Source organism: Rhinolophus sinicus, chromosome 5 (assembly GCF_057876585.1).
Source record: "Rhinolophus sinicus isolate RSI-liver-muscle chromosome 5, RSI-T2T, whole genome shotgun sequence".
Taxonomy (NCBI): domain Eukaryota; kingdom Metazoa; phylum Chordata; class Mammalia; order Chiroptera; family Rhinolophidae; genus Rhinolophus; species Rhinolophus sinicus.
This window is the reverse complement of record NC_142505.1, coordinates 21,404,474-21,476,562: the sequence shown is the minus strand read 5'-3', so window position 1 is coordinate 21,476,562 and position 72,089 is coordinate 21,404,474. Positions and strand designations below refer to the sequence as shown.

The following is a 72,089-nucleotide window of genomic DNA, read 5'->3' as shown; positions in this document are numbered from 1 at the left end:
CAAAATTACACAATTTGATATGCCAATTGATATCGATCCCAGAAATTCCAATTCTAAGAATGTGTCCTGTAGGTGACAATATATGCTCACGGGTATTCTATGCAAGATTGATTATCATAGGAAAATGACCCAAATATTCATCAGTGAGAAACTGGTTAAATATATCTATATGAATAAATACAATGCAGCTACAGAGGAAGAAGAAAGAGAAGGAGGAGAAGGAGGAAGAGGAGAAAAGAGGAAGGGGAAGAGGAAGAAGAAAAAGATGAAAAAGTTCTCAATGAACTGATAACAGATAGGTTTTTAAGACAAATTTCACAAACGCAAGGTATAGAACAGTATGCAGAGCCAGCTACCATTTATTTAGGGGGAAAGAAGAACATAGAATGTATATCTTATTTGCAGGTACATGGGTCAAAAATTTCTGGAAGAAACTAACAATCATTTCCTTATTTCATGGTAGGGAGGATATTGGGCCGATGGGCACTGTGGTGGAAAGGAGACTTTTTCTCTGCAATACTTTCTATACATTTTTTTGAACCATATTTAACCACAGCTCTGCTTTTTAGGAGTTTCAACCCAGTTGATGACATAAGAAGCAACCAGTAATCATAACATAGTGGTAAAAATGCCATCTCACTAATATACCACATTTCACCAAATCTAAAGCACTATTAATTTTAAGTGACAACATTATATGATATGTCACTAGGAAAAGAAAGGATGTGACCAATTAAATTATGGCACATGCTGCCTTTTCATTTAGAAATTTTATTTTATACTTAACGAGAGAGATATTTTAGATACTCATTTGTACATTGATTTTCATCATGTATCAATTTTCTGTGATGTATAATATTGCACAATAAAAACTAAAGTGAAATAAATTAAAGAATTCTTATAACTTTGAATTACAGTTTGACTCTTCTGAATCTTTTCCACACAGTATTGTTCTCTGTACTATCGAAAGCATTGGTGATACAGCATTTTTTCTTTTTTTGAAAGAGTGTTCTGTTAATGTTTTCAGAATTTTCTTCCAAGCTGCTAAAACCTTATCTGCAAATTTTGATGCACACACCCAGGCAAACACAACCTTATCATGACTGCTACACAGCCAACAGTGTTTGTAACATTAATCCAAATTCCAGAGACATTGAAATGTGAAAAAAGAAAAAGACATGTTTCTTATAATTGCTTAAACATGGGACTTGAGCAATTTCAAGACAGAAGAGATCCCTGTGGTCTCACAGAAGACTCCTAGTTGAGGCAGAATTGAGGCTGTCCTTTAAAGAAGGAGAGGGATTTTGGAGACAGTAATGAGCGGGATGAATGAGTCATGTGAAACAAATAACCTGAAAAGGAAGTAGAAATTGTATTGGGGGAGAGACAGAGGACTATGTGCCTGGAGGGAAGGGCTTGTTAAAGGAAGAATGGAGGTGAATATAGATAGGGCAGACTGGGAACAGGCTGTAATCTCTGAATGGTAGGCTAAGAGATTCAGACTGTATTCTATGAGGAAATAGGGAGGCAGTATACAGCTGGAGATGTGACACTAGCATTTGGAAGAGCAGTTAAAACTGGTGATTTAGAAGCATTCATTTGGAGTAGATGATACTAGCCAGGGAGAAGTCCAGAAACTTAACCATGCTAAAGAGTGGATGGAACTAACAAGCATAGCATCAAAAGAAAACAAAAAAATAGTGAAAGAGAGAATCTTGGACCATGGAAATTTAGTGCCAGGAGGGACTATTCAAGATCTTCTAGTTCATGTTTTCCGTTTTATAGACAAAGGAAGGGAATTTCAGAGAGGGTACATTATAGCTTGCAAGTGGCAGAGCCAGGACTAAAAACTGGATATTGTGATTTCCTGAGTAGTGCTCTTCCTAACAGAGCATCACAGCAAACAGCAGAGGAAATAGTTTCAAGGAGGCAGGTAGTCAATAAAGTCAACCGACAGACAGCAGTGAAGAAGAATAAGCCTGCGGGTTCCATTGATTCGGCCATTGCAGATTCTTGATGCCCTTTAAATGTCTACTTTTGGGACAAAAATGAGACTGTGAAAAGTTCAGGAAAGGGGCAATGTTTTGCAACTAGAGGTACCAGCAGGAAAAAGCTTATTATTTTCCCAATGTTCCCATTCAAAGGGCTCAGTACACTTCACAAAGGACTCTGTAGATACAATATAGTGTTTCCTGGAAACCCTTCAAAATAGTGAGACATATTATCTCTTGGACATGACAAAAAAAAATATTGACAGGTGGCAGTCACACAGATTTTCAAATCTTGCCTTTCAACTCTTCTTTCTGTAAAGAACACCATTGTCTGCTTTCTTACAGATAGAAATGGACTAAAAAAGACATTAAACAATAAGTCTTGCCTGTGCATTTCCAGATTGTATTTCTATGGAATTTTATTCTTTGCATAGGTAATTATCAAATATTGTTTTTTCACACACCTGTAATACTAAGCAGGATATGTAGGCACCTGAAATGGATTTCTCTTAGGGGAGCAAGAAATCACACTTAGCGCAAGAAAGTTATTTTGCCGACTTGGCCACTCCAGGCACCATGCTGAGCCACTTGATATTTTGGGGTGACAGTTTTATTTTAGGGAAAACCTCTGTAATAACTGGGAAAATTCAACTTCAAGCAATGGGATGGCATTTAGTATTGGCAAATATGTATTTGACCGGCAAAAAAGGTAAATTATTATCATAATATTCAGAGAATTGGGACTTTGGAAGTGACATAAATTACTACAGCTACTTTTTATGGCAGTTCACTAGTACCTATTAAAATTGAAATTGAGAACTCCCTGTGACTTAGCCATTTCACTTTTCAGTATCTACCTACAGAATCATTTACACATACACACAGGAGGGCTGTTCAAGGATATTTGCAATGGCTTTGTTTATAGTGGTAAAAAATAAAAAATAACCTATATGTCCTTACATTGGGGACTGGCTAGATGTATATGTGAAAATATCAATAGACTTACAAGACATACTGTTGAATTTTAAAAAGCAAGTTGTAGATAGATATGTTTTGTATAATGTCATTTATGTAAATAACACTGTCAAGTTTCTATACCTATAGGTGTATGTACGTGTGCATGCACATTTGTGAACATGCTCCGAACTGATAAAAGTTTACCAGGGAGAAGGTGGGGTAAAGCACCAGGATTGGGAGTCGGTGGTAGGTGAGGAAGGAGGGAAATTTTAGCTTTATCTATAAATTTTAGCTCTATCTTAAGTTGATTTTTTTAAAAAAGGAAAATGTATTTATATATAGCTTATGAAATTTATATTTCTTTTTGGGGAAAGAATAGCTTATTAAATGCTGTCCTAATCTCTGATTCATTTAGAAAATTACAAATTTGTGGCTTTATGTAGATATGGCCTTGGATTACAATGAACATTTAAAAAACTTTTTTTTTTTTTTTTTACATTTGCATGTATATGGCACGATATCTGTACTATGTCTGGTTGAAATAACAAAGACTTTAAAAATAAATTTATATAAAAAATAAAGATTGAAAACAAAAAATAAAAATGAATACAAAACAAACATAAGCTTCCTCATGACTCTGACATATGTTTGAATCTATAAAATGTATATAAATTAATTCAATTAAAGGCTTGAGTATTAATGTCTAGAGGAACAAATTGTCTTGTAGTTTAAAACAATAGACTAGTGCATTTGCCTCATTTTCAAGACCCTGATGATACAGATGCTGAGTGTAGCTTTAGGCATCTTTCATTAATGACAAGACTTCAGAATGAAAAAGAACATGGTTCATTGCCAGATACATTTGCCAAGTCCCAATTAACAAGCATAATTCAGCTCATTTGCACATCTATCTTGATCCTAAGTGTTGCTCTATTAAGAAACACTAGAACAATGGCATTGTTTCTTGATTGGGAGTGAGCTAAAACTTTGGTTACTATCATCCTTAGGGACAAAAATATCCAGAAATGTATTTAGATTCCCATTTCCTAATGGATTGGGTGACCTCTTAGGAGGTTCATTCAGAAAGACAGAATTTACTCACTGAGATAAGCCGTGAATGCCAAAGTATTATTCTATCTCAATAATTTGGTCAAATAAGCTTTTATAGTTACAGGGAATAGTTCAGTCCTAATTTCATGAATGAGGATTTTCTAGTGCCCATTTCCCTGCGGGCTTGAATGCATCAACCAATAGATCTCTTATCGATAAAACGTAGAATAGAAACCAGAGATTTAATCACATATTGAAGATACATTGTGTTCAGGAATCTCTGATATTAATACAAAAGAACTGTGAAACTCAGGAAAGGAGTGGATATGAACCATCACCAACAGATTGCTAATGGATAAGATGACAGAGGACGTCTGTTGTTTTCATCTGCCAAGACTGCATTTCTTTCTTCTGGTAGTACCATCCCAATTTCCTTCGTGGAAACACTCCTCTCCCACTCTCAGTTCATGAGGTTCAGGTTGGACTCTTCCCACCACCTGTCTCTAGGAATGGCATATGACTCAGATCTGGCTATCAGAGAATGCCACTGGTCATGGCACCTGATTCATAGATGGGCATTTGACCCAAGCCAGGCTAATGAGAATCCAGGAAGTTTTGTTGGCATGGCTCAGGAAAAGGTATATACATTGTGCCAGTAGAATTAAATTCTGGAGCACCAGGTAGCCCTCTCTACACTGAGTGCCTACCTGAGAATAAAGCCAACAATGAGAAGAGCAGGGCGAAGGGATAGTGTGACAGTGTCCTGATGGCATCTTTGAGAACTGAAATCAGCACTATGCCTTGAACCTCTCAGTTATATAGGTCATCTTGGTTGTGTTTGTAATCTGAGTGGGGTTTTGATCACTGGCCACCTAAAGAATTTTGAATGACAATCCCAGTAATACAGTGTATTAAGTGTATTGTTAAGCAAGCCTATCCAGAGGTTGCCCTTCCTCTGATTCTCTGAGCCCTAATATTTTTCCCCAAAGTCCAGTTAAAATATTGCCTTATGCTTGCAGTCTTCTAGAACCCATTAGGCCTTAGTGAATACTTCCTCATTTGAATTCCTGAAGCAATTGTTATCAATTGTCATTGTCACTGCTTTTTTGTTTCTCATATATTCACATATTGTCTCCATATTGATTATAATGGATCTCAAGATTAGGAACCACATGTAATGCACCTTTTTATCTCATGCTTTGCATAGACTAGGGTCTCAATAAATATTTGTTAGTGATACATATAAAGGGCTGCAGCAGCTGTGATAAAATTTTGTTATTCCATCTCAACTATCCCAGCACATGCCCAGCATATTCACATACCCCCAACCAAACACAATATACCATGTACACATTCCTCTAACCAGACATGTATACACACGTACATATACTCAAAATATACACACACACTGAATTCACTGGTGTGGAGTGAGGGCCTTCTTGTGTATTGCCTTAAAGACCCTATTTGGGAGAGAACAATTCTAGTAGCTGATTTCCTTAGAATTCAGTAATGGCTAGACTACACTGAGAGAACTACCTTGTTCTTCCACCCCACCCCAACTGAAATTAAAAAGAGTGATGAGGGAGAGAGCCAGGTTAAGAAGAAAAAAGAGTCTGAATGAGTAACACCTAACCAAAATGAGGGCCTGGGTTGTTCCCTAGCTCCACAGTAAAAACAATGAAGTGAATTTTTGCTGCATCATAAGTACATGTTAGAGCAGACACACAGATGCACCCAGGCACAGGCCCTGAAATAAATTACATAGGACTTGTAAGGAAAAGGAGCTGAACAGGTGAGAATTTTAATAGCAATGCAAAATATGACTCAGGCCTTGGCTCTCCCCCTCAGGTATTTCCAACTCTCTGACCTCAATTTCATCATTGCTTTTATACTGGGTAGCTTGGAAAAGGCCTCCAGGAGCTAGGCACATTTTCCTTCCCTTTCTTCCAGCTTCTCTGGATAAAAAGTTATATAAGACAATGTTTACCAATGAAAAAGATGGGTTTAAAAAATGTTTAAAAAAAAAAAAGAGATCCAAATGGCAGAGTAGAAAAATACTGTACATGCATCCTTCCTTGAAAACATTAAAATTACAACTAAATTATAGAGCAATCAACCTGGAGAACCATCTGAAGTCTAGCTGAACAGAAGCCCTATAACTAAAAATATAAAGAAGCCATATCAAGACTGGCAGAGACACAGAACAGGCCCCAAACCTCCCTGTGGCAGTTGAGAATCAGGAGGGGTATGTTGGCCACAGAGATTACCTCCAGAGGAGTGAGGGATCCCAGCACCCCAACACTGTGCTCCCCAGCCTGGAGTACTAGTGCTGGGAAGAAGAGTCCCCACAACATCTGGCTGTGACAGACAGGGGGATTCCAACCATTCGGGTGGGACAAAAGGCTGTGGGAAACCCAGATGTCCTCTTAAACAGCTCATGCACAGATGCACTCATTCACAGGCACTCACCTTGGGCTCCAGCAGAGGGACGGTAACTCGGGGGTCCTCGAAGACTTATGGGAGGCAGGCTGAGTTGTGTGGCTACACTGGGAGGACAAGAGGATAGTCAGCATTTTCCTGGTGAGAGGGCCTCCTGTGCAGCTGGCAGGTGGGCAGCCATCTTTTCTATGTTCAGCCTACCCCTAAAGGCCAAATATAAATCTGATTGGCCTAGTGAGCAACGCTGCTCTGCCCTGCTGACTCAGCTGGGACCCTGCCCCACCCAACTCAAAAACCACCTGAGGCACTTTCTCCAGGAGAAGCCAGCCCCACCTGCACTGCATTCTTTCTAGGAAAATTATTGGAGTCCATGGGCTCTGGGAGGGCAGTGACTGGCCTCAGTGTGCTCTGAGACTTTTGATGAGTCCCTCCAGGATCAGCACTGGCACCAAAACAGAGTCTACATTAACCTGGTGACCACAACTCTTTCCACTCTAGTGACTGCCTGAGATCTGCCTCACTTAACTTGCATACTGCATGAGGCTTTATCAGTGGCTGAAACTTAAGGGAGCTGAGAGGTGACAGCAGGCCTCTGGGTGTCCTGGCTTTTGCAGAGTTACCCCAGTTACTGGTGGCAGCTGTCCTCAGTTTGCAGTGTGGCCTCTCCCATGTGCATCTAGGTTTAGCATAGGCAGCAAACAACTGAGCTCCTACCAGGTAACCCCTGCCCAGTCACAGGCTAACCTGGGCCTGCACCAGAGCTCCTCCCAAGAGTCTCCAGAACCAACATACTTGGAGCTTGGCTTCAGACCACAGCAGAGCTCCACCCAATTACCCCACAAGCAGCACACACAAAGGGTGGTCTCAACAGTCACCAGAGCCCACTGGGATGAATCCCACTCAGTGGGGTAAGTCTCCTGCACAGCAGCCCATAAACTGTGGACGTGACCAAACCTCACAACCAGTCAGCTTGAGGGTCAATCCCACCTACTGACATGCCAAGAGTGATCAAGGCTCAACTATAACAGAACAGCACACACAACCCACACAAAGTACACTACTGGAGCACCCGGAGCAGGTGACCAGAGAGACTGTTTCACTGAGCCCCACAGGACACCTACTACATAAAACCAACCAACCAAGACTGGGAGACATAGCAGATTTATCTAATACATAGAAACAAACACATATAGACAGCCAAAATGAGGAAACAAAGAAACGTGTCCCAAATCATAAAACAGGAGAAAAATCCAGAAAAATAACTAAACAAAATGGAGGAAAGCAACCTACCAGAGACAGAGTTCAAAACAATCGTTATAAGGATGCTCAAGGAACTTACTGAGAACTTCAACAAAGAGATAGCAAAGATAACAAAGACAACAAAGATAAAAAAGAATGTAGCAACCATAAAAAAGAACCCGTCAGGAAGAAATACAATAACTGAAACGAAGAATGCACTAGAAGCAATCACCAGCAGACTAGATAAAGCATAGGATCAAATTAGTGATTTAGAACACAAGGTAGCAGAAAACACCCAATCAGAGCAGCAAAAAGAAAAAAGAATCCAAAAAAATGAGGATTGTTTAAAAGATTTCTGGATCAACATTAAGTGTAACAACATTCGTGTCATAGGAGTACCAGAAGGAGAAGAGAGAAAACAAGAGATTGAGAACCTATTTGAAGAATAATGACTGAAAACTTTTCTAACATGGTGAAGGAAATAGACATACAAGTCCAGGAAGTGCAGAGAGTCCCAAACATGATGAACCCAAACAGGCCCTCAACTAGACACATTATAATTAAAATGGCGTAAGTTAAAGACAAAGAGAGAATTCTAAACACAGCAAGAGAAAGGCAACTAGTAACTGATAAGGCAGCTCCCATAAGCCTGTCAGCTGATCTCTCAACAGAAACATTGCAGGGCAGAAGGGAATGGCAGCAAATATTTAACATGATGAAAAGCAAGGACCTACAACCAACACTCTACCCAGCAAAGCTGCCATTTAAAATTGAAGGACCGATAGAGAGCTTTCCAGACCAGAAAGAGCTAAAGGAGTTCATCACCACCAAACCAGTATTATAAAGAATGTTAGAGGGACTTCTTTAAGACAGGGGAAAAAAAACTAAAATTATATATAATAAAATGGGAATAGCTACATATCTATCAACAATTATTGTCAATGTAAATGGAGTAAATGCTCCAATCAAAAACATAGGAGGGCTGAATGGATAACAACAACAAAAAAATCTGGGGTAACAATACTTATACCAGACCAAAGACACTTTATTATTATTATTTTTTAAAGATTCTTTTTTTCTTTTTGTTGTTCCAATTGGGTGTTGTCTTTGTTTTTTTTCTTTTTATTTTTTTAAAGAGGGTGCAGCTCACAGTGGCCCATGCAGGAATCGAACCAGCACCCTTGGTCTTATTAGCACCATGCTCTAACCAACTGATCTAACTGGCTGCCCCCAAAAGAGACTATGAAACAAAGGCTACAGGAAGAGACAATGAAGGATCCAGTAATCTCACTTCAGGATATTTATCCGAAGAAACCCAAAACCCTACTTTGAGGGAATATGTGCATTCATATGTTCATTGCAGCATTGTTTACAATGGCCAAGATGTGGAGGCAGCCTGGGGGTTCATCAACGTAAGAATGGATAAAGAAGAGGTGGTACATATATACAATGGAACATTGCTTGGCAAAGGAAGGGAATGGGTTCTTGCCATCTGCGGTGACATAGATGGACCTAGAGGGTATTGTGCTGAGTGGAGTATATCAGACAGAGAAAAACAGATGTAGGATGATTTCACTTATATGTAGAATCCAAGAACAAAATTAACAAACAAAACAGAAACTCATAGATACAGAAAACATTTTGATGGTTGCCAGATTGGGGGGGGGGGGTTGGGGTTATGGGTGAAAGAAGGAGAAGGGATTAAGAAGTAACAATTGGTTGTTACACAGTAATCATGGGGATGTAGGTTATAGCATAAGGAATACAGTCAATAATATTGTAATAACTATGTATGGTGTCAGATGGGTACTAGATTTGTTGGCAGTGACAGATGGGAAGGAGTTGGGGGGCAGGGTGAAAAAGGTGAAGGGATTAAAAAGTACAAATTAGTAGTTATAAAATAGTCATGGAGGTGTGAAGTAAAGCATAGGGAATATAGTCAATAATACGGTAACACCTATGTAAAGTGCTGGGTCGCTACTAGACTAGCTGGGAGATCACTTCTTAAATTATATCAATGTCTAACCACTATGCTGTACCTCTGAAATTAATATAAAATAATATTGAATGTCAACTGTAATTGAAAAATTCAAAAAGGGTGGGAAGGTGAAGGGGAATAAGAGGTTCAAGTTTCCATCTATAAAACAAATTAGTCATGGAGATGCAATGTACAGAGGGGGGAATATAGTCAATAATGTGATAGCGTGGTACAGTGTCAGATGGTTGTTGGATTTATGCTAATCACTTCTTTAGGTATATAAATGTTGAACAACTATGGTGTACCCCTGAAACTAATATAATATTGTAAGTTAGTTATATTTTTAATAAAAATATTTTTAAAAAATTTTTTTAATGTTTTAAAGAAAACAGTCAAGAGGTGGCAACACTCAGGGTACAGAAGTCACTGAGAGGGGGGTGCTTTAGTAGCTACTGACATCGCAATGAATATCAAGGCACTCCTTTCACAAACAGTAACCGAACAGCTAACCTTTTACTGAGTATGTACAATGTGCAAGCACCAGAACGAGCACCTCAATGTGTCTCCTCTCACTCAACCCTTTCCCCACCTATGGATTCAGTTGTCTCCAAATTCTGATTTTACAGATGGGGAAACTGAGGCTCACGGAGGGCAAGTAGCTATTCTAAGATCAAAACAGTTCTAGAACTCAGGATCTTCTTACTCCGTCCTTTTAGCCTCTTCAAAATATTTAGTTTCTGTAAAATAAATGGTACCCAGAGAAACAGATTTTCTCTTTTCTTGGCAGGAAACCTTAGGGAAAAAACACCATAAAATTACAAAAATCAAAGTGCCTCCTGGTTCCTGAGGACCTCAAGTGGCCAACGTGTAAATAAAGGCTTTAAGTGACTTAAAGAGCCCCCACCCTGGCTCCCTGGTTGTCTGCATGGAACTTGCTCTGTTTCCACTAACTTTTGTATTAGAACAGATGATGATGCGGGGCGGACCATCAGACATAAAGAGCTGAGCTCTGACACGCAGGGTACTGGAAGAAATAGAACCAAAAGAATGTCACATACATTCAAATGACAGAGGTAAGTCCCAAACAGGCTGCACATATCGCCTTTGCATGAGAGTGGAGCCAAGCCCTAGGGGCCCCTTCTTTTCACCCAGTTTATAGACATTTAGTTTTCAAGGTTTGGGGTTTGGTTTTTGCTTTTCACTTTGGTTTTCTTCACCTATCTCTACTCCTAGTTCTGAAGACGAGAATGATGCCCTTTCCTTCACCCCAACTGCACTTAGAGATCTGGTGATGGAGTTTAGCTGTAAACTGCTTAGAAAAGGCTGTGGCCGCTACTCACTCAAGACTGCCAGCATCTACAGAAAGACAGCTCAGCTCTCTCCAGGATCATCTCTGTCCTCTTCTCTTCTCCCCCACTGAATCCAAGTAGCTTATCACAGGAATCAGGGCTAACTAGACTGACAATGACCCAGAAATGGGCACGTGCCTCACCCAGTTGGGGCTTGTCAGGGAACACCAGCTGAGCACGCTCAGCAAGCCAGACCATGGACGACGGTCCCACAGCTCTCTCCTGGAGCTCTGCTACAAGCCAGCTGCATTCGTGAGGACCTGAGCACAATCCTGACAGCACACTGTCCCTTTATTCTCAGCACCAAGCTTGAGAACTCCAAGCCGCCAGAAGAACTCATCCTGTTCCCACACATTTGTTACCATCTCCTGACTCCCATGTCTCCAGGTCCTTCACTTAAGTGGCTGGAGATTTCAGAAAGAGTGAAGGAAACAGCGGGACAGCTGTTCCCGAGTTATCATTGCCTTCATTGTCTGCAGTCATCAGAAAGTGATCACCAGGAATGACGTGCTCTAAGGCCCATGTGAGGTGTTTCATGCCCTGCCATCTAACAACTTGCCTACCGAGGAGGGAAAACTGTCCACATTTTAATTTTCAAGGAAACATTTGTCCTCAGCTTCTGGTTCTTCTGGCTTGACTGGGGCATCCTCATTTTTCTCTCAGAGAAGAAAGTGGTGACACAACTCTGCCCTCTAGTGAGCAATGAGAAGACGTAAGCGTGAGAAAAAGCGGGCCCCTAGTGAAATGGGATGGTTGAGACTTGACTGCATTTCCCAAAACTAACCAGCAGATTGAGATTTTGCCAATACTGCTCAGACTGACTGAATATGCAGACCATGTCTGCCAAAAATGGACTTGTTACTCGATATATGTAACAACTTATGGGAGAATAAAGACATGCTATCGATACGGGCAAAATCGTTGGGTTTGGAGTCAGCTGTGCATGGCACTCAATCCTCAGCTATCTCATATATCAAACTGGGATAATAGTACCGGTGTCATAGGAATGTGATGAGAATCAGGGACAGTTTGGGGCATGTTATTTGTGCTAAGATTGCACTTCATGGACTCAGCCACATGACACAGGTGTTTAAGCATCTAGATTCAGCAGCCTGACTGCCTGGGTTAAAATTCAGCTCTGCCCTTATTAGATATACGAGCTGAGGCATGTTTTCTGACTCTCTTTGTGCCTCGGTTTCCTCGCCTGTTACTCGGGGATAACCTGCCTGTCATGCAGGGTCTTATGCAGGGTCTCTGCTCCCGCTCCCCACATAAGAACGCAGGACATGGTGAGGCCAAAAGGGAACACCCACGGAGCCATAGGTTGGGGAGTCATACCACTATAGTCTCGCTGGCGGCTGGGTTGGAGACACAGGAAGCAGGAGCCACAGGATCCGCAATCCACACTCCGCCTTTGCTAGCCCCTATCTTCTTGCTAGGCCCCCATTTTCTACTAGCGTAGCCACAGCAGTTATATTAGTAGCCAATGGCTCACTGGGTACAGCTGACGGCCAACTAGCCACAGCTGATGGCCATCCAATCACAGTTGATGGCCATTTATTACCCGAGCCAGCAACTTTCCACTTGAGGCCGAGAGCCTGGAAACTGGACTCCTGGCTCTGTCCCCACACTGCCTCACAGGGTCATTTTGAGCAATAAGTGAATCAGTGTTTGCAAAGTGGTTAGAACAGTCTCTAACACATTACAAATATTTGTGACAAATTCATCATATCCCACACACAAGAGTGTGTATTGACCACTTAGATTTCCTTTTGTTCTTGAAACAGCTTTTCTGGGGTATCGCAAAACAACTGGAAGGTATTCAGAAGGCTAACCTTTAGCATCAAGGCCTGGGGGTTAGGGGGAGGCGTGCAGGAGAGGGCGGAAGGTGAGAGCTGGGCCGGATACCTTCATTACCCTCAGTTCCACTCTCCATTCTTCTCCTTCTGCCCTGTGCCCAGGAGGCTGACTTGTATGATTGCATCAACGGACTTCCTGGCCCTCTGGCTTCCCTTTGGGTTCAGTCCATCAGGGGCGCTCGCCGGGGATCAGAGGGTGAGAAGAGAATCTGGCTTGCCCTTTGCTAGCTTGCCGCAGGTTGGCCAAGTCCTTCTTCAAAGGGCTGTGGCTTTTGGCAAATGGCCTTACACACACACACACACACACACACACACACACTCACACACACACACATATATACACACACACACATATATATACGTATATATATACATACTGTTCTTCTCTGAGTTCCAGTGAGCCTGCTTAAGTGAAGGGTAGGGGCTAGGAAACAAGAGAAACCAAAGGGATGGTTGGTAGACATTACTGCCCTGACTTCAGAGAGCCCAGCAAGAACCTTGCTTCCTTAGTACCAGGCTAAGAATGGGACTCGTAAGTTGTTTCCTAAAACTCCAGTGGGAAAGAGCACATGGCAGGGCTCTGGAGCCCTTGCTTTGCCCTTTCCCAGAAACTTTCTTTTTGCTGAAAGAGAAAGAGGAAGAGGAGGGAATTATGTTGAGGCAACCACGTCTGGATTAAGACTTAATTGTATTCCTAGAGACTCTTCTGTTTACATTGCCTTTCAGAAGAGCAGTTCATCAGTATGACTAGGATCACCTCCCTCAGTCTGGTCTATTTACACAATCTATTTTGACAGCTCTGAGCAGAAGAGTCCCTAAAGGACATATTAGATACCACCATATCATTTTATTCTAATCATATTTTGCACTCTGCAATCTCAGTTTAATGATATTCAGCACTGGAGCACAAATACACCCCCCACATACAAGGCCGTATACGCAGTTATGCACACTAACTCAACCCATATTTCTCTCTGCTTTTCTGTCACAGCCATGTGGTCTCTATCTGCAGTCTTCTAAATGTTAGTGATGAGCATGGCCTAATTAGTTGTTTAATTAGATCAACAATCACCTTTTTAGCACAGAAAGGAAGTGGAATCCTGGAAGAAGTAAACTGTTAAAGAATATTCTTGGATTTTTAGATTTATAAGCTAAAGATAAAACCTGCCTGCCAAGATTAAGAAAACCAGTAAATATGTGAGGTGGAAGACTATATTCTATGGACTCACTGCCCCAGAGCTGAGCATAGGTCCAAGTGCATGGAGAAACAGATGTCACTCCATGACAAGCTTAGATTTTAGGAAAAAATAAAGAAAAAGACATGATTAATCATTGACCCACTTAGATCTCAAGTCTTGTTTATCCCCTGAAAAACAATAGAAACAATAATAAAAACTACGCTTTAGAATTTAAGGTTTTCATGACTAAACATTTTACGAGCCTTTGAAAATTTTATGTTTAAAGTATAAATGTATCCTTTATGGTACGCTGCAGAATCCGCAGTCCACTGAAGAACCAGTGGGCTCCTCGGAGGGCATGACACCCACGTGAGCAATGTGACCCTTGGTTCTGCCTCTGCATAGTGGGGTGGACAGAACTAGGGCAGTCTCTAAGGTGCTTTCCAGCTCTCCTTAGAGTGGATAAAGGACTGACAACTGACTTGGGGACTAGGAAGAAGTCTAATCAACAGAAGGCCATGTTCCCAGGGCATTGAGATATTATAAGAAGAAATGGTAACATAGATAGATGGCTGCAGCAAACATTCTGACTACCTGGTAGTCTGGAATGGGGAAGGGGTCAGGATCATAGCGATAGCATTCTACCTGTTAAAATCTACCCTGTTGTTCTTAGAATTACCATGATAGTCTCAGTCACCAATTCTGTCCCAGTTCCAGACGTTCTGGGCTGTGAATTGTGGATAATAAACTGGGAGTTCCATGGACTCTCAGCCCTTCCTCAGATCTCCTCTTCAAACCTTCCTCTCACTCCAAACTAAGTGGTAAGAAACGACTTTCTTTCCTTCCCATGGATGGAATCTCCACCTCTTGATAACAACCATCAAATGATTTGATAGTTCTTCTTATCACTTGTGATTTTATATGATGCTCCTCCTTATCAATTCTGGAAATATATATTTTAAGAGGATTAAGAGATTGATAATTTGACCTGGGAGTAGAAAAGCAAACAATAGAAACATTCTTTATCACTTTGTTATACACTGGATTAATATGCTTTCTTAGCAATTTGCCTGAAGCAACTGTTTCAATAAATGTGTATCATTTGCTAAATCTTACCAATTTATACACTTTGTCCATTTCTCACTTGGTTTTCTATGGCCCATGTCCCTCAGAGGGCCACAGTTATTTTCCTGAGATGATATGTAAAGAGCAGAGGTCTTGGCTCTTTCATTCACTCAGTTTAATGTCACATTGAAGATGTCATTGAGATTCACTCTTTCAAAGGGATATCTGCAGCCCCACATTCATCACAGCATTATTCACAATAGCCAAAACATGGACACAACCTTACCGTATATCAATGAATGAATGAATGAATGAATGAATGAATGAATGAATGAATGAATGAAAATTGGCATATATGTATCTTACACAATGTTCTATATCAATTATATCTCAATAAATCTGGGAAGAAACATATTAAAAAACAAAGTGTCATTGAATAAAACTTTCTCATGTATATGCAGTTGATAATAATAGCTGTACTGAAATTTACGTTCTCTGTCAAACCCTTAATGAAATAATGGATCTAGTTGACAACCCTAAATGGACAATGGCATGCCCCAAGGAGAGACAATCCAGACATTACAAGCCTTCTGATGGGAGGTTACTACCTACGTATGAATAGTGTTGTGGAAAACACAGAATCTGAGTCAGATCAAATATTCATACCTAATTACCACTGTCGGAAATACAAGGGTCAGAGGATCATGTTATCATGACAGGAATGCAATCAGCAAAATCCAGAACCTGGAAAACTAGACAGAATAAATGCTCAGACTTCTTCAACAAATTTCAAGGAAAAATAAAAGAGGGGAGCAAGGGAAGACATCTAGATTCAGAGAATTAAGTGAGACATTGACCAGATGTGTGACACTTGTTTGGATCCTGATTCAAACAAACCAACTTAAAACAAACAAAGAAAAACAACAAAAACATATGTGTGTGTGTGTGTGTGTGTGTATTTGTTGTTGTTTGTTTTTAAGAATTCGTATCTTCTAGGGCTCTATGTGGAAACAGCATGGATTTGATGACAGGAATTTATGTGATTTGTGGTGGAAAGAAAGGGGTTGGGGTTACAGAATGAAACAAGAGTGGCCAGGAGTTAATGCCTGAAGACAGCTACATGGGGGTCCATTGCTCTTTACTTTCGTGTATTTTGAAATTTTGTCATTATTTTTGAATTAGTAAAAAATCTTTCATTTATCAATGCATCTGAGTTTACCATCACATACCATGTTATAAAATTAGTAATTAATAATGCCTACTAATACTTGGAGCTACTGAACAGTTCACAAAGCAGTTAAATTTATAATCTCATTTCGTCCTCCGGGGTACTACTTGGCGAGAGAGGTGTTGAAATCACCACCTCACAGATGAGGGAATGAAGCTCAAAGAAACCAAGTTGAATTGCAGCTCAGGTCTAGAACTTCGAGTCTTAAAATTCCAAATTCCGGGCTCCTCCCCGCACACCACGACGCTTTAAAAAGGAAGAGTCAGAGTGGGATGAAGAAAACACTTTTACAGAACGCTTCAGGACCAGACAAATCAGCGAGCGGAAGCCGTAGTCGGCTAGGGATAGTCTTACTCGTCGTGGCCACCAGATGGCGAAGGCTGCTCGCCTCGCAGAGGAGAACGTCCGCTGCAGCACCGCGCGGAGGCTGCGGCCAGACCTGAAGACCAAGGGCAAGGCACGGGGTCCACTTTTCCGCCAACAGTGCAGGGAAAGCTGAGTCGAGCTTAAAATGACCAGTTACTGTTCAAGCCTTGCTGCCTCCACAAGAGCTTATAGAAGAAAATTTAGGGGTTTTTAAGGAGACTGGGAGAGATTAAAGTTGGGGGTACGCACCCTGCAGCCTAAAATAAACAGTGACTAGTGCTTCGGGGGTGCTCTGGACGCAACAGTAGCCGGTACTCTTCGGGGACCATCGCTGAGGGCCTGCTCCGTATCTGGCGCAACCAAATCCTTCCCCTGGTGAATTTGATGCACGATCTCGGCATCACGCAAAGGGTTCCTAGGACCGAAGGAGAAAGAGGGAGAGGGTGAATGGATCGCCAGGAGTTTACTTTTCTCTTACGCCATAATAAGGTGAAATTCGGTGGTCACCAAGGTCAGAGTTCCTATCATATTAAAAAATAAATGTAACTTCAGGCTGCCCACGAACCACTCAGGTCACGGGCGGGGGAGGATCTCCAGCCCTTGTGGGGTTCGCGCCGGCGGTAACCCGCGAGAACCCCAAGTGCATTCGCTGGTTCCAGGCCTCTGCGAATCGCAGGAGGGAATCCGACCCTCGACAGACAGGTATTGGTGGACAGATTCCGCGGGTTCGAGTCTACCGGGGCTGGACCTGCGGAGCTCGCGTACTCGAAAGCCTAAGCTTGAGTAATGGGAGATGGAGGTATGGGATTTCATAGAAGTGGACTCAGTCGGGCTCACCAACAGCTTTGCAAACTCTTTTTAAAAGCGCTTCCCCATGGCGCCGCAATTTCCGGGGGGTGAAAGCCAAACTTTTGGAGTCGGCGTGCAGAGGGGTGGGTACATCGCGGCGCCCGCAGGAAAAGGGAAGGACGCAGCGCCCAGGAGAGTGGAAAATAAATGATTTAAATTTTTTGTCCCTACTGGAGGTTCAATTTCGATTAAAATTAAGTGGCATGCGGGAATGCTTTTATTCTGCGCGTTTCCATGACACCTGCAGAATTTCTAAATAACCTGTATCATCCCGGCCCGCACCTCCCACCCGCGACCCCACCCCGTCCCCGCCTCCCCTGTTCACAGGTTCCGAAAGAAGGAAGAGGCTGCAGAGGAAAGGGAGAACAGTGAGTCTGCCCTTACACTCAGGTTTAAAGCTAATGGTGACTGGGAAGGATTCCTTCTAGGACCAGAAGCTGATCTGGAGCCTCCATACTCTCGATGGCGGAGTTGGGAGATGCGCTGCTGTCGACTCCGAGCCCGCTCCAGACCCCGGCCCTGGTTCACCGACAGAGTTGGGCGCACTAGTCTGCAGCTGTCCCTCCTCCCCGATTTCTTTTCTGACTCATCCTGCTTTACCCAGCGGGAGGCTCTCCCTCCCCCCCCCCCCCCCCCCAAGAAAGCTACCCAAGGTCCCAGCAATTCTCAGCTTTAGCACTGAGAGGGGGAAATCCTGGGGCAACGGGGTGGGGGGGGGCGAACTCGTGCGAAGATGCGGTGGAGGATGGAGGAAGGTCCTGCTCCGAGTTCTCCCCAAAGCAGAAAAGACTTCCAGAGGCTACGGGTGGGCTGCTTTTTTTCGTTTTGCCCCCCCCCCCAAACCCGAACAACAAAAAGTGTTTGGCAATGTAAACGACACTATTTCCAACTCTAAGTCGGGTTCTTTTTGCCTTTTTTCTCTTTCGTTGCGGTTTATTTACTTGTTTTATTGTATATTTTCGTTTGAGGCCGGAACAGAGGTGAAGCCAGCCCTCCTCTGCCAGCAGACCTCTAAGCTGGAGTCTCCACGCAGCGCAGGTAACGCCGCCCGCGCGGGTGCAAACGCGGAGACCCTGGCGGAGAATCTAAACAAAGGGGCGCCGAGCCCTTGATCTTTATTTAAATAGAAGCTTGTTTATCGGTGTCATCCTAGGAGGATTAATTAGATACATCTCTTCACAATTTGGTGTCTGACACTCCATCTTAGGAATGCCTTATCACAAGGTGTTAATTGGGGCCACTCAGCTACTAACGTTTCTATTAAACACTGTGAGGGACTTTTCACAAGTACCAGGTTCTTTTTACCGTGCGGTGCAAAGATATACAGGACTCGAAATAAACGGGGGCCAGAGTTGGCTTTATCCTAGTGGTGATTAGCAGTTCCGGGCTTTCTAGAGGGCAGAACAGGAGAGCACCCTTTCGAAATTCCATCGCATCTCCCAATACGCTGTGGTTCCTCGGAAATGGGAAGAGGGAACGCACTGATCAGGGAAGGAGTCCTCTTCCCCGAGTCTGAATCTGTCATCCAGAATAAATATACATACACCACACTTCAAAGCTTTCACTTCTTTTGGTAAAGCTTTTGAACCTGCACGGTCAGAGAGTCCGCGGGGCTAGAGTCAGATCCCCCAAGGTCACGGGCGGCGCGGGCAGAACTCGGGCCCCAGAAGGGTGGATGGAATGGGAAACTGGGGGAGAGCGAGGTACAAGCTCCTAGCAGTCTTAATTGGGCGCGGAAGTGGGGGAGGTCCCGGCAGATTGCTCGCCTCCCAGCAGCTAATCCTCTTAGCAGCTGCATTTCCGCGCCACACAGTTAGCAGAATTACCCTCCTGGCCAGACCTTTACCCCGGGAGGGTCAGGAGGGGGGCTGGAAAAGTTTGCAAGCTGGGTCAGAAGCCGTCTGCAGATAAGCCTGGCGGGACGTCTGGCAGTGGGACAAAGGGCCTTCCACCCCACTCCTTGGTTTACCTCTGGCCAGCCCAGGGCCCAGCCAGGGGATGGGATGGCCTGCGCCCTACTGGGGAATGAGAGGCAAATAAACGGAGCTAAACGCGATGCGAACTGCTGCCAGGCCGCTGTTTGCAGTGGGGCGGTGCGCGGGACTAGAATCTTCATTTGTAGGTGTCGCGACCGCGCCGCAGTCCCAACGTACCCGGGCTAGTTTGACTGACCGCAAAGTGCCCCCCCGGCCAGCAGCTACCGAGGCACGCAGCCCGCGGCGGGCGGGTGAGCCCCAGGGCTCCACGAAGAAGAAAGCCGCAGGCGGGGGCAGAAGCTCAACTGTGGGCGGCTAGATCCCCGCGGCTCCTCGTGTACCCGGAACTCGTGGGCGCTCAGAGGGCCTCGGGGGTTCCCAGGGAGCCCACATAGGTCCGGGGATGGGTGGCCCCAAGCAAGCCTAGGAAAAAGCCCACAGAGCTAAGTGGTTACGGCCCCGCGGCCCGGACATCAAGGGCTGGGGCGGAGGTTTTCCAGGCTTGGCTTAGCTTGGTATGGGTAATCTTGAATCCCGGCAACGCCCACGCTTTAGCCCCAACACCCATTGTCCAGACTTCCCAGTGGGATGAGGAAATAACCCCATTCATCTTCCAGGAAAAAAGAAGATAAACAAAAGCATCCTCAGCCCCCTGGTGACTACAGTGTCCACTTAGAGATTCTAGAGCCTTCCATGGGGGAAAGAGGTTAGTGGGAAACTGGTTAGTGGGAAACTGGTTCATGCTGGAGGAAGCTGGAGGAGGAAGTAAAATAAGATCTTTAAAGCAAAGATTAAAACCCACAGTACAGAAGACAAAGCTGTATCTGTTCCCTTAATGAACCACATTTATTAAAAATGACTAAAACTGTACATAAAAATCCAAGATTTCTAAAAAGCCTCTAGGAGCTGTGGCATCAGGTTTTCTTCACATTACCAAGTTGGGTGGTGGGGTTGGCAAAGGAAGAGGACGAAATAGGCGTTTTTCCTTAGACACGGTTCAAGTTAGTACAGAGTAGCTGAATACATTCTTAACTATCTAAGAAGTAAACAGAATATTCCAAAATATGGTGGGGATGAGGAGAAAAACTATCCCCCTGCCCCTGCAGCTGTTGTCAGGTGATTTGCAATTTTTTTACAAAGCCAAAGCACCAATTTTACATACTCTCAGACACCTATGTAGACTATTTGTACAATATATTCCACGTTATTCTACAGTGTATCTAAGCACACACAACTGTACACTTTAACTTTTTTCTTTTTCTTTCCTTTTTCTTCTTCTTTTTTTTTTTACTCCCTCCCTTGCCTTCTCCTGAGTCCTACAAGCCAGAGGGGGTGGGGTGGGGGGGAAACAAAGAGGCCTAGCAAGTGAGGCAATCCTGAATTAGGGCAAACATGGCTTGTTTTGAAAGCCTGGGAGAAATCAAAGTCAGGTAAAACCAGCACCTTCACATTATTTTTCTTGCCTCCCAGGTCTAACCTCTTTTGTCCCTAACAGAAGGTAACAGCAAAAAAGTCCACTGTTCGAGCTCAAGGCCCAGCCTTTCTCTTCCAGAAGCAAAATACTTTAACCACGACAGGCTTCTGTTTGCTTACAGATTTAAAAATAGAAATAAGAACCAAAGCTTTCAACTCATTTCATAGTGCTCAGCACTCAATCTTCACAGCCTGTTTCTCTGAACATTTAGTGTCTCCAATAAATAAATCCACAATCTTGCATAACCTTCAAATTTTAAAACCCTTTAAAGTTCCTCCATTAACTTTACTTTGAAAAAAATACAATAAAATACTAGGCTTGTTTCAGTTACCTGCAGCAATCAAAAAGCTTTGGCACCTTCTTTTAGAGAATTGCACAAAACAGGATGCATCAAGGTGGGAGGCAAACATCTTTTTGGCAACCTAGGCAAAGAAGACAGCAAAACACACCAAGTCCATCTGCAAAAAGTTAGCTCATTTTTATGAGGTTAAAATAACTCTTTAGGGAGTTGTGTAAAAAGCATAATACCCCCCCATTCCTTTTGAGGTGTCTTTACTGTACTCTTCAGTGTTAATGTCCTCACACTTTATGGAGGGAGAATTTTCATTACTAGAGGTGCTGGGAGACAGCCGCCTTCGCTTACAAGCACTGGTGTATACCCCAGAATCGTTGGAATCAAGAGACTTGATAGAAGGGGGTGTCTCTATCCAAGAAGAGCTAATTTCTTCCTTGACTTTCTCCTTGGAGAGTTGATCTTCAGAGAACACAGGGGGGCTTGTTCTGGAGGTCCATGGCAGTCCAGCCGCCATCTTCCTCTGATAAGAACCTCGACCTCCCCATCCTGCCATTGCAGGGAAAGCTGGGTCAGGGTAATACCCCAGGGCATGGGATGTCTGGAGGGGCAAGGATTTAATACCATATGGGAGCAAGGTGCTGGAAGTATATTCAGACTCATAGGAACTGATGTCTAGTTTGTTGGTCCCAGGTTGCTGGACAGGTGTGACGAGCCACCGCTGGGGAGGGTTAGCCACCTCTTCGTTCGGTTGGGGTGAAAGGAGGCCGTTGGTCTGCGGCACGGTTCGCTCGCCATTATAATATCGGGCTTGAGGTAAAGTGTTGACAAAGGGCTCCGGGAAGAAGGACTGAACGCCGTACCGACCTCCAGGGACAATCTGATGGGATCTAGGAGAATCCGTGGGAGATGGAGTTAACCTGTCATTTTCTGAAGCGGTGTACATGCTACAATATAAAAAGAAACACTTAAAAAAAAACACCTAATGTCCCCAAACAAACCAAATTCCCAGAAATAAAAAAGGCTGGTGTATGGGGCTCTGTATGGGGAGCGCTGGTCTGTTGGAATGGAGGGAGAAGAGACACAGTGGGCCATTTGAGCTGAACTCTTGGTTCATCGAGAAAAATTTTCCACCACCTAAGCAAAAGGCACTAAGCATTTAAACCATAGAAAATCCACCTTGGCTAGTCCTAGGATTTGAAGAACTCAGAGCAAGTCTCCCTTGTCAGTGTGATGGAAGGAATGCTTGATGTGCTGTGAGAAATCCCAAATTTAAAAGGCATTTGCAGGGCCTTGTTGCTGATGTTGTGAAAATTACATCCTCTTACTTTCAGGTTTTTCTTATGTTAAAAAAAAAAAAAGAGGCGGGAGAGTAATAATACTTGCTCCTGGGAGGATAAAAAAGTTGGATTAAGTGGAAAGGAAGGTATGTAAATGCACATTATGAAAATTTCAAATCTCCACTTAAATCTTAAAGAAAAAAAACGCTCCTGATTTTTAAGCCCTCAACATTTCTTTAGAAATTAAAGAAACACTTCAGCAAAAATTCTAAAGCCAGATTAGCCAGATATATATGTAAAGATCCCAAATATGAAATCTCTTCCTGGACTATGCTCTCAGGAAAGTGTTTGATTACCTATGCCCTGTTCAAAATGACATGCAAGTATAAATAAAAGCTGTACTTACGAATCATAGTTGTCCCTGAAGCCTTTTGCAAAGGGGTTATGGTCAATCTTTAGTTGCGTTATCTAGATAGGGGAGGAAAATAGTCATTGAGTGCTTTCTCACCCTGGACCTTGCTTTGAGAGCTTTGGGATGTTTGGGATACTCACGTCGGTGTTTTGGTAGGCAGTGACGGCTATGAACTGCGTCTCTGAGAAGGTAAAGGTCTGAGTCTTTGAGGGCTCGTTTAAGTCCTCCACACCATCCTCTGTAACTTCAACAATGTGCAATCGTGGTTGGTACTTGTGTAAAGACTGTAGGACTATCATCTGGAAATGGTACAGGCAAAGAGGGGTCAAATCCAAAAAGTCTCTTAGGGGCTCAACAAGAGTAGATTTTGACAAATTACATATGTGGAATGGGACTTCTGCTTACTCCCCACCACCAGCTACCTTTTTTCTACTGCCATTTTCAAGCTCTTGACATGGCCATTTTTTAAAACATAGTTGGGTATGCATGTTGGAGAAACATTCTTCCCTATTGGTTTCCTAATTCCTCCAAAGATTTCAGTATTTCTGTTCCTAATAGTCAACTCACTGTTACTGAAATCTAGTAAGAAAGCGAAAATGAGAAAAGTCAAAAAATAATAATAAAAATAAAATAAAATAAACCGCTTAGAAATACGCATGCAAACAGATGACACTGTAAATATAAATACAGTGAAGAGTATGGAAACTTGTTAGAAAAGAGATCTAGAGCCAGAAGATACCCCACTCCTGTCACTCTACCTGAGTGTTGTTGTTATTTGCGCCTTTGTTATTGGTGAGTTTTAATTTCCCAAAGGAAATCTCCTGTCTCATCCAGTGGGAACCAGTATTAGGAGACTCTGGGTGGACATACATTTTGTTGCCTAAGAGAAAATGAAACAAAACACAAAACCCAAGCAGATAGGGCTGTTTACAAATGGAGAGTAAGGGGGAGGGATGTCTGCTACCAATGGGCAAGGTTTAAGAGCAGGACTTACAGCACAAATCTCCCCAGCACTAGCTGCTTAAGAAGGCCAGTGGAGACCAACCAGACTCGCCTAATATCCTCCCCCCACCCCCAAGGCCCGTGTGCTTCCAGCCTTCCCCACTCATCTTAACACTATCTCAAAATATTTAAACGGAGCAAACGGAAAATGCCTCATGAAGTTCAAATAAAGCTGAAGGGGCAACATCTGATGGAAATAGTTGGATTTTTACAGGTGGGATTCAATCTTGGGGAGGACTTTCTCAAGTGAAGATGAGAATGCCAAGAGTCTTTGCCACCGGGAGAGTTTATGACAATTCATTTCTCAAACGCAGGGGCGGGGGTTGTGGAGTAGGGTTAAGTTTTATATATTGGTAGGCAGGAAGTCTGATTTAACAATTTTCTCCCTCAGTCAAACAAACACGAAGAAACTCATGTTTAGGTCCCAGATTGGGGGGGAGGGGTCCTACATTTAAATGTGAATTGCCAGAGTCAAGGGTTCCCCACCCCTCTACCCCGCCGGGGCCTACTCTCTCCTCACCCTGCATGTTATTGTCGGCTTTGCCGCAGGTCACCCACTTTCCTCCCTGGAAACGCCAGTGGTTCGGGTCCGCCAGCACCACCTCTACGAACACATTGTAGTGAGCGGCGGGATTGAGTCCATTTATGTTGAAGCTCAAGAAAGGAAACATGCGCCTGTGCAAGGGAATAGAACCAGGATAAGCGATTTAATCCCGATGCCCCAAAGCAGGCCCATACTCGGCCAGGTTTGCGGACACCAGGGGTAGGGTCAGAGTACAACATTTAGAAGTCTACAGAATGAAAACAATACCGGTAGATAAAGTGACACTGTGTGAAATATTTGTGCGTTGACAACTCTTTGAACATCCCTGTTTCTATATAATTTGCCCCAAAGTTAGTATTTCCCACTCACGTGTTTCTGCGCCCTCCCCATCAAGTTCTCGACCCTTTTAGATGCTCATTTTTCTTCCTTGATGTTAAAAATCATTCATTTTTATACGTACAAGTGCCAAAGAACAACATTAAGTTGTTCCTGTCAAAAAAAAATTTTTTTTCAATTCTACCCATAAAACTAAAAGTCCCCTTCGACAGCCCCTCTCCCAGCACTCACTCCTCCCTTTCCGCATATGTAACTAACCACTGTTAGCAGCTGGATGTGTATCAGAACTTTCTCACCCGCGAAACCCAGCCAGGTCTGGCTCTAAGGCCTGCCTAACAAACTACGCTGACCAACCCTCGGAAGCCGGGGCTCTGGTCCTCACGCCCATCCTCCAAAGGCGTCCCAGGGAGACCTTGGCGCCTAAAACTGCGGGAGCCCATCTACTGCGCTCACCAGGCCAACCCTTGCACCTCCCCCCATCAGCGGTTCCTTTCAGGAAAGAAGGGAGCAGCGTACCGCCGAGCGGGCGGATCTAGTAAATCCAGCTGTGTGAACAAGCCCCAGTTTCCATTTTCGCCTCCGCCTTGTCAGTCCAGGTGAGGGTAACCGGAGGGAAGAAGCTGCCGTAACATTAACACCCTGCACAAACCGCGCGGGTGAGCGGACCCGGAGGGACAACGAATTGGAAGATGCGGAGTCTCCACTTACTGCGCTAGGAAAAACACTCTCCTAGCAAAGTGCAACCCCAGCCTTCCCCAGGACCACACATTCACTGTTCATCCCCGAGACCCGGGGCCCCTCGGCGCTGCGCTCACCTGCCCTGTTTCGTAATGATCATCTCGGTTTGGTGGCGGTGGAATTTGAGCCACAGAGGCCGGTTGCACAGGTAGACGTGGGCGCGTAAATTGGAACCAGAAACCTCCAAGCTCCCCCAACCTCCGCAAGAACCCGCGGCTGCCGTCCCAGGGTAGGGCCCATAGAGCGGAGCTCCCTGGCTGTACTGATAGGCTCCAGGGCCACCTGCCCCGCCGCTGCTTGCGCCCGAGCCACTGCTAGCGCCGGTTCCCGGGCCGAACTGCGCCCTCCCGGGTGGGCACACAGCCGCGGGGAAGCCGCCGGAGGGCAGCATGGAGCCATAGGGGTAGCGCGCCCCGTTGGGAGCCGAGTACACAGATCCATGGGGCGCCCCGGCTGCTGACTGGTACGGGAAGAGCGAGCAGGGCGCGGCCAGCTCGGAGCCCTGAGGCCCGGGGGACTGGAGGTAGTAGCGCTCCGAGCTGCTCAGGCTGTCCATGGAGTAGCGCGCGGTGGCGGCGGCCGCCGCAGTAGCAGCGGCAGTCGCGGCTGAGGGCAGCTCCTCTTCCCCGCAGGGAGAGCCCTTGCGGCCGTCCGGGGGCCTTGGCTTGGCCACTGCCTCTCTGCTGGCAAAAGCGTCCCCGGTGTCGGCGTCACTGAGCATGACCGCGGGGGTTCCCGCGCTGGCAGCTGCGGGTTCCCCGCTCCCTGCCTCACACGAGAGGCTGCCCGAGAACTTCTTGGGCGCCTTGTCTAAGTCCAGCCTCTGAGGCGAGGGTGTCGCGCCAGGGAGGTGGCCGGAGGTCCCGCTGCCGCCGCCTCGCGCACTCTCCAGCGGGTAGAAGTGCGCGCCGGGCAGGTTTACCGAGCTCACCAAGAGCTGCTCCCCTAACTGCATGCTTTGCAAAGAGCAGACGGTAGTGCTTCCTCTCCTCCCGAGGCCTTATTATAAAGGCAGGATGGGGGAGCCAGCGCCCTCTTCCGAGGGGAAGGTAACTTCCCCTTCCTCTAGTGCCGGAGCTACCCACCTGGCGAGACGCGGGCAGCTAAGGCGCACTCGCGCGCCCTGAACCCAGTGTCCTTTCCACAAGGAAAGCGCACTGAGTTTGAAAGGCAGGAGGTGGAAACGCTCTCCTTTTCCTTCCCGGCGCTTCTAGCCTTTCTGAACCCGCACTCTCCTCCCACACTCAAGCCCTGGTAAACGAGGACCTAGCGCTAGCCTTTCTGCCCTTCTCAACTGCCAAACTGTCGGTCAAGTTGACCACTTGGAAACTCGCAGGCTGTCATTGGCTGCTTTATATACGTGCTGCAAGGAGGGGCTTCGCGGCCCCACAGCCTCGGGACCCTCCTATTGGCTGATGGGGGTGACAGTAATTCAATTAGGCATATACTAATTGGATCAAGTCGCCTTCGACTTTTCCTTGTCTGATTTTTTTTTTCTTTTTCTTCTTTTTTTCTTTTTGAGACTCTCCTGCTGTGAGAATCAATTCTGATGTATTTTGCTGGAGTTTAGGGGAACAGGGTTTGGGATCTCCGTAGCAGGGTCCATCCACTCTTGGCACAGAAGTCATCTCTACGTTCCGAGTGGGGGATGGGGGGCGGAAGCAAGTTTTAGAGGCCCGGAGGGAGAAAGGCTCAGCAAGCTGGCTTGCAGGGAGGCTCCAGTCCCTGAGGGTGGGGATCTGAGGCCAGCTGGAGAAAGGCCCAAGCAAGTCTAGTTCCTCGTCAGGGGCTGTAACTTCAAGGCACACTTTCCTCCGGATAGGGGAGGGCTCCCTGTCTTTTGGTTCCATCCTTTTACTCAATGAGGAGGATTTGTGGAGAGGAACCTCGTGCTGGGATTTTGGGATTCGGGGACTGCTATTCTTGAGGGCAGAAGCCCTCAGCTTATGAATCAAAAGTCTGGGTGGGGTAAGACACTGGCACGCCCTCATTCTCACGCCAACATGCCTGCTTTCAGGAGGCAATCACGTTCACTCCCCACACTTTAAAATCCAAGCCACTCAGTTTCCCCGAATCTCGGCTCTTCCCCCACTCCACCTTCAGCTGGGCTTGACACCGAGAAACAAAGGTCCCCCAGCAGCCTCGCGGTTAAGATTCCCTGCGCCTCTCCTCTGCCTCACAACACAGAAGGTAGAATAATTAGTGAAATAATCAGTTTGATATTGAATGAAGCCCTTCTGCTCCAGCTGCCTGTTTCTCCCGTGCGTTTCCGCAGAGGTAGAGTTAAGCGTGATGCCATCATATTTTATTGTTTTATTATTACACGAGACGGGGCATATTTCGTTGCTGATAAGGACAAGCCTGAATATTCGCTGTTAATAAGCAATTACAGACGCGGCTTGTAATCGCTCCGGGAGCGCATTTTCCGGCTGAGCTATCAGGACTCTCCTTCCCCAATCCAACACGATCACACGGGAAACTCCTCGCCCACAACAGATGAGGCAGCCACAGGATTTGCTGAGCGCTCACACCACTGCAGAACGGCTCGAAGCTTTCCCAGCTAGGTTCAACCCACAGCAACACCAACAGCGGCACGTCTGGGTTAGAGACCGAGGCGGTCCTTAGCGCAACTCCAACGCTCCTGGGCATTTACCAGTTTTTCGCTGTAGTGAAAGCCGAGAGCGCGCGAAGGTTCAGCGTCAAGGCACAGCTAGTGGGAGGGAGCAAGTTATGCGAGTGGGCCAGGGCGGGGGCCTTGTAGGTCCGGCGCGGAGCAGCCTGATTGCAGGTCGCTGGAAAGCTGGCCCAGAGCGCGCTGAGCCCTGCGCTCCTTGCTCTCGTCCCACCGGTTAGTTTAGTTCCGGTTTGGCTTGGCCCACCGTCCACTCTCACCTCCCCGGCTTTTTGGTTTATTTTGACCCGGGGAAGGGTCGAATAATTGAATTTTGCCAGTCCTTTGTGCTTTTGTAGACTTTGTGATGTTCAAAGTGGAGATTCCCTGAGAGGAGTGAGGAGAGCAAGGAAAGGAAGGGGGCGCGCGGATTGGCGGGTTTGGAGCACTATCCAGGTCAAGACTCGTTGGCTCCTCCACAGAACCCTTGACCTGAGCTTCGGGATGTTTAAGGAAAACATAGGGATGAGCTCGAATCTCACATTATTTGAAGATAGGGTAGCCGGGGGTAGGTAGCAGTTTTGCGCTTTATCACAGCGAGAAAGCGAGCCTCGGTGTCCCTTCAAATTGCTTTCGAGGTGGCCATGGAAGCGCTGCGCGTGGCAAAGTGCCATCGCAGGCAACAGGCATCGTTCCGACCCACTCTGGCGCAAATAACTCGAGCCAGCTGTCCCTCGCGCCACATCAGAAAGAGCTGATTTTATTCTAGCCCTAGAGCAAGCTCCTGAAAGTGCGTGGGCTCATTCTGAGTGCTACCTAATTATTAAATATATACGTACACAGTATGTGGAATCAGTATAGCGTTGATTTTTGGGGCAAGAAACAGCAGTTTATCTCTCTTCACCTCCCTAATATATCTATTATTTTACCCAAACTTTAACCCATTTTACAGACACAGAAACAAAGAGAAAGAGAATAAAAATTCAGGCTCTAAAAATCTGTTCTGGAGCAGAGTACAGCATTAGGAATAGAGACAGTGGAAATGTAATGGCTGTGTGCGATGTCAGAGGGGGAGTGGATGGGGGGGCAGTTGTCACTGTGTGAGGGGTATAAATGATAAATGTCTAACTATTACATTGTTTTGTGCACCTGAAACTAATAAAAAAAAGTTTTAAAAAAGAATGGAAATAGGGCATTTTCATTCCATTAATCCCATTTTTGACATTTTGTTTAATGCTCCCTACTCCCTTGCCAAAAATAAAGATTAATTAAAGCTTTCAAAAAAAAAATCTGTTTGGGGACTCAGGAGTTTTGGAACATGGAAAAAAAAATATATAATTTATATTACATTTTATGAATATATATTACAAGTATATTTTTAACATAATTAAAAGGACTGTCTCAAAGATTTTTTTTCTTACTTCATAGAGATAAGGAAATCACATTTAATGGTTCTTCTGTATTAATTAACTAACTACATTTTTATTATTACATATGGAATATACAAGTCTCAATGCCTGGAGAATTATGGATGAGCAAATCTGTGATTTTCTACTTAGAATGGGCTTTCCTTTTGCTGGCTCAATTTTACTTATAACTAGGGAAAGAGACATGGACATTATTTTCACGTGTCTCAGCCGCCCTTTAAAATCCAAATGCTCTTTTCCAGAAATAGAAGCAGAAAAGAAACCTAAGGCAGTGGCTTCTGTGAACACGTCAGGCAGCACCCTCCTTAGATTGGGTGGGCAAATAACAGAGCCTTCCAGCCCGTTTGCTGTTTGATTTCAATTACACCCCAAGCTTCATGAAATCCAAATGAGACATTTATTGAAAGGTGCCTGGTTTTATGTGGCTCAACTGACAGTGTATTGGAATACACTGAACAAAAACATCAACACTGGGGAGGAAACATGGAGACCCCTTGGAACTCCAGACCCAAATGCCGGCTGGATTAACTCAAATCTTGCACCTTTCAGCCTGAGATGGAGCAAGCAGGAGCCTTTGAAGGTTACAATGAAGCCAAGGCCAAGCCTCTGTGTGAGTTTATTAAAGATCTCGTACTGTTGTCTCAAAGACTAACTTCATGCCACTGTCTCACCCTGATAACACAAAGTGATTGCTATCCTGGCGAGGGGACCTCTTTACCCCTTTCTCTCTCTTAAATGAAACCACTATCAGGACACTCATCTTTTAAAAGTAAAACTGAGAAGCATTTGGCTGTTACACGACTATTACACATCAAATACATATCCACATGTGTGAATAAATTACAGCGGTCAGTTATAGATGAGTGCAGGGATATATGATTTACCTCGCCCCACCCCCCACACACAACCAAGGGGGCCTATATAAACGTCCCAATAAATTCTATTATTTTCACCCCCACTAAAAATGTGTTATCAAAACACTGTCCGTGTTATTCAAACACTTTGTAAATTCTGAGCAGACTTGCTGCCGGTTCTCCTTTTAACCCTAGGAAAACATTCCAACATTAACCGGTCACCAGCGCTTCGCCTGGACTCTGGGAAAACGTCAATGGGTTTTTTGTGGTGAGTTGGTCCTTTTACTATTTATCTATGGCCTTTTCTTTGTTGACGTTACATTTTATTTCACCATCTCGGGTTCACTGTTTGGCCCTTTGTTCTCTGATGGCCAGATCTGCCACCTCGATTTTCTGAAGGGGGAGGGAGCTTTCATCACCGTAAGGTTGTTCGTGTTTCACTTTTTTTCTTTTAAAAAAAGAAAATGTCCCGTAAGATAAAACATTTTGGCAAAGGCAAGTAGTGTTGATTCTGTTGACAACAGTTGAGATATTCCCACCAACATAGTTTCACTTTTATAACAATTTATATTTCACCGTGATACTAAAATAGATTGATCAATGGCTTTAAAAAAATCACCAGGTCCATCAATGTGTTTAGCAAAGGGTTATGTTAAAATTTACTGTATTTTTTCAAATAAACATGTCGAGTTTAACCTATTATTTTAGCTATCAATTCATATATTCAGATTCCTAAATGCAATGGTTGTTCACTGTTAAAATACGAGGAGCTGGGGGAATCCTGGAATGAAAAGTTAATGAACATACCAAAAGTTGCTTATTACAAAAAATAAATGATCTTTTCTTAAACATTGAATCAATAAATTTTTATGAGAGTAGTTTTTAAACTACAAATGATTAATTCCTGGAGTTAACTACTGTTTTATTGTCACTATCATCATCAAGATATTTATGGAAGTACATAGATTCACATAAATAACAAGAAAAGCCACATGAAGCAAAGCAAATAAAGTAAATTACTTTCAAAAATAAATTATGGGAATGTTTGGCTAATTGTGGCTACATTAAAATATGAAAGAGTTATACCAGTCTCCACCTGTCTTGCTTACTTTGCACCTTGAAAGGCCTGCCACTTAGTAGGTGCTCATCTGTTAATTGAAGGAAAAGGGTTACTAAATCTGTAAGATAGGATACCTAAAAGAGCCCAAGGTGTCAGGTCTCAGGCTTCATAAACATGGAGATTAAAGTGAAAATGCTTTTTTTTTCTCCCTAAAAAAAAAAAAAAAATAATAATAAATGGAAAAACAGATTTTCCTAAATTAATAGAACAAGCATTTTCATCTTTTTTACACTTTTAAAGCTTTTAGAAGTCTTTTTTAGACCTTTCCTAACCCAAAGTTCTCACATTATTGCATGGCTTTTCGTGTCTATGCCAATGTTGACATTCTTCCACAGGACAATAGAAAAGTTCGTGCCGGAATTGCAGTGCAGCTGTTAATGGGACTCACCACCATGCAGCCAAGGAGAAATATTCTCCGGAACATAAGTCACTTACACATCACTAATCGAGTTGGCAGAGCCTTTGGAAATTAATGTTTCAGCAGAAGACCCCCCTTATGATACAGGTGTGGCAGGATGTTTACACAACAGGTGGGCAGAAGCCAATCCTGATGACCAAGGCTTCAATATGACAGGGGCAGCTGGAATCTCAGACCCAGGCCCTATGTGAGAAATGAGGAGAGGGGAAGTCTGGGTTGGGGAGTTTACTCAGCATAAAGAATTAAGTCTATAAGATACCCTAGAAAGAGAATGAGAGGGAAAGAGGAGGGAAGGAAAGTCAATAGGATAGAGAGACCAAACAGATCATTCCTTACACTTCTCCCTTTTTAGACCCCTAGGAGAAAAGCAGAACGTTGTAGGCAGAATTGTATGTATCTATGGTTCTCTCTTCAGGGCTTTGTGAGTCTGGGTAAGCTCCTTAACTTCTCTGTCCCTAATGCCCAATGCAATAATAGCACACAGAATAGAAAACAATTAGAACAGCACCTGGCAGAGAGCACAGTCTAGTCTTTCCTATTCTACCTATCACACTTACAAGCAGCTGCCTTTTTGCCCTTCTTGCTACGTAGATACTGTACTGAAAGAGGATGTGTGAACATTAGGCTTTTTCTCCTCCAGGGATTCCCAGTCTGATGGGGGGGCGCGGGAGGCCCGAAGCAAACAGGTCAAAGGCCACGTGAACCAGAGGTAGGAAGCTCGAGTGAATCAGTCGGAACCTGAGAGGAGAGTCCTCAGTTGTTCCATCAGCTTCTTTCTATTTCCCCAGAAAGGAAGGAAATCCTGTATCCTCCCCGTGTGCGCGGCTGGAAAGGTGCATTTCAAAGGGAGGCGGCCAGGAGCCCCAACCTGGGAGAGCCTTCCGCCCCCTCCAGTCTGCCATTAGCATTCTGTTTTTCCTAGACCTCCCCGCCCTCCCGCCCCCCACTGGGATTTTGCCGTTCCGGCAGGTTACTTGTCAAAGAAAGAAAATAGGGTGTTTAGCTCAGGTTTTATTCTTGATTAAACACTAGACGACGATGGAGTTAGGTGAACAGTCGGAAGCTCCCGCAGGGCTCTCGCTCCGGGAGAAGGGACTCTGACCTAGGAGTCCCGAAAAGGACGCCTCTGCGGGCCTCAGTGGCGGTATCTGCAAATTGCCTGGACTAGGGCAGATAAAGACCAGCCATAAAGGGATGTTGCTCAGGAAAGTCTGGAAGAGGCCCCCAAGCCCAGGTCTCCCTGGGCTGCTTAACCACTCCGCAGGGGCCCATCTTCCCCAGATTATGAGAGGCCCACAGGAAAAGAGTCTCTATGGGGAGCAAAGAACAGCTGGGATCATTGCTCCATCCATTTGGGGCTGATTTTTCAAGACTAGAGCTTATCCTGGAATCCACAGCCAAATAAGGGAAATAATAAAAGAAACAGATTATAAGGCAGACTTGTTGCTTTACGTGTACAACCTTTTCAAATCAGCGCCCTAAAATGTTATCATCCCATTTTACAGAAGAGTAAAGTGATGTAGGAGAGGTGAAGGCCCTTGTCCAAGGGCACAAGGTAAAATGGTAGGTAGCCCGGGAATTTGAATCCTGGCAGTCTGGGCTGCGGGGCTCCGGGTGATGGGGTTAAGTACGTGTGAAGAGGGCGGGGCGTGTGGTTTTCCTTGAGGAGGAAGGCTCCCAGGTTGGCACTGGAACAGGGACCCTCTAAAACGGTTTCGGAGGAAGGGAGTGGACTGCGTTCGGTGTCGGTGTCCGTCTGTAGCTGCTCTAACTTTAGAATGAGTCTCTCTGGAGGCTGCTGGGCTCCATAATTCCACCCTAAATCTCAAGTCTGGGTTCGAGTTGGTCATTTTTGCTTGGGATAACCATAGCAGTGTGTGTGTGTGTGTGTGTGGGGGGGGACTTCTCTCCAAAAGGTAGGCTTGGACCAAGCCCTTAGGCACACAATATCCTATTTAAACCCTCATCACCACCTCCCAGAGGTAGGTACTTTTATCACCCCCATTTTACAGATAAGGAAACCGAGTCTGGGAGAGGTAAACTTGCCTGAGGGTATATAATTTGAAAGTAGAAGGTCCCAGCAGACCTGGAAGCTGGGGAGGCGGTTCCGTCTCCCTGGAACTTCGAAACCTTTAATAGAAAACTGGGGTCTCCCGGCTTCCGAGCTTCCACGGAGGGGAGGGGAGCAGAGGCGAAGCAATAGCCACCCGCTGCCTGCCGACTTTCCTTTTCTCTTCCTGTCTTCCGGGCCTGTCCACGCGCTCCAGGGCCGGGTTTAGGGGGACGCTAGGGGCTCTTTTCCACTCTCTGGCAGGTGCTGGAAGCCTTTGAATTGCGGACGGGCGGGGACGCCAGAACGTGCCTAGGATCTGGCCCTTCTACGCGTGCGGCCCCCTGCGGCCGCCCTAACCCCACAACCCGTAGGCTTGGGACCACGCTCTCGCCATCAGAGAAGACAATTCCTCTTCTAGTAAAGACTCTTTTAGTGAGTGTCATAGGGCTCCCAGCGCCTGGCAAATGCCCCCATCATGACGCATAATTGTTCCCACCCACGACCTGGTAGGAGGCCTGAGCAAAAAATGCCAATACCAGGCAGGAGCTGGATCCCAGGCGTCTGCCCCCGGAGCCAGCAACTCTGGTCGTGGGTTCCGGCGTCGCCCCCGCGCGGATTAGCACTCCATCCAAATGCACTCGTGTAGTCCGACGCCTCAGTTTCCCTTGGTCCTGTTCGTCACAACTTCTCAGTTGTCTTCAGTGAAAAGATACTGGGGGATGGCGTGTCCCACATGTTTCCTCTGGTCCTCCCGCTTTGCCCTTTTCACCCGCTTTATTTAGGTCAGCCTCGAACACCTGACTTAGACTTTGACTCCACCAGCCAGAGATATATGTGTCTTATACAGCATTTTGTTGGGTTTTAAATATAATAATGTATAATAAATGTATCTTTCACAATAGAATATATTACATATAACACCATACAATATAAATATAAAACCAGTATATACTTTAAAACATACTTGCATCAGGCTTAAAAAAAACCCTCAAAAAGTCGCCAGGTTGCAACGTCTCGCGCCTCAGCCAGATAGCAACCACGATTAATTTCTCGTATTTCCGGGGCTTATTATTATGTTTGCACCAGCATGTTTGCACCTGAATTTCTCCTTATTTGTCCTCCACCCATCTGAATGCTGTCACACACACTGTTCAACACCTTGCTTTTTTCAACTAAAATACATACTGAAGTTAGTTTTTGAAGACTTCGGAGTTTTTGCTGGCTCAGCACATGGGGGGGGGTCAGGTGGGGGGGCACAATTGGCGGGAAACGCTTACGTAGATTATAGTGGTGCTTTGTGGGCTTTCCTAGCAGCTGCGCCACGGTCCCCTCCGAGGCTGGCTGCCAGCTGTTCTGGGCCTCGGGAAGCGCGCGGCGGGAGGAGAGGTTTGCGACGCAGAAGGCGCAGCGCCCCCTTGCTCCACGTGCGCGGAACCCCGCCTGGGCCTCCCTGTGGGAATTTTCCTTTCTTTGAGATACCTCATTGTTTGTCCTCGGAGACCCCATTAGCGGGTAAACAAGCTCTCAGACCCTGCCCTGTGCTCCTGGGGCGTGTGGGTGGGGGAGCAATCTGCTAGACAGTCCCGTTGCCGATCAAAGCGGAGGACCTCGAGGGGACAGTCAGCTCCATTAACATCTCTCTAGGCTTGGAAGCTAGGGGCGGGCATGAGGTTGGGCACAGAGAGCCAGGAATCGTGTTGCAAACGGCCCAAGGAGTGACCCATCCTGAAATATTTCCTGAATTCCCTTCAGCCCGGATGGCAACTCTTGAAGAAGCCGAAACTATCTAGTTACTCTTCTTAGAACTCTTGCTATGAGGCTCAGTTCATAGTGGGGTGCGGGGTGCTGGAATACAGAACCCACGATGTTGACAAGGATAAAATTCCACGTCTTGGGGAACTGGTGGAAGATACAGACAACAAATCATCAATTAAGAGAATATCAGAAAGATCAAACAGGGTAATGAAATGGTTCCCAATCTTGACTACATGTTGCAATCTCCTGGGAAGGTTTTTTTTTTTTTTTTTTAATTTTTATTTATTTTAAGTGTGTTTTTTCCAGGACCCATCAGCTCCAAGTCAAATAGTTGTTTCAATCTGATTGTGGAGGCCAGCTCACACTGGCCCATGCAGGGATGGAACTGGCAAGCCTGGTGTTACTAGCATCATGCTCTAACCAACTGAGCTAACCTGCTGCATCCTGGGGAGTTCTTAAAAATGCTGATGCCCAGGTAGTGCCCTGGGACAACTGAAACAGAATTTTTGAGAGTGAGAACCAGGCATGAGTATTATTTTAAAATCTCCAGATGATTCCCATATGCAGCAAAGTTGGAGAACCATTGGGCTTATGGGTTTGGGGGTTGATGGAGGTCTTTCTGAAGAACTGACATTTGAGTTCAGATGGAAATGCAGAGGTGGTAGGCAGGAGAAGACCTGAGGGAACACCCTGTGCCCAGGTCCTATGTCTGCTGGTGCTCTGGGACTGGCAGTGGAGAAGGAAGAAAGGGCATTTTAACAGCAGAAGGAAGCAAGTGATTGCTGAGCAGCTGGTCACAGTGTTATGCATTCCCAGGAAGTCTTTCAATTGCCCAATTCCTAAGGAAGCTTTTAAAGATCACTGGAAACTAGTTTAAAACGATTGATTTTTCAACATAATTTAAAAATCATATCGTGCATGGGAGAAGTTTTAAAATAGAATAATGCTGGAAAGCTTCTAATAGTAACTGCATGAGGTATTTCATGAGGACATTTCATCAAATCTAAGACGCCATTTATTAACATGCCCCATTATTTAGTTTTCCACTAAGGAAAACAAAAAGCTGCCTCCTAAAATTTTAATTTCTGTGCTTATAGAAAGAACTGCTTATTTAGACAATGTGTTATTTCCTATTTCACTCATACACACATAAAAAGAAAATAAATGGTATGCACAAGCAATGACAACTACGTCATGACTACTGCCTGACAAACAGTGATTAGAAGACACTATTGATTGTAAAATGCATCTGGATTTCCAGAAATTAAAAGGTGTGTCATAGAATTAATGCCAGCACGTGTCATGTAAGAGGTTGCTACTCTCAATGATGTAAACATCTTAGCTCATTTAATCCATACAACAACTATATGAGGTTGGAACTATTATTTATTAACATTTTACAAATGAGAAAACTGAGGCATGGAAAGGTAAGTTACTTTAAGTCAGGCCACTACCAAGTTTCAGAGATAGAATATAACCCATTATGGGCTTAATTACCACACTAAGTTGAGAACAGTGTCCAGTTGAGTCAACAGATCCAAAAGGGTTAAAAGGACTGTATAGGGGTGAAAGATGAGAGAAAGGACTTGAAAGCTCAGTTAAGTGGGAGGTTGGGATCTCCATTTCAGTTGGAGCTTAGTTTTGTAACCGTTTGGGGGTAGAAAAGGATCAGGTGGTAAAACAATATTACACAGCTGAGAGCATTCATGTCATCCGTTGAAAGAACTTACCATAAGGAAATATCTGCATATTTCAGGCCACATAGTTTTTTTCAGTAAACCTTTTTAAGGAATTGAAGTACAGTACATACAGAAAGGCACACATATCCTAAATGCACAGCTCAATAAGTTTTCCCAAACTGAACACACTTGTATAACCAGCATTCATGCTGAGAAATCCAGAATTGCTTGAACCCCCCACACCCCCCTTCTGGTCACTGCCTCCCATAAGGTGACCACAATTTTGACTTTTATCACCACTGATAAGCTTACCCAATTTTTGAATTTTACATAAATGGAAGCTTACAGTGTGATTTTTGTATTTGGCTTCTTTCATTCAACTTCTTTGGAGCATTTTCTCATGTTGTTGTGTGTAATTGCATTTGTGCATTCTGCTTGCTGTGTAATATTCCATCGTGTGAATACATAATTTATTCATTCTACTGCTGGAGACATTTGAGTTGTTTCCAGTTTGGGTTATTATGGATAGTGCTGGTATAAATACTCTTCAACGTGTCCTTTGGTGGATATCTGTATTGCGTTTCTGTCAGGCCTATACACACAGGAATGAGATTGCTGGGTCAGAGTTCAGACTATATATTTTTAAACAAGATTAGTAACATTTTAGAATTTTGGGCTATTTAAGCATGGCATCTTATACTCCTTGAACTTAACTGCAATGATATTTGGGAGTATTAAGGGAAGGGATATTAAGTAAAGCAGGAAAAGATGAAAATAACTGCTATGTTCTAGTATTAAAGCACTAAATGCTTATGAATGTTTACCTTTCTTCCACAAATTGTTGAACAGCCATAGATAAGTGTGTTTTGCAGAGCAGACAGGGATTGAGGAATACTCAGAATGCCAGAGGGAACCACTTGCTTTACTTTCATTTTATATATTTATGACTTTGTAACAATTGCCTAGGTTGAAAATTTCTAGCCTGTAAATGTGGGGTTACTGATACCAGTAAATTCTCAAGTCTAGATATTTCTTTTTAAAAAAATAATAATAAAGGAAGAACTCCCCCCCTCCCCGATAGTATACGATCATTTTTAAAAGTAAGAGTGAGAAAATAAACAAAAAACAAAAACAGAAACAAAACAACCAAACACCTGCCCAAACACTCATAACCCAGCCTCCAAGTAATAACCACGCTTAGTGTTTGGTGGTTGTAGGGGCGTCTACCTGGTGTCCATCTCACCCCACTTTTTTTTTTCCCTACAAGAATTCCTATTTTATCCAGGCATCCATTCTTCCCCACACGACTCAGGGAAAAGTGATCCCAGACCTAGTACTACGGGAGAGCGTCTTTAGTCTAAGTCACTCAGTGTGTGTTTCCACGGAATTTGGGATTGGTCCAGACTAAATGGGATGACTTGGAGTCCATTTTTGTCAGAGAGATTTTTTTTTTCCTTTCACAGCCCTACTTAAATAGAAAAAGAAAGCAAGTAGCCTGATTGCCGTGGCACCATCTTGGGACAAAGAGGGGAATCTCTTTAGGGGAACCCAGTGCTGAAGTAACAGATGAGGGAGGCGAAGAATTTGGATCCTTGATAACTTCTCTGAGATGTAGATGTACTACCTTCTGAAGTAATAATTAGCTTAATGTTCAAGCTAATTTGAATCAACACCCTAACTTTAAAATTGTATATGTCTCCAAATAAGCTTGGGCATAATGTTACACAATTATATAAGTAAATACACAAACAATTCCATTGTTCCTGTTATCAGTAACACCATAATAAACATCCTTGCATAAACATCTTTACATATATATGTTCTACTATTTCCTTAGAATAAATCCCTAGTATTGGTACTGTTTGATTGAAATACATTTGTATAAAACTTTGGCACATATTAATAGACAGTCTTTTGTACCAACTTGCACTCCCAATAAAAATGATTAAGAGCATCTACCGGGGTGCCAAAAAAATGTATACACATAACTTGTATTCATCTTTTGTTATCGGTATATATTGAGTATTACAATTTTAATACAGTTCTTTCCTTTCTTAAAATGTGTATATATTTTTTGACACTCTCTGTATTTCTTATCCTTACCATCACCAAGTATTACTAATTCTTCCACTCTTTGTCATTTTGGTAGGGAGTAGATTCTATCTTAAGAAACCATTTTATTTACTCAGCTATAAGAAGCAACTCCTCATCCATTCAAGATTAATGATAAGATTCCAGCCATTCTTCAGATTGCATTTCTAATTCTAGTTCTCTTGCTATTTCCACCACATCGGCAATTACTTCTTCCACTGAAGTCATCCATGAGGTGGGAATCAACTTCTTCCAAACTCCTGTCAATCTTGATATTTTGACCTCTTCCCATGAATCACAAATGTTCTTAATGGTACCCAGAATGGTGAATCCTTTCCAGAACATTTTCAATTTACTTTGCCAAGATCTGTCAGAGGAATCACTGTCGTATTTCACCGAAAATAAGACCTAGCCAGACAATCAGCTCTAATGCATCTTTTGGAGCAAAAATTAAGATAAGACCTGGTATTATATTATTATATTATATTATATTATATTATATTATATTATATTATATTATATTATATTATATTATATTATATTATATTATATTATATTATATTATATTATATTATATTATATTATTTCATTTCATTTCATTTCATTTCATTTCATTTTAAAGACCCAGTCTTACATTATACTAAAATAAGACCAGGTCTTACATTAATTTTTGCTCCAAAAGACGCATTAGAGCTGATTGTCTGGCTAGGTCTTATTTTCGGGGAAACACGGTATCTATGGCAACTATAACCTCATGAAATGTATTTCTTGAATAATAAAACTTGAAAGTTGAAATTACTCCTTGATCCATGGGCTGCAGAATGGATGTTGTGTTAGCAGGTCTGAAGACAACATGAATCTCCTTGTACATCTCATCAGAGCTCTTGGGTGACCAGGTTCTTTGTCAATGAGCAGTCATAGTTTGAAAGGAATCTTCTTTTCTGAGTAGTAGGTCTCAAGAGTGGGCGCAAAATATTCAGTAAACCATGTTGTAAACAGACTTGGTGCCATCCAGGCTTTGCTGTTCTATTTCTGGAACACAGGCAGAGTAGATTTAACATAGTTTTTAAGGGCCCTAGGATTTTCAGAGTGGTAAATGAGCGCTGATTTCATTTAAGGCACCAGCTGCATTAGCCCCTAAAAAGGAGTCATCCTGTCCTTTGAAATTTTGAAATAAGGCATTGACTTCTCCGTAGCTATGAAAATCCTAGATGGCATCTTCTTCCAGTATAAAGCTGTTTTGTCTACATTGAAAATCTGCTGTTTAGCATAGACACCTTCATTAATTATCTTAGCTTGATCTTCTGGAAAACTTGCTTATATATCAGCACTTGATATTTCACCTTGCACTTTGATGCTATGATGGCTTTTCTCCTTAAACCTCATGAATCGACCTCTGCTAGCGTCAAACTTTTCTTCTGCAGCTTTCTCACCTCTCTCAGTCTTGAGATTTAGGGCCTCGCTCTGGATCAGGCTTTGGCTTAAGGGAATCTTGTGGCTGGTTTGATCTTCTATCTAGACCACTAAAACTTTCTTCATACCAACAATTAGGCTGTTTGCTTTCTTATCATGCCTGTGTTCACTGGAGTAGCACTTTTAATTTCCTTTACGTACGTTTCCTTTGCATTCACAACTAGGCTTTTAGGTGCTAGAGGCCTAGCTTTTGGCCTGTCTTGGCTTTCGACATGTCTTTCTAAGTAAGCTTAATAATTTCTACCTTTTGATTTAAAGTGAGAGATGTGTTACTCTTTCTTTTAGTTGAATGCTTCAAGGCTACTGTAGAGTTATTAATTGGCCTAATTTCAATATTGTTGTGTCTTAGGGAATAGGGAGGAGAGGGAGAGAAACAGGAGAAAGCCCGAATGGTAGGGCAGTCAGAGCACACATGTTTATCAATTAAGTTTGCTGTCTTCTATGGGCATGGTTTGTGTTGTGCCCAAACCATTACAGTAGTAACACCAAAGATCACTGATTACAGATCATCACAACAAATATAATAATAATGAAATAGTTTGAAGTACTGCAAGAATTACCAAAATGTGACATAGAAACAGGAAGTGAGCAAATGCTGTTAGAAAAACAGTGCCAATAGACTTGCTCAGTGCAGGGTTGCCACAAACCTTGAATTTGTAAAAAACACAATATCTGCAAAGCACAGTAAAGCAAAGTGCAATAAAACGAGGTATGTCTGTATATTTTTCCCTATTTAATCCATTATTATGGGGGAACTTTACTATGAGAGTATGTAATATTCTATACCCTTACATTCCTGTAGAAAACTGTGGTCATATTTTATATTCACAATGTATTGCTAGACTCTACATGCTAACCTAGTATTTGGAAGTTTTCCATCAATACTTAAAAGGGAAATTGGTCTCTGTTGTCTTGTTAGTTTTTTTTTTTTTAAGTGTGTTTTTCCAGGACCCGTCAGCTCCAAGTCAAGTAGTTGTTTCAATCTAGTTGTGGAGGGCGCAGCTCACACTGGCCCTTGTGGGGATCAAACTGGAAACCTTGTTGTTAAGAGCTCACTCTCTAACCAACTGTGCTAACCGGCTGCCTCCTGTCTTTGTTAGGTTTTAATTGCAATCATAGACTACCTTTGTAAAATTAATTTGGGAACTTTGTTTTATTCTCTATGAAACAACTTAAATACAAGTATCAGTTTAACAAGAACGTATCCCTGACATGAATAGGAACTTGGGAATATGCTTTACAATTTCTTCACTTATTTTTATTGGTCTAATTCTTAAATTTCAAATGTTTTAGCAGATAATTATACCAAATAGTATGGTCATTTAATATATCAATCCATTTTATATAGTAATATAGGCATGTTTTATGTTTGTTCTTGATTCTACCATTTTATTTTATGAGTCTACTTCCTCCTTGCTGCCTTTTGGTTTTCTTCTTTTTTTTGTTTGTTTGTGTGATATAGTCTATATATTTTTGTCTCCCATTTTCCTCCTTATATTTTGTAAGTATTTCAGAAGATACCTGCTATTAGTGATGATGTTTATTGCTTTAAACAATATACCTATGCTTTTCTCCCGCCCCCCCCCCCCCCCCCCCAGGGTAAGAAACAAAATAGCTTCTATAGACTTATGAATGAAGAGAACTGGCTGGAATGGAAGTATCATTAGGGAGTGAGTACTTTCCTCTTTTTTGCCGTTGCAGTATCCTCAGTGCCTAGCACAGGTCCTCAGACATAGCAGATGTTGGATACATAGAAATTGATTGGATAAATGAATTAGTGCAGTCATGGGTGCCCACCTTTGAATTTTTGACAGTAGGCTTTGAGATTAGGTACCAATCCATTATATCTGTATTATACCTATATTCTCATAAGTTTGACATTATGTTGTTTTCCCTTCAAAATATAAGAACATTTAACATTCATTTTAATACTGCAATTGCTATAATGATTTGCAATAATTTCTACTTAAATGAATTCTGAGCTCACTGCCAGTCCTCTTGTGAAGTGACCTCTGCCTTTCCAATTTTTTTTTTTTTTTTTTTTTGCATGACTGTCTTGTGTTATTATACAGATTTTTTTCAGGAAAACTTTGCAGGTGCTATTTTCCTATGATCAAATCTTCTTCCCTTCCTCCCTCCTTTTGCCCTCCCTCCCACCCACCCTCTCTTCCATCCTCTCATTCTATTTTTCTAAGACCTTTATTTATTTTTAGAATAAGTAACACATTTACATGGTTCAAAACTCAAGAATAAAAAAGGGAAATCTTCTTTCTTCTCCTTTCCCAACCTCTCAGTTCCTCTTCCCAGACACAACCAATATTATCAGTTTATTATGGATGTTTCTGGAGATACTTTATTCAAAAGGAGGTATATTTATAATTTTTTTCCATTGGTAGCATATTATAGCATATTTCTAAATTATGCTTTCCCCCCCCCCCTTAACAATGTATGTTGGAAATCATTTCATACCAATAGATAAAGAGTTCTCTCTCTCTCTCTCTCTCTCTCTCTCTCTCTCTCTCTCTCTCTCTCTCTCTCTTTTTGGCCAGTTGTAAGGTATCCCATTACAGGAATGCACACTGATTACTTACCCATTTTCCCACTGATGGTCATTTAGGTTGTTTCCAGTCATTTGCTATATAAATGATGCTGTAATAGGTAACCTTTTGCATTGCTGAGTCCTTTCCTATTGAACACCAACTGAATCAGAATTCCTGGGGTTGTGACTTTTTATGAAAGTCTTTTGGGTGAATGTGATGTATGGTAAACCATACCTTATACACGTATTCCTTCGACTCTCTGAAACATTCATTGTGTGAACCTTAGCACTTCTCTAGACCTGACCCCATTACTTCCTGTCGACGATGGGAAAGGGGCTCCATGTAAGATGTTCTGATCTTCCCCTTGGGCCAACTGAGCTCCGGGTTTGGTGAGAACTTCCAGAGTTGTAGCCAATAGCATCAGTTTGACTTACTGCTTTTGTTTTGTAACAACCCAGTATTGATTCTCAGAGTCTGTTTTTCAACACATTGCAGATTTTTCTGTCTCTGGATGATTCTTATCACAGTTTATTGTATTAGGTTACTTTCTCTTTTGTTTTAGCATGGCTGGCTCTTTCTTTGAGTCTTTTGTCTTCTGTTCATTTTGTTCCATTTTGTGGAAAGCAATGTTCTGTACGTCTGGGCCACCTTTCTTTGGAAGTCTATTTTATATTCACTGTATTATTAAATTGATTGGTCAAAAATGTGATTATTCATTTCACAGTTTTACAATAATTTGCTATTAAAATAATGTCAAAATTAAATACGTCTACACATAGATTTTTCTAATGTCTGAGGGTTTTAGTTCAGTTTGCCTCACTTGAACAACTCTCTCTCTTTTCTTCTTTTTTTTTCCCCCCGTTTTTTCCCTGGTAGTTCTTAGACTTTTTCTGAAATGAAAGCCTAAATTTGTGGTAACCAAACTGGATGCTTATGAGGGCCAGGTGAATAGAGTAAATGAGGGAAGCAGGGTTGCTGCCATTTTCTTTTCTCTTCCTACATTACTGTATTGTACATCAAGACAAACTACATTGCTTGAATTAAAAAAAAAAAGATGTTGTTGAAATCCCAATCCTTTCTTTAGATAATAATTTCCCACCATTTTTTTTGTGTTTCTGGTTAAAGCTCTTACTCTGAATCGTTTCATAATGAATGGTGTCATTCATTTCTTTGAAACAGACACATTTTATTTGCATATTCCACATGCAGGAATAGTCTTTATTTTTCTGACTTTATTATAAATTTTTCACTTTTGATAGAGACAGAAGGGTAAGTGCTATTTCACTTTTTCCCCTTAATCTTACCATAAGAAAACACAGCCCAGGCAAGATGCTGATAATAACGGATGTTTACTGAGTGCTTGCAATGTATGAGGCACTGTTTTAAGTACTAGCATGTATAGAATAATTTAATCCTCATCACAAGATGGGTAACAGTTATTATCCCGCTTTACAAATCTGGAACTGAAGGACAGAAAGGTCAAGTAACTTCCTCAAAATGATCACTGGTCATACATTATGGAATCTGGATTTAGACCCACGCAGTCTGGTCTGCAGCCCATGCCCTAATAGCTACTGTGGTGGACTGGCTTCTGAAATCCATGCATCACAAATGCAACTGACATTAGGGATTGCAGACAGGTTTCGAAGTGGAATGTCTGTGGCACGTGGGAGAACACATGCCCCCATCCAAAGGAGCAATCACTATTCAGCCCCAGCTCACTGTTATCTGGTGAGAATTAGAGACCAGTTTTGTCAACTCTAGTGATTTTTCAAGTAAAGTCAGAATTTAAATATTTATGCAAGCTTTCTAGATTTTAAAATATTGGACACCATTCCAATGTCTTAAAGTCTGGAAAAATTTTGCCTATAACCAAGAAAGCAATCTGTGAACTAAATGTGAACCATAAGATGCCAGATTAAACACCTGGTAAAGATTAGCTCCCCCGGACCCAAATCCACCTCTTAGGATGGCTCATTCTGAGAAAAAAGCAGTAAGAGAGATAAGGTGGATAAATTCTTTTGTTTGTATACTTTCTTCCTTTTCTTTTCTTTCTTTATTTTTCTTCCTCCCTGTCCCTTTCCTCTTCCTCCTTCTTCAGTGATATTATAAAGAATATGTTGGGTTAGCTGTTTAGCTCAGTTGGTTAGAGCATGGTGCTAATAACACCAAGGTTGCTGGTTCAATCCCCACATGGGCCACTATGAGCTGCACCCTCCTTAAGAGGGAAAAAGAAATGTTAGCACTAATGAAATATAGTAGTATTAAATTAGTCAAGGGGCTCTGGGACAGCAGCATAATGCTTTCTTTCTTTCTTTTTTTTTTTTTTTTAGGATTGCACCATTTTGATTGTGATAGGTACCTTCATTTAACATAAATTTGTGAAGAACTTACTAGATGCCAGTCTCTGTGCTGGGCCTGATGATACCAAACTTAATAAGGTTAGATTTATGTCTTTGAGGATTGTTAAATCTATTGATTCTCTAACATTGTTATTCTTATTATTTAGAGAATTTACAAAGGTTACGGGTAATATGAAACCAACCAAACAATGGCAACAACAAAAACAAGACCTTTTTACTTAAATGAAGAAATTATTACTTATGGATTGATTGCTACTTATTGACTTGCCTGCCTAGTATTTTGAAGATCTAGTATCACCACTACTGAAAACATCAGTTAAACTTGTGATTCCCAAGAAGAGAAATGATGTCACTTTAAGCTCTTTAGCTGTACTTGTAAATACAGGCAGTAACACTGTTGCCAGTACGTTATCATTATCTAGGAAGGACAAGAGTATGCACTCTGCCCTCTGTATCCCAGGGTTCCACGTCTGAGGATTCAAGCACCATGATGGAAACTATTTGGATAAAAAAGTTATGTTGTTGCTGACATGTACTCTGTAGTGAGGCCTATGATGGTTGGTTGCGTCTGTACTGAACATGTACAGACTGTTTTTCCTTGTCATTACTCCCTAAGCAATGCAGCATAACAACTATTTATGTAGCACATATACTGTATTAGGTATTATACATAATCTAGACATGATTTAAAGTATCCAGGAGGATGTACGCAGGTTTTATGCAGATAACGTACCATTTTATATAAGGGACTTGAACATCCACGGATTTTTGGCATCCGAGAGGGTCCTGGACCCAATCCCCTGCAGATGCTGAAGGACGACTGTATTTTTAATTAACTTCCTGTGTTTAGGAGTTTGTAGTATACAAAATGAACTGCAGCAAATGCTTGTGGGAAAGTGGATAATAAGTGTCCCAGATTTATGAAAATGGTGCAATTCCCCTCAGATTTCCCCTTTCTGAACATGAGGAAAGTGGCCAATTATTTTTTCTGTTGGAAATTCTCAGATGTTGTGTGTCAAAGCTAGGGGAGTGAAGCCATTTCTTCATTAAGAATAGCTATTAAACTTACATTTCTTCTCTCTTTAAAAAGATTTGATAAAAACAAAAAAGATTTGATGGCACAAGGCATAGAGAAAGACCTATAGAGTAAATACTTGGTATTTATTCTTAGCCTCACAATATACAATGGGCAAAATATAACAATTAGATGACAGAAATTAATTCCCCGTAACTAAATTTTAACAATAAAAAACACACTTGAATATTTATTAAATTTTTGGAGCATGCCTAATTTTCTAATCTTAGAATGATGTTTTTATAATTTCCAAGGAAAAGAGAGACAAATCTGGTAATAAAAAATAGAAAATTTCTATAATTCAAAAAGTACCAAACCAAAATAAAACAGAACTGTGGTGTAAGAAATACTCGTAACAAACATATGTCAAGAATGGAAGTAATAATGATAAGTGATGAACAAAACTGAACATAAACGGCATCTATAAAACAAAGATATAACTTACAAATAATTCAAACAATGCAAAACAACAACAATAAAAACAAACTAGGGAGTTCATTTTTGCCACACAGCAATAAACAGTTTTAAAATCAAATGTTGCTGAAAGTATCAACTATGGTGGTATAGATGGGCTTAATCCTTTGGGAAGCAAATTTACATGGAAATCAAGGACCTGAAAAATGTTAATTTTTTTCTTTTTTACCATAAACTGAAATTTGCCTCAGTAACCCTTCCATCCCATTCCCTTCAACATCTCCCAGCCAATGCAATGGGAATTTCTATGGACTTTGGAATTCTCTGGATTTCTGATTTTGTCAATTAAAAGTGAATATCTAAAATGTATGTAAAATCAGGAGAGGAATACATAACTTAGAGGAGGTTGTGTTATTTCAGTCTGATAGGTTAAAAAATGGCATACTGTTTAGATTTGTAATTTAAAATTAATGACTAAAATTGAGTTCGTATATTTATTGTCGTTTACATTTATTTCTTTTTTAGAATCAACCACTCATTTAAGTTGGATATGTAAAACAGATAAAACCTTATTTTATTGTTAGTTACTAACAACTTTATTACTGAACATTAATCATTTGTAATGTACATTTTAATATATCTATTTTGCTTCTCAACAAAAGTCATTTACTGGGAAAAGTCAATTACTGGGGTGCAGAGGTGTTCAGGATAAAGGAGTGGCTAAATTCTGATTGGTTGAATTTTCTTGTGATTTGACTGGTCCTCACATCTGTCAGTGATGCACAGAAGGCCAGACTGGACGTTTGTTTCTTTTTGTTTACATAGAACACGGTTGCTTTTATTTTTTCTCAGTATATAGTTGATGATCTCCATTTTATTGGATTTTCCAAATGAAATGCTCTAATGTGCTACAGAAACAAGGCTGAAAACACACATATTTATATTGTGGAATTGACCAAATTCTTGCTGGTGTGAATGAAGTGGGAATGAATTCTTTTCCAACATTTTTGTTTGGCATTCCCTGGTTGGTTGGCCTGAGAGATTGTGGGCTAGGGTCTTGTAGTGTCTGGTTTATCTATTAACCAAGCTGCCCTTAAACAAGATGATGAAAAAGATCCAGCTGGAAGAGCCAAGCATAGATGCTTCCCTAACTGTTAAAGAACAAGCTAAACAAAGGAGAGAATGGCAGGTAAAAGTCAAGGTGGGAATGAGGCAAAACCATCTGGGTCCATTCCTGTGGCCATTTGGGTTACCTTGTGCTTTTCTTCTTGGGTGTTGGCCAAATGTCTGGAGAGTGAATAGGCTTAGCTCTCTGGTCAAAGCAAGGGTGGGGGCAGACACTGTGCTACTTGGTGTCACATGGATATGAAAGCTATATCTTTTAAGGCTTGCACACGGTGCTGGAAAGCCTGTTCTCTTCAGAGGAGCCCTATAGGGACAATGGGCCAGGGCGTGTCCTTATGTGCATGCAAAGGAAGAGGACTGGAGGCAAAAAGCAGTTAGGAAACCTAATTAAGAGACAAAAATACAATGGAAAGAGGACCTATCCATGCTCCATTACTTGCCAGCTGGGTGACATTGCAAGTTTCTTAATTTCTCTGTGCTTCCGTTTCCTGGAGATAATGAAAAATTCTTACCTAATAGGTAGTGAAGATTAAATGAGCTAATTCATGAAAAGTGTTTCAAATAGTGCTTGGCACTAGTACGTGGTTACTAAATATTAGCATAATCATGCTCATCACCTTAAGAGGGTTCCTGAGGTCCATCAATAACAACTCTTTTTCCCTCTAGTTGAAATCTCTGAAGGTGGATGTTAGAGATTTTTGTGCTCAGGAAGAGTGAGATTTTTCCAAGGATTGAATGTGAAGAGAGGAGAGAAGAGATGAGAGGAGAGAAGAAGAAAAGAGAGCACCCAAAGGAGGACCACCTGTAGGGGCAATGAGGCCACAGCTGTGGAGTGGACTGCTGGAGAATCCCAAATAGCAGAGGGGAGAATGGCCAGAGAGAAAGAAAATGCTTCACCTACATCACAGGGAATACACGTTCCCACTGGTGGTCTCTGAACAAACTATGAAAGTTCCCAAGAAGAATCCACTTTCATCATTGGCTGGGTCACATATCATCATATGACAGTGACAGAACCAGGCAAGTAAGAAATTTTCTGCCCTATTTCACCATCTTCTCCCCCAGCTCCTTGACTCCTGGAGCAAATCCGCAACCATGATCAGGAGGATGAAAGAGGAGGGATGGAGATGAGAGGCAGGAAAAGAAAGCAGGTTCCCGCTACTTTCCTCAGCTTCCTGTCTTCAGAAGCCCCCAGAATTAGGAAGGGAGAATGTTTTAATGAAAATCGTGTTCAAATTTATGATTACTACATGGGACTACAAACATTTATTTACTAAACTTAGATAAGTCTTCCAACTTAAAATGACTGCAAGCTCGTCATTCATTCATTCATTCATTCCTGTTATTAGACAAATCATAGGTAGGACTGCTAAGTGTCTGAGTTTTCATCTAGGGGGAGAGGGAAAACTTTCCACATTGAATACCTTTTAACAGGAGAGTCAGAGACCTAAATAAAGATGTCTGATTACATGCCATAAGGTCGCTTTGTTTAATATACTAGTTATTTACTTATTTATTTTTGCCATATTTAGTTGGGGTTCTACGGCTTATAGCTAAAAGCATCTTAACTGATGTATTCGTTTTCCTCCAGGTTTACATTGTAAAGAAAGAAATCATATTTTGAGCCACACTATTGTTTTTTAATCTCTAATATTTAATTATTATTTGATGAGAATTGAGTCATGTGTTAAGAAAACAGTTATAAAGTTATCAAAACATCTTAATCAATAACCCCAGAAGGAAGTAGTATGATGCATAGGGAAGTATTGTTTTTTAATGTCATTAAGAAAGAAGGATAATCAACTATGTGAAGACACCTCCTCTTAGCAGGATTAGGCATGCAAACTATATTGCCCACATTACCACTACACATTTTATTCTGAGGCCACTACTAGTTTTGAAGGATTTGTATTTGACAGATGGTACCTAATGCAGCTTTTTTCCCCTCACCTATTGTGAAGCGGAAACCTTTGCCAAGATTTCACAATATGAAAATTGCTCCTGTTTCCTAAAGGGCAAAAATGAATCACTTTCTTTTTGGATTAAGAACAAGTTAGGATGGCTCAGAAATACATTGACACAGTTTGCTTGCCAGAGGGCTGACATTCAATGCTGCATATATTTTTGAGAGAAGATTTCTTGTTGGTGCCCCTAGAATAGCCAGTTATTAATGTTCAAGTGTTAAGTTGGAGCCAAGGCATTTTACACGGTATAGATCGTCTCACGTGGAGTTACAAATATTTAAAGCATTTTTTTAAAGGAAAGAATTTTGCGATGCATGCCTATTATTGCTCTCCATTTCCAATCTAAACATTGTTAAGGAGTTTTGAGTTCATCTCCAGGCAACTGAAGAAAGCAATAACTTGTTTTGAACTAAGTGATGAAAACACAAGCTCAGTTTATTCTGAATCTAAATGCGAGTTGTCTTTTAAGACCCATACAAATTACCACTTCCTCCAGAAGGTTTTCTTGCAATTTTCGGTTTTAGCAACACATTCTGTTTTGGTATTTGACTTTTATTTTCTTTTTAATCTATTTTGTTCTCTATTTGTTTAATTTGTGTATAATTTGTTATGGTTATATGCTTCATAACTTAGACATAGATCTCTATGACGTATCTGTTCATCCTCATAAACTAGTACTATGCCATAAAGGCGTATGGTAAGAGCTCACTCAGCCTGATTATGAAAGTCATTCCCTTTGTGGGTAATTAGCCTTAATGAGGATATAAGTTATTAATGAAGTGATCAGACTAAGAAATAGTTCATAACTTGGCCATGAGCTAGTATTTTTTTTCCTTAACTTCTGTTAAAGTCTCCCAAATCATCTCCCTGCCTCAATCTTGCCCCTTTCAGTTCATTCTCCTATTGTTGCCAGAGAGTTCTTTTTAAAGCACAGTCCTGATTATGCCACTCCTCTGACGCAAGTTCTCCAGTGGCTTCTGGTGATGTTCAGGATAGGAGTCAAAGTGTTTGGTTGGCCTCCAAGGCCCTCTGTTATCAAATCCGTCTAGCTCTCTTCTTGTTTTCTGATGTTCTTTCCAGCATACACTTCAGCCATACCTTGAGATCCTCCCTCCGTGACTGCACAGGCATTTCCTTGACCTACTTCACCCTTCCCCTCTGCTGTAAGGAAGTTGAATTGGGTTCCCTCCTGCTCCAATTCATATGCTGAAGTCCCAACCCCAGTACCTCAGAATGGGACCTTATTTGAAAATAGATTCATTGCAGATGTAATTAGTTAAGATGAGGTCACACCAGAGTATGAAGGGCCCTTATACAAATGACTATTGTCCTTATAAAAAGCGGAAATTTGGACACAGAGATGTGCACACTGGGAGAACATCATGTGAAGATTGGAATGATGTGCTGCAAGGCAAGGAACTACCAGAAGCTAAGAGAGAGCCTTGCAACAAAGCTTTCCAGAGCAGCTTCAGCAGGAGTATGACCCTCCTGGCACCTTGATGTTGAACTTCTGGCTTTCAGAACTCTGAGATAATAAATTTCTATTGTTCCAAGCCACCTAGTTTATGATACTTTGTTATAGCAACCCTAGGGAACTAATATGCCTTCTTTCCATTTGATGAACTCCTATCCATTGTTCAATATTTAGGTTCAATAGTTGGTCACCTCTTTTGAAAGCTTTTTCTGACATCCCCTGCTCACTCCCACAGCTGAGTTAGTAGGACTCCACTCTGTCTCTCCTCACGTCTTTTGCATTTTGACCATTGATTTCTTTGCTTGTATCTCACCATGATCTGTGCCTTGTTCATCGCTTTATTGTAGCTCCTTGCATAAATGTCTCATTGTGTACTACTGAACAAACAGATTTTTACCTTTTCAATGATGTTAGCAGCATCTCTATGGAGACCTATTTGTCTCATAGGAATATGGTGACTTTCACTTTATAGAGGGAAATCCAGAGATATGAAAAGGTGGAGTGAAAGTAAATCAGTAAAGGTCACCTAACATCTCTATGGCACAGCCAAGGGCAATCTTCCACATTTGGCATTTAATATCAAAGCATGTTGGAGACTTCCAAAACCTCCCTTTACAGATAAAGAAGCTGACATCTATTCTGTTAGATGGAACTCTCTCCTCATCTGCCCAGAAGATTCCAGAAAAAGAAAGGAGTTCATTCCTTTGGATGCTTATGAAACTATAATAAAGTTAGGAAGTTCTTTTGGAGAGATTTAAAGGGAGATTTAGAATTTAGACTTATATTCTAGTGCAAACTCTTTTATCCCTCCCAAGACACCCATAGGAGTGTCTAAACGTCATTTAGAGTGAATGTTAGTATGCTTTTGTTCCAGCTCTCCCCAGTCAGAATTTAGTCAACAAATTTTTTATATGTATCAGGAGAAAGCTCATTTTAAAGTAGTAGCTAGAATTTAAGAGTCCTAACTGGTCCAATTTAAGGTTCTACCGATAATAATCTGAGTCACAATTCCAGTGCGGTCTCTTAATACTAAAGATTCCATGGCCAACACTGGGTGCCTAAGAATTTTCTGCTGTTGGTCTATTGGCCTCTGGAAATTCACTGTGGACCTAGTTGAAAAATGAAATGGAAAAGAGTGGAAGGATCACATTTGTGCCATAAGCAAATCCTTTATAAATCATCAAGAGACTGCTAGATGGCCACAGAGAGATTTTGTCAAGGATTTTATACAACTAAAATCAATGCATCCACTTTATCTGTTTTGAACATACTGGGGATGCAACTGGAGATGTCACTAAGAGTTAGAGCTGCTCAGAAACCTTTAAGGTGTCAATTGACCATATTTTTAGGTGCAGAAATGTTACATGGACACACCACAGATTCACCAGTGATTTACTTTTTAAAATCTGCAACAAATGGACTCAGGAATCTACAAGGGAATAAAAATATCATGAGCGCAAAGCTGAGTTGAAGCAGGGTAACTCAAAATCAATATTTTGCTTTTAAACTCTTAAGGGGAGACCCAGGAGGGCTGCACTCATTTTGTCCTCCTTACTTATTATCCTCAGAGGATGGGGTAAAAAGTGACAGGCCTGCTCCTTACTTCAGGCAGGACATTCTTCACTAACAAGCCACTTGTTAGAATTCTTAGCTTCAATTTCCTTTTGAGTGGCTTTTTAAAAGCTATGCTACGAGATGCTGGTTAAAAAAACCAAACTTACTTTCCATATTATATAAGTGAGACTGCATTCGCAGAACTAGGCAAAGAACAGTCAATATCAAACTTGATGGAAAAAAGAAGATCTTCTTGTTAGCTATATCTGTGTAATAAAGGGAGTTGAAAAACAGCTCCCATTGATGCTTGGCTGCGTTGTCTGCTATGAATTAGAATTCCTTGTTGTTAAGTCAAACGATTTCTGTCCTTGTACATCAACAAGCAAAGACTGCATTTCCATTACTTTGCTGGTGTCTTCAATAGGTGCAAACAGTAAATTGAGGAGTAGGTGGGAATTTTCTTTAAGAAGTAGCCTGGGAATAGATTTTATTCTGAGTGGATAACATCACTTAAGTTTTCTTCTTAAAGAGTCTACTTTTTAAAACAAAACCAGAACTATGTTTGACAATCTCTGGTGTTGGAATTGTTTAGAAATCAAGGGCACAGGCCTTGGTTCAGTGTCAAATGTCCCCTCAGCACTTAACTATGTGGCTGATTGCAATTGCTACATACACATTACTGGCTTGCACAATTTCCTTCATAGAAAAGACAGGAAGAGATGACATCAGTGGCTCAACTATTCCTTCTGTCAAGAAAGATTGGGAGAAATATAGGGCAAGATGAGGAAAAGAGAGATTAATCTCAAATCACTCACATAAAAATATTTCTTGGTTTGGTAGTTAGGGTCCAAACAAGAAAACAGAAACTGCAACGGTATGTTAACAGAGAGAATCTAATATTGGGAATTAGTTTAACAGATTTGTAGGACCAAAAAACTGGAGTGTAGTAGTTGAGATAATCCAGAGATAGCAACCCCAAGAAGAAACTATGACTTCTAGCGCTGGCGGAACAAAGAGATGAGGTTAAAGTTATTGGAACATAGAACTTGGAAGAGAGGCCGTGTGATGTGTGCTGTTGAAACTCGGATCTTTGCGGGATGAGAGTGGGAGGATGGGAGCTAAGGGAGGAAGGAGGTATTGCCTGGACGGAGCTGGTGGTTCAGGAACTCACAGGAAGGGCTTCTTGGAACTGGGACCCCTGAGGAGGGGCGTTATTCAGGTGGTGTGATTGTCTCTGAGGGACGAATACCACACTGGTCCTGGGAGTGTCGCAATATAGAAACTGGAACCATGTGCTACAGTCAGAGAGAAAGGCTACTGCTGATATATGCTAAGAGAAAAAGTGAGCCAACAAGAAGGAACAATCTCCCCTCACTACCCCTATCACTACTCTCCCATGTTCCAATACCCTCCATGTTGGCACAGCCTAACGAGGAGCCAGCTGGAAAAGGAGACGTGAAATCTGCAGAATCTCCAGGCTCAGCACCATAAGGCGTAGTACCGAAGAGGGGGTTTGGAGCAAAGAGGCAATTGCTGAATAACTGGCCATTTGATTCACAGCATCCAATCCGTCCAGGTAGGCTAAGTTATGCTGCAATAAAGCACTCCCACATCTAGATGGCGAAGGCTTACTTTTCATTGATCCTCTATGTCCACTGCAGGTTGGCTGGGCCTCTGCTCTGTGTCATCTCCACTCCTGGACAGAAACTGACAGCAGTCGCATTGTCACTGCTTGTCGCATTCGTGGTCACCATGTCAGAGGGAAAGAGAGCTGTGGTGAATTGTGCACAGGCTTTAAAAGTTTCTGCACATTACTTTGGCGAGAAGAAGTCACATGGAGATATCTGATTCCAAGATTGGGGAGAGGGAGTGCAATCCTACTACCTGAGAGAAGAACCAGAAATATTTGGTTGATATCAGAGAAAATGGATATTTACTAGGCAAATTTCCTAAAAATTTTTGTGTGGTTGACTTTTAAGTTTGGGAAAGCAGGTCAATCAGCAGTGTGCTTCTTCCTTTTCCATCTAAGGATCCTTTAGGATATATTTTCAGCCGTGACAGCAGTTAAAACTTGCAATTGGTCTGTTTATAGAATTTCTGTTTCTTCTTGGTTCAATAATGGAAGGTTAAATACTTCTAGAAATTTATCCATTTCTTCTAGATTGTCAGATTTGTTGGCATATAATAGTTTGTAGTATTTTTTAATGACTTATTTCTCTGGTATCCCTTTTAACTTCATTTATTATTTGGGCTATCTTTTTTGTTTTGTTTTGTTTTTTTATGAGTTTAGCTAAAGATTTGTCAATTTTGGTTATCTTTTCAAAGAACCAGCTCTTATTTTCATTGATCTTCTCTATTGTTTTTTAAATTTCTATTTGTTTATTTCCACTCTGATCTTAATTATTTCCTTTCTTCTCTTTACTTTGGGTTTTGTTTGTTCTTTTTCTAGTTTCTTTAGGTGTGAAGTTAGATTGTTTATTTGGGATTTTCTTGTTTCTTGAGGTAGGCCTATATAGCTATGAACCTCCTTTGTTGTTCCAACTGTATTGTCAAACAAGCTTTGTGTTGAAACAAAGAAGCCTTAATACCAGAAAATTACTGAACTACAAAGGATTAAATCAAGATTTATTTTTTAAAAGGATATTAAATTATATTGCTCTCACCAAGTGCAAAACCTTTTTTCCTATTTCTTGTTGTTGTTTTATCCAATTTTAAATGTAAGTCTCTTAGCACGTTATTGGGAATATGAATTCAAACGTATTTATTAGAGTGTGAGATGAAGATAATTTGAAGACAGTAGATCAAGAGAGAAACATAAATAAGTAAACAAGCAAACATCCTACACTGCGAACTCCATGAGGGCAGGAAACATCTCTTTAAGTCACTCCTTTATTGGCAGGCTCTTCTACAGTGTCTGGCACACGGGTTGTGATACATGCTCAGTACTATTAATACTTGCTCTGACGGAGACAGTGTGATAAGTGCTCTGAGCATGAAAGTTGTGGGGTATCAAGAACGTCCAAAGGAAGGGCACTCACAGCCAGTCCGTGTAGTTAGGGAAGAATCCCCGTGGGAGCAGGAAGAGAAGGAGGTAACAAGGTGGCCACAGTGCAGCAGACGGTAAAGCCACCTGGAATCTCTGGATAAATGCACCAGAAGGACACTAGGCCATTGGGATAGGGCGGGCAAGGGAGAATGGATGTGGTGGGCTATGGTCAATGCTTCGTTCCGAATTTCAGCCGCTTTCTGAGTTAACCAGCAATTTATATTTTAGTGGGGAATACTTTATTTCACTGAAAAGCTAAGTGATATTTCCGACTCTATACTAGTAAAAGGTGCATATAAATAAAAATATTTCAAGATAAGGAAGTGTCGTGTGAAACATAATAGGAACAGAAAAATCAAGGGGGAATTTGGAAAAGGGCCAACTTCTCACCAGCTATGGGATCAAATTGTATGTATAAGTCATAACCCATATATGGCTATTGATTCTGTAGGAATTTAACACAACTAATGCATTTGTTTATTATATTTTAAATTATGTTAAGTGAATTCATTTTTGTAAAAATATAAAAATCCCACATTGAAATCCCTTCTTGATATAAACACTATTATGAGTTTGATTTAGCTCTCTAGTCTTTTTTTATGTATTTATGTCCATATATTTGGATCTGTAGAAAAATATAGAATTAGAGTGTGTTTTTTTTTCTAAAACACAAGTTGCATCGCACTGTCTGTATTTTTCCTCAACTTGTTTGTTTCCATGTAACATTAATGCTTGGAGAGATTTTCATTTGAGTGACCTAGATTTATTTTTTTAAATTATGAAAACAATTTTCCAAATATGAGAATAACATCATTTATTCCATTTTCCTACTGATAGAACTCTAAGCTGTTTCCAATTTTTAGCTATTACATACAATGTCACAATTAGGGTTTCCAGGCGGGAATTCCCACCCATTCTTGGGAATTTTTTTCACTTTTCCATTCCTGAATCCTGAGAAAAGTTGGTTGGGAAATCAGGAAAATTGGCTCCTTGAACCCAGGTGGTTGGTAGTATCGTCATCACTTTGTGGAAATGATTTACTGTGGAGAACAGAAAACAGTTTGTATTTCGGGATTCAGGAATGGGAAAGAGAAACAAATTCCTGAGAATGGGCGGGAATTCCCACCCAGAAACTCTAGTCACAGTGAACAAAATTCTGCCCTCATGGAATTTATTCTAATTGGGAAGGAGACAATAAATAAGCTGAAAGGAAAAATACAGAGGGTATTAGAAAACGATACATTCTTGGACAAAAATTAAGAAGGATACAAAATGTCAGATGTGGGAGTAGCTATTTTATGTGATGACAGGCTTTGTTGAGAAGATGATTTCTGTTATGACCTGAAGCCAGTAGAGAAGTGATATATTTAAGTGTAAGTGATACCCTGTATGTCTTTGCTATCCAATTGGGAATCCTCAAAATTTTATAAATCTCATCAGCATACTTGAATTATTTGTAAGCTATAAGGGCCAATTTAAGTATTTTTAATACTACTCTTCTGTAATAAAAATGATGTTAATCTTTGCCAAATTGTATTTTTTATTATTTTGTAAGTTTTCCATTTTCTGCCTTGGTTAATCACCGTTTATCAGCTCACCTTATGTATTTATTTATTTGCTAAATACACTTCCCTGATTCGCTAAGTATACTGAGCTTTCAGGTTCTCAGTTGAGACTCTATATCAAGGGCTTTTATTTCATAGCTTTTTCTACCCATATGCGATTGACCAAACAAATTGAATTATTTTTACTTGCAGCTTATATATTCTATCCATGCCTTTAGGAAAGTGGGTCTTTATGTATGAGGTCACAGACTCCACTGAGAATCTGATGAAAGCTATGGATTACCTCTCTGAAAAGTACATATATTTTTGCCCCTGTCCCCCCAAGATTTTGCACCTGACAGTAGTGGCTTCAGAGATATACAGAAATCCAAACTTAAATCAGGGTCTAGGGACCCTATGTTAAAAAACAAAATAAAACAAAAACTCTTTCTGAAACTCTAACGTCTACCTCTAATATAAAAAAGACCTTTGGAGGTATTTGTAGCTGAACATATCATGATGCCTCTAATATAAAAAAGACCTTTGGAGGTATTTGTAGCTGAACATATCATGATGCCTCTGAAAGACTGCCTTATTTTTCACGTGCTTCAGCATAGAGCCCATAATGACGGGTGTGATAAAAAAAAACCCAAAAAAAACCCCACACACACAAGAAAGAAAGAAAGAGAGAGAGAGAGAGAGAGAGAGAGAGAGAGAGAGAGAGAGAGAGAGAGAGAGAGAGAGAAAGAAAGAAAGAAAGAAAGAAAGAAAGAAAGAAAGAAAGAAAGAAAGAAAGAGAAAGAAAGAAAGAAAGAAAAACACCCAACCTTCTGTAGCTTATTACTATGTTTAGACTATGAGGGCATTTAACTCATTGTGTTTTGTTGTTGGATCCATGGGAGTAACCTGTTTGTCTAGACTCAGATTCAGGAAAAATTTTTATACTTTTCTGGAATGGAACAATGAATTTGTTTCAATTTACAGGGTCCACTGTAAATCTTGTAATCTTGGTTGTTGCTAAAAAGCTTAGATCCTATGTGGGGGTTTCTTTTAGCATGTGAGTGGGTTACAATAGATGGTCTTGTTTACCAATGTTTATCAAATTTGACAAACATTGTGATAAATCCTTTATGAGATTTTTCTCATGTATTTGTAATAATAGGACTATGAAGTAAGTGCTCTATTCAATCTCCATTTTATAGAGGAAGAAACCGAGACGTAGCCAGGTTAAGTGGACTTGCTCAAAGTCATGGAAGAATAACAGAGCAGGAACGCAGACCCCGTTTTTTTCTGACAGCAAAATGCTCTTAACCATTCAGCAACACTTCCTCCCAAGGCCAGTATTTTGGATACTAACCTCCTTTTCTCTATCTTGTTATCCCACCTTTAGTCTCAGTTAAATTTTCTTATTTATTTTAAGTTGATTATTTCATACTATCTTTTAAGTTGTCTTAAATTTTGGGGGGAAAGGGAGACTATAAATAATTTTTGTGTGTATTTCCCGATATTTAATTGTGTGCTGAGTAGACTTAGCTAAAAACTTATAGTACCCCTGCCCAGCCTTTCCCTCTCTCCTAATTAATTTTCCCCTTTCTCAGAGTGCTATTAATACTTACACGCTTTCAAAACCTTATCTAATTAAGACACTGAATATTTTATTTCGTTTGAAAAAATTTCAGGCTCCAGTTTGTTCTTTCTTTTCCCTAACATGTTATTTTTGCCACTATCTCTTCTCCTTTGAAATATTATGCCTACAATCTCCTTCTTTCAAAGTTACCTTTAAAGCCCTCACTGCCCTCAGTCATCCTGCATGAGTTAGCACAGGTTTTTCTGAGATAGTGAACACTTTGTACAGAAAAGTTGTCCTGTAGAAGAGCAATAAGTTGAATTTAGAATGTTGGCCACTCAGCGCTTCTTGGAAGTTCACTGATCTCTTGGGTATATTTGCAGCAAATTGCTGAATTTCTCAGGGCTCCAGCTTTGACATCTAGAGAGCTATGGTAATGGCATTCACTCTACTTTTTTCACAGGGAAGTAGTAGTGAAAGATCAATGGGACTTTCTGAGCAGGCAGGAAGAGGTGATGGGCACCCAGGGGAGTGGGGCTCAGTGCGGTCTCTGGAAGATCAAAGGACGGGGCGACATCCTCAAGCCTCTTTTTCCATCTGTTATTGCTCAAATCTGGATAGAGGCCATGCGTGCGCGGGGTGGAAAGGTACAGTGGTGGAGGTAGGGGAGGGCAACAGGGACAGAAAAGGTGTGTTTTCAAAAAGAAAGGACTTCTGAAAACAAAGAGCATATTAATGTGGCACCCTCTTGACCAGAGTCAGAAAGGATCTGAATGTGTTTACCCTGCTTAGAATGGCACCAATGCCCTCTGGATGCTTTTTCTCCGTGTTTCCCTAGCCAGCAGAACTGATTTTGTGCCCTTCCCTTTATTCCCCTCCTTTCTCCTTGCACCATGGCACCTTCGACACTGGGTGACGCTCATCATTCCTTGCTGTGGAACCTTCAACTTCCAAGCAACACCCACTCTGCAGACGTTCCCTGCAGTGGTCACTTGCTCTGTGTTCTTGGCATTACAAACCTACTCAATGGATCTCATTGAACCTGTACATTTGTTACTGTCCCTGAGCACTATTTTCTTTTCCTCTTTTCATTGTGACCACTCCAGGCATATTTCTCCCACTCAGGAGAGCTTCATCAGCTCCCTCTGCCTGTTCTTGTAGGAACCCTTCTGGATTTGTCTGGAACAGAAAGACACAGCTTCTTAGCAAAACTCCACTTTGGCAAACCAAAGTAATAAAGGCAAGTGAACATCTCTCTTTTCTTGTCTGGTCTGTGAAGCTCTGGAAACAACTACACAGCCGCCTTTTCGAGGTCACCATGCTGACTCTGCTTTAGTCAATCCAGGACTTTTATTTTAGGTCTCAAGTTCAACAGCGGTACAGCCCTTTCTTGATGGCGACTGCTTCAGCCAGTACCAAGCCATGAGTTCAATCCCCTTTGCTTTGGTTTCTTTTTAAGACTTTAGTTCTGTTGCCTCTGGTATCCATGATTTACAGAGCCATTTGGATTAACATCTTCTCCCTCATGGCAGTCACACTCCCACCCCACCCCCTTTAGTTGGTTTGCCAGTTGCTCTTCTCCACATGGTAGGGGAACTGTTCCAGCTTCTTTTCCACATGGCGTGCGTATGCCTGGCCCCCAATCCCTCCTCCAACTGCTTAGAATGACAATAATTATTGTATTTTCTTTCTCCTTAAATCCTATATAGATGTTTCCAGGATTTACTGGATAAATAGTAAACAAACTGAAGGAGAGGCTAGTCAGGGAGATGGGGTGGTACCTAGGTCATCAGAATGACTGAATTTGGCAGAACTTCTATGGTAAAAAATAAAGGAGTAAACAAAAGATGTTTTCTCTCTGATACCACAGAGACCGACAGGATCTCAAGGGCTCCCAGGTTCTCACTTCCTGGTTTCCTCTGATTTGGGTCAAGAAAGTAAGTACTTTGGGAAATTAGGTGGACTTTGGTTTCTTGGCAGGTAGGGTTTATCAGTTCTTCAGCCCATGGCTAGTGAGTTCAAATCTACAGGGAGAAAAGAGCAGCTCGAGACAGGGCATCTGTTGACTGGAATCCAAACTGGTTGCAATTTGGGGTGAATTACCTCTAGAAGCCTTTTAAAATAGAGCAAAGAGCTGTCTACTTCCCATATAAGTTATTATTTTCTTTTGATTACAAATAACAGAAACCATATGAGCTTCAGTGAAAAGAGGGGGAGGGCAGGGCATTTGGGGCAGTAGTGGCTTAATACAGAGTTGTGACCTTCAAGAACTTCAGGAGAAACTTGGCACTGAGCTTGCTTGTTGCCTGCATGAGCAGGCAAGAGCTGAACCTGAGGCCAGTTTACTTTTGGCTTATTGAACCACCACAGTTTTAGAAGATGACTCTGTGGGGGAGGAGTCTCTGTTTCAGTGTTTGACATCGGCTGAGTGGGAGAAGACCCCTTGCTTTTCTCCTGGTGATGTCAATTCTGCTTCCATGTTTTCAAAGCTTCTCATCATTATGCCTCCTTCTCCTTCTTCTTCTTCTTCTTCTCCTTCTCCTCCTCCTCCTCCTCCTCCTCCTCTTCCTCCTCCTCCTCTTCACTTTCTCCTCCTCCTCCTACTTTTTCTTTTTTTCCCCCTGATCACCATCCTTTCTCTCTTCCCTTGTTATGCTTCTATTTTAAAATATGAAGTGAAGACAGAGGGAAGCATGGTGAAGACAGGCTAGAGTAAAGAAATAATCCTGCTTCTGAGCCGGGCTGGATCCACTTTCTGACACTTGTTTTTCTTCCTGTGCATTTGAACAGAACTCTCTGCAGTCACAGGCATTTGCAGCATGGTCTAAAAGGATCTGGATGGATGTGTCCCCTTGGTCCACAGTCTCTACCCCATGGAGAGGTACATGGCAGAAGAGGGCCAGACAGGGCCCTCTAAAGCAATGCATCTCAAACTATATGTGGTGAAGGCCTATTTCTTTCAAACTTATAATGGACATTAGAAATGATATGTAATATGGTGGACCAACAATTTTGTAAAGTTTCAAGTCAAGTGCTTGGATGTTGTGGCAATGTCAATGGTTATAACAGTTTCTGAATATTAAGGCTTCCTTTCTCTATTTCCCTTGTTGCATATGGGTAACTAATATTTTCTGGGCTGACACTGGGCTATGGCTTACACTTTGGGAAGCCCTGTTCTAAAGCCCTCTTCTCTGGCTTCAGGGTGGAGACTTATACCTATTACTTTAATAATAAATTCCTCTTTTTTCTGAAACTCATATGGTTTCTATTATTTGTAATCAAAATAATAATAACTTATGGGGAAAGCTTGCTCTACTTTGCAAGGCTCCAAGAGGTAATTCACTCGCCCCTCCCCTTTTATACACAATGCATTCCTGAAACCATGGGGTCTTATTGAAATGAAAGATTTACATGTTATAATACATGTTTTCTATTTCAAGAGAGTTAAAATATATTATAATATCCTTAATTACACTTCATCTAAGTATAGACCTCAAAAGATATTTCCATGAACCATGAAAGACCCCCAAAAGCCATGGCAATCCTGAGAAATAAGAACAAAGCAGGGGGTATCATGCTATCTGATATCAAATTATACTACAAAGCTATAGTAATCAAAACAGCATGATATTGGCATAAAAACAGACACATAGATCAATGGAACAGAAATAAATCCATGCCTATATGGTCATTTAATCTATGACAAAGGAAGCAAGAATTTACACTGGGGTAAGGAGTCTATTTAATAAACGGTGCTGGGAAAACTGGACAAATACATGTAAAAAGAATGAAACTGGACTCTTATTATGCCACATACAAGAATAAACTCAAAATGGATTAAAGACTTAAATGTAAGCCTTGAAACCTTAAAATTCCTAGAAGAAAATACAGGAACTAAACTCTCAGACATTACCCTTAGTAATATTTTTACTGCTATATCCCCTCAGGCAAGAGAAACAAAAGAAAAAATAAACAAATGGGACTACATCAAACTAAAAAGTTTTTTCACATCAAAGGAAACCACCAACAAAACAAAAAGATATCCTACTGAATTGGAGAAGATATTTGCCAATGATACATCTGATAAGAGGTTAATACCCAAAATTTATAAAAAACTCATATGACTCAACACCAAAAAAGCAAACAATCCAATTGAAAAATGGGCAGAGGACATGAACAGACATTTCTCCAAAGAGGTCATACAGAGGGTCAATAGACTTATGAAAAGATGCTCAATGTCACTAATCATCAGAGACATGCAAATTAATACCACAATGAGATACCACCTCACTCCTGTCCACATGGCTATCATTAATAAATCAACAAACAAGTGTTGGCAAGGATGTGGAGAAAAGGGAACCCTCGCTCACTCTTGGTGGGATAGCAAATTGGTGCAGCCACTATGGAAAACAGTGTGGGGGTTCCTCAAAAAATTAAAAATAGAACTATCTTATGACTCAGCAGTTCCACTTCTGGGTATTTATCCAAAGAAATCCAAAACACTAATTTGAAAAAAACATATGCACCCCTATATTTATTACAGCACTATTTACAATAGCCAACATATGGAAACAACCACAATGCCCATCGACAATTGGATAAAGAAATTGTGATACATTTATATAATGGAGTATTACTCTGCCATAAAAAGAATGAAATCTTACCATTTGCAATAACATGGGTGGACCAAGAGGGTATTATGCTAAGTGAAATAAGTCAGACTGAGAAAGACAAATACCATATGATCTCAGTTATATGTGGAATCTAAAGATCAGAACAAACGAGCAAACAAAACAGAAAGAGACTCATAAATACAGAGAAAAAAACTGATGGTTGCTAGATGGGAGAAGGGTTGGGGTATGGGAGAGAAGGTGAAGGGATTGGAAAGCACAAACTAGCAGTCACAAAATAGTCATGGGGATGTGAAATACAGTATGGGGAATATAATCAATAATGTAAAGACTATGTAGGATGTATATGGGTACTGGAACTGTTGTGGGGGGGGATCACTTGATAGATTATATAAATGCCTAATCACTGCGCTGTATATCTGAAACTAATATAAAATAATATTAAGTGTCAAAAACACACGCACGCACACAGGGTACCAAAAAATGTATACACATTTTAAGAAAGGGAAAAAAAAACTATATTAAAATTGTAATACTCAATTCATACCAGAAACAAAAGATGAATACAAGTCACATTTGACCTCTGCAATTACAAGAGGTGCTCAAAGTGGTTACCATCAGCGTCCAGACACTACTGCTTGAGCAACATTGACCAAAGTGCCCATTTGTGTACATTTTAATGGCACCCCCGTCCATATATATATATATATATATATATATATATATATATATATATATATGTAAAATTGATATATGTATCATCATGGCATGTAAAGTACAGCATAGGGAATATAGTCAATGGTATTGTAATAGCTGTATATGATGTCAGAAGGGTAGTGGACTTGGGGGGAGTTATCACTTTATGAGGGGTATAAATATCTAATTATTATGTTTTGCACACCTGAAACAAATAAAAAATATATTTTAACCCCCCCAAATTTTCAGACAATATGTATATCTTTAATTGCATTTAAAAAAGAGCATACTCTGTCAATAAGCTGAATCCTTAAGCATCTCACTGAAGGTAAAGATTTTCTGTTTTTGAGGCACTGAATAGTTTTTACCCTTGTATCAACTGTATTAATTTGTGATACTTACGCTACATAAAAGCAGTGTCAATATTTCCACTTTCTGAATGGACTCTTTCAGCTCCAAAATGTTCATTCATTAATCAGTGTGTGAGATTCTATATTTGGTCATGAATATACACAAATGTATAAAAATAAAAATTATCTCTATCTATATCTATCTATCTATCTATCTATCTATCTATCTATCTATCTACCTACCTACCTACCTATCATATATCTATTGAGTCAGCAGTGTGGATGTACAATGCTCAAAAAAGTGAGGCTGTTCAAAAGCTGAATATGTGAAATTTCACAGTAGTGCCTAAGAAGTAAAAAAAATATATATATTTCAAGTAAAATAAGATAAATTGAGAGTTATACCATAGCATAGCTATATAGTGATGTATATATGTAAAAAAAAAATCAAAGCTTTTTATTAAATTATTTGTCTATTATTTACATAAAATATTCATTCTAGAAGCTCATTTCATTTTTGCTCTTCTTCTCACCTCCAGCTCCATCTTCCTTCCTCCCCTAACTCTCCTTTTACTAGCCCTTCCCCTACTTTCTTTATTCCTTTCATAATTATTTATCAACTGTCTACTTTTGGCTTTGCACACTGCTAAGTGTGAATATGGCAAAGCATAGCAAATGGTCCTTGCCATTTGCAAAGTCACTGGGGAGTCCAGATAACATTCAGCTCTGCAGAGTTAGGTAGCTCCACACAAGTTAAAGAACAAGATCAGGTATTATATTGCAGTAGAGATAGCAAAAGGTAGTGTATATAATGAGGGACCCCAGAGAAGTGCTCCCATTAGGGGCTATGAGTTCACAGGAGGCAAAGAAAATATTATTTGAGGACTTGAACAGCTAGGGGAAGGGTTTCTGAGAAAGCACGTTTTGAGTTAAGCCTACGGGGGTGGTGGAAAGTTGTGGTGGTGGTGGCTAAGACTTGGATGAGCAGAAAAGGATAATACTTGCCAAAGCAGCTTGGTGTTCTAGGGGCAGAGTGTAGGGTAGTTTGGGTAGAGCAAAAAAAGACTAGGCAGAAGAGGTGACTGACAATTGCTGAGGATCAAGATTGGGTTCATATTGTAGGCTCATTAATTAAGTCTAATAATCTTGTCCCAACAGTATTCTTAGACTGTGGCTCCTTATTTGGGGTTCTCCAAGACCAAATCTCAGTGCCCTGTTATGTTCCCTGGGCATTTATCTCTACACATGTAAGGCTGTTTACTGCAAACACCTACCACTTTCTGCCTATGGGCTTTTCCCTCCCTGGCCACGTGAGCATGTTTCGTGCAAAGGACAGGTTGGAAGTTTCAGAGAGTAAGTCTCTCAACCAATGTCAGATGGGAACTGGGTAAATATTTATTCCAGCTTCTTTGCCCCTCAGTTGGAATAAAACCATGGCTTGTTTCTGTCTCCCAGAGTTCTCCATCATGAATGAAATCTAGTGTCCCACAGTGGACACTGCATTGGTAATGCACTGTTTATTCCTGTCTCACTTTCCTGTCTGCCTGCGGTTTCCCAATGTCACTTCTCAGATGAACTACTTGCACTTGAATTCATATCTCAGTCAAATTCTGGGGATTCCAAACCAAGATACCAAGTAATCTCCTTTTCTGCATATCCGTTCCATTCATTGAAAACTGTTCCTTTTCTTTATGCAAGACACTTAGCTCTTGTAAAGCATTGCAGTGGATACAAAGATGGTATGACTTTTGGATTAGATGGAAGCATTGGTGTATTTATGTTTAATGGTAGGTGTTATATTAAATAAAACCCCAACAGAAGTTTATTTTTCATTCACATAACATTCCAATGAGGTTTTCTTCCTGGCAGTCAATTAGGGACTCAGTAGGGCAGAATCTCTGCTATTGTCAATACCATGTGACTTCCAGGGTTTTTTTTGGAGGTCATCTCCACCCATTGGTGGAAGCAGGAAAGAGAACATGGTAAAGTTCTCACAGGAGAGTTTTCCTTTGTTTGTTTTTGCTCAAGCCTAGAAACGGTACATACCACGTTTACTCACATTCTATTCCACTCAAATTCAGTCGCATGGTCAAATCTAAATGTAAGGAGGCTGGAAAATGTAGTCCAGCTGTGTGCTGAAAGAAGAGGAAATGGATTTTGGTGTACAGCAGTCTTTGTCAAAAAGAACATGTTAATTGAACTTAGGAAAAAACACAAATAAAAATAAAAATAAATAAACTAAGAGAGCAGGGGATGGTGTCAGTCTGTCCCATCACTGTATGCTCAGTGGCTTGCCCAGTGCTTGACACATGCAAGGTAATAAGTATTTGTGGAGTAAATACCATGTCTTACCAGTTCCTGCCTGGGGGTTGCTAAGGGTCCCTACCCATCTGTGATTTCCATGATTCCCTCTGATATTTCCCTTGGGGTCTGAATTTGTGAGCAATGAATGGGGAGCTGGTGCTATTTTTGTAATAACAGAATGGAAATAAGTTTATCTCCTAACTGATGTTATATATGCCTTAACTTTCATGGATGGGGACTATCAAAAAAGCTCCACCACTTGGTAGCTGAGATATTATAAGATCACAGCACATTTTTCATGCCTTAAATATAACATACTTTCAAAGACCTCCCAGTATGAAATAAGCTGACTCTTTCTAAGGGTTTTTGAGGAATCTTCTAACTCTGATTAATATTTTAAAACATTTTATTGAAGTAAAAAAAAATCAAAAGTCTGTAGCTTAATGGATTTTCACAGACTCAACAAACACACCTGTGTAGCCAGTGACTGGATCAAGAAGCAGAAATAACCATCACTCCAAAAGCTAACCTCAGGCTCCCTTCTGGACCCTACCTCCTATGGAGAAGTGCGATTTTGACTTCTATCAACATAGCGATCTTCTCCCAGATAAACTACCTAAACTCTGTTTCTGGGGTAATCCACATTAATTCAGGCAGTTATGTTGGCTCTTGTGATAACCTGGATTTGGGTGGTTAAACTAATTTTAGTGAGAATAGAAAGGGGTTCTCTAGAGTGTATACAATATTTTCACTATTGGAATCACGTTAGCTGAATTGGAAAAAACTATCTATGTATTTTTCCAAAATGAATTAAATCCTGAATGAAATTTAATCACAATCATTATCAGCTGCTTGATTGGTATGCTAGAGCCAGCTTGAAACACCCCATGAGAAATGATTACTAACTATTCAGAATATTTGAAAGCTGTTTGTTAAAATGTTGGTAACTTGAAATTGACCAAGATGAGAGCTTTTACATCACAGAAATTGGCAAATGCTGCAAATCAGGGCTTCTGCCCCAAGAGAGCTGTTTTACCAGCATATCACTGCTATTATGGGAAGTTTATGACTAAAAGAACATAGTGTCATAGAGTTTTAGTTTGGGACAGTAATCAGGAATCGTCTGGTCTAACCTCCTAAATTCAAACATAGGAAATGAGGCCCAGAGAGGGTGAGGGACAAAATTGCCCAGGATGAGAGATGGTGGCAATGCAGAGACTAACACAAGTCTCTTGGTAAATAAAGTTTCTCACAAATTTCATACCTGGGCTGGGATTTTATAATCATTATGAAATATTACTAGTATCCGCATTTTTTCCCTTTTCAGATTTTATTTACAAAGTAGTGTGTGTGTGCTGAGGAGGGAAGAAGGAGGGAAGGAGGGAGGGAGGGACGGAGAGGGGGGAGGGAGGGAGGGAGGGAGGGAGGGAGGGAGGGAGGGAGGGAGGGAGGGAGAGAGAGAGAGAGAGAGAGAGAGAGAGAGAGAGAGAGAGAGAGAGAGAGAAAGCCTTCCACAGTATTCCCTACTGACAGTGTAGTTTAATAAAACCATTTTGTTAAAGGCTGGAAAAAATACATAAAATTTCCCCGAACATTCACTGACACTGTAAATATGGAAAGTCTGTTTTTGAACAGCAGTTAAGTAGATGCCACGGTGGGAACACGGTGACAAAATCTTAACCAAATATTGATATGAACATATTTTTTGTTTGTGTGAAAATATGTTCCCTCCGTATGGGAAAGGAAACTGTAAGGAGAGAAATACAAACAACACATTGAAGAAATGCTGAGTGGAGAAGCTGCCAGAGAAACCATTTCTCTTCATTTTGTGAATTTTCCTGGAGAGATTGTCATGAAATTTACTTACATGAGCAGGAAGCCAAAATTCTTCCATTCAAGGAAAAAATGACAGATTTTAAGGGTTGATATTTGGGAAGGTTGCAAACCCACTCAATTAAAAAAAAAAAAAAAAGGAACACACACACAGTATGGTTATGCCACAAGCAGGTATTTTGATTGCATCATCAGATTGCTTTTTAAACCCCAGAGAAAAGGCTAAGTAAGTGATTTTACTTTTAGGAAATTATCTGTATTCATGTATTAACCTATAGAAATTTGTATTTGGTCTCATTATCCTTGTTCCCAAGAGTTCAACATGTTTTGAACTCAGTGGTTCCAATAGGTCATTCGGTCCACAATTTTAGATCTTCCAAGTCAGATTCCAGATCAAGAAAAATCAGAATATTATCCTCCGAACAGACTTTTCTTTTCAAATTATGAAACATATTATTGAGACTAATTAAAAGAAAGAAATCAATTCAGAAAGATGAAAAATATAATAAAACAATCCTAAAACACATTATACTAGTTTAACCTTGTGAAACGCATCAGAGAAATCCTAATTGATGAATATTCTACAAATAGCTGACCAATATCCCAAAAAGGTCATCAAAAACAAGGAAAGTCTGAGGAACTGTCACAACCAAGAGAAGCATAAGGAGACAAGACAACTAAATGTATATAACATGAATGAGAACCTGGAACAGAAAAAGGACATTAGGGAAAAACTGAGAAAATTTCAGCTAGTTAATAATAACAATACGTCAATGTTGATTCATTAATTGTAATACATGTACCTTAGGATGGTAATAGATGTAGGATACTAATAATAAGGAAAGCTGAGTGTGGGGTATACAGGAACTCTCCGTAATATCTTTTTTGTAAATCTGTAAATCTAAAAGTGTTCTAACTTTTGAAATTTATTTAAAAATTAAATCAGAAACATTTTGGGGCAAATTAAAACTGTTAGGTTTAACTTTTATCTTTTACTCCCTGCATACAGTCTTATCACACTGCTGTTGGGAGAAACAGCCATATGCTTGATGAAGGGGATGGGAGATATAAGAGGAATTAAGGATTGCAAGGCAAAATCACCAAGGACAATTGAGGGCTTTGCTGGTGACAGTATATGGAGAGTGGTCGGTGAAATCTGGCTCTAAAATTACCCAGTGCCCTAATCAGTGGACACCTCATGTCCAGAAATTCTTTCATTCTTATTCTACACGGGAATAATTATGTCTGTGAGAGGCAACTGGGAAAGAAGAAGCTAAACTTGTAAAGTTTACATTTCTTTTGATGGGGCTCCAGTGGAAAAAAAAGAGGCCAGCTGATAATTAAGATAGCTTTTTATGCCTATGTTTCTTTCCTGTGTGTATCTCCTTTTGTGATCGTCTCCAAGGATGGCCACCATTCATTTCTTCCCTCCCTATGTGTACATGCTGCTCTTCATATCAGGAGGTAGAATCTCATTTCCCTCCCCTTGAATCTGAGTGACCTGCTTTACCAATAAGATGAGAAGGACTGTCATTCTGGAAATGCTGAGGCTGAGTCGTAAGAAGGTTATGATTTCTTCCTGGGCCTCTTCCGTTGCTTGATCATGGGCCATTTCCTCTCAGGACTCTCCTTGGAAACTAGCGACCATGCTTGTTAAACAATAGATATCTGGAATTCTCCCTAAAAAAGTAACTTATCTAGATATTTTCCAAGGTTTGACAAATAGGTGACTTAGGCTTCTAACGGCTAATCTACATGGTCCTTGTAATACCTGACACAATTGGAAATCACTAACACTTTGATAAATATAGTACCTATTGACAGCATTTAGCACTGGGTATTTAATGATAATGAGACAGATTTGAGGACCAAAAAAGACTTTGTCTTAAATGAACTTTGTATTTTCATCCACTTTTAATACTTCTTTTACCTCCTTACAGTTATAGAATTATATGTAAAAGGCAGGAGAAGTTTTTGTTTGTTTTGTTTTTAAGTGTTTAGTTGTTGCTGTTTTTTTGGTCACCTTCAGGTTATAACTAACTTTTGTGTGTATGTGTTCAAAAGAAGGAGAGAAAGATAGGAAAGGAAAGAAGGAAGGAAAGCAGCAAGCATTTGGTTGTTACAGTTGACCATCTTTTGTATCTTATCCTTCTATATTTCTGCATTTGTCTACCCCTCCCAAATAAAATAAAATAAAATAAAATAAAATAAAATTATTGATCAGTTCTTTACTATGTATCCCAGACACTGTTCTATGTGTTTTACACATTGACTAATTTAATACTAACAACTTATGAGTTTGGTACAGTTATCATTTTTATTTTTCAGTTGGAGAAACTGAGGAAAGAGAGTTTAAGAAACTTGTCCAGGGTTGGCTAGTAAGCGTTAAATGGGTTTCAAACCTGGGCCATATGACTTCAAAAGCCATGTTTTTAATTGCTACTCAACATTTGCAAATTTTAATAGGTGTATTTACTTTTTTATATGTATTCATAAGACTTTGGCTTATCATTAACTACTCAGGTA

The 72,089-nt window shown here is 41.3% G+C and overlaps 1 protein-coding gene across 2 annotated transcripts; it reads right to left on the bottom strand.

The window, feature by feature from the left end:
• Positions 1 to 20,347: 20,347 nt before the first annotated feature.
• On the bottom strand, positions 20,348 to 26,910 carry EOMES (eomesodermin). Of its 2 annotated transcripts, none has more exons than XM_019745299.3 (6): positions 25,680 to 26,910; positions 24,505 to 24,659; positions 23,741 to 23,862; positions 23,123 to 23,281; positions 22,977 to 23,038; positions 20,348 to 22,237 (listed from the first exon to the last, which is right to left on the bottom strand). In XM_019745299.3, the coding sequence occupies exons 1-6, from the start codon at positions 26,555 to 26,557 to the stop codon at positions 21,499 to 21,501; spliced, it is 2,115 nt and encodes a 704-aa protein (XP_019600858.2). In that variant the 5' UTR covers positions 26,558 to 26,910; the 3' UTR covers positions 20,348 to 21,498. The 2 variants fall into 2 exon arrangements, with proteins under 2 accessions (XP_019600858.2, XP_019600860.2); XM_019745301.3 differs by having other exon boundaries at positions 20,348 to 22,180.
• Positions 26,911 to 72,089: the final 45,179 nt, after the last annotated feature.

Excerpts from the sequence above, each read along its gene's own strand:
- EOMES (XM_019745299.3), bottom strand. The coding sequence starts at position 26,557 with ATGCAGTTAGGGGAGCAGCTCTTGGTGAGCTCGGTAAACCTGCCCGGC. Across the intron at positions 23,282-23,740 it reads CAAATAACAACAACACTCAG|ATGATAGTCCTACAGTCTTT; the intron begins GTAGAGTGACAG and ends TACCATTTCCAG. Across the intron at positions 23,039-23,122 it reads CTGCCTACCAAAACACCGAC|ATAACGCAACTAAAGATTGA; the intron begins GTGAGTATCCCA and ends TCCCCTATCTAG.